The sequence below is a fragment of the Thermobia domestica genome, chromosome 1 (genome assembly GCF_964235325.1).
Source record: "Thermobia domestica chromosome 1, izTheDome1.hap1.1, whole genome shotgun sequence".
NCBI classification, from domain to species: domain Eukaryota; kingdom Metazoa; phylum Arthropoda; class Insecta; order Zygentoma; family Lepismatidae; genus Thermobia; species Thermobia domestica.
Genome location: NC_137454.1, coordinates 384,003,470 through 384,075,558, shown reverse-complemented (window position 1 = coordinate 384,075,558; position 72,089 = coordinate 384,003,470). Strand labels below are relative to the sequence as shown.

General features: G+C 36.7%; 2 protein-coding genes across 2 annotated transcripts in view; one reads left to right on the top strand and one right to left on the bottom strand.

The window, feature by feature from the left end:
* The window catches only part of Hcs (holocarboxylase synthetase-like protein), an 89,848-nt gene extending 57,714 nt beyond the window's left edge, over positions 1-32,134 (top strand). The window contains exons 11-16 of the mRNA XM_081731801.1: positions 1-143; positions 8,698-8,830; positions 10,858-11,018; positions 15,038-15,152; positions 20,264-20,477; positions 23,296-32,134. The exon at positions 1-143 is cut by the window's left edge and continues 37 nt beyond it. Coding sequence (XP_081587927.1) covers positions 1-143; positions 8,698-8,830; positions 10,858-11,018; positions 15,038-15,152; positions 20,264-20,477; positions 23,296-23,473 — 944 coding nt within the window. The 3' untranslated portion in view covers positions 23,474-32,134. The remainder of the gene's footprint in view (positions 144-8,697; positions 8,831-10,857; positions 11,019-15,037; positions 15,153-20,263; positions 20,478-23,295) is intronic.
* An 8,354-nt stretch (positions 32,135-40,488) lies between these two features.
* On the bottom strand, positions 40,489-67,169 carry Fdx2 (Adrenodoxin-like protein 2, mitochondrial Ferredoxin 2). Its single transcript, XM_081731813.1, has 4 exons — positions 66,741-67,169; positions 56,151-56,263; positions 44,972-45,104; positions 40,489-41,189 (listed from the first exon to the last, which is right to left on the bottom strand). Exons 1-4 carry the CDS (start codon positions 66,899-66,901, stop codon positions 41,096-41,098), a joined length of 501 nt encoding a protein of 166 aa, XP_081587939.1. The 5' UTR covers positions 66,902-67,169; the 3' UTR covers positions 40,489-41,095.
* Between the last annotated feature and the right edge of the window lie 4,920 nt (positions 67,170-72,089).

Here is a 72,089-nt window from a genome sequence, read left to right as displayed (position 1 = left end):
TGGAAGGAGATTGTCTGAAGATGAACCAGCTTGCTCTGAAATTTTGTGGTAAAGGAGTGGAACCTCCCCGTGCTACAAATACTTTCATTCCTATTCTTGTTCATGCGTGTCCTCACAAGTTCTCAACTGTGGAGTACTTTGAGGTAAGGTAGGAAAACTTAATACTATTATTTCCTTTCGGTAAATATCAAGTTATGTTGACGCTATTTTCTTCTTATCCATCTTTACAAGTTCTTGCTAAGGTTTTGATTCTTCTTCTTCTTCTTCTTCTTCTTCTTCTTCTTATTATTATTATTATTATTATTATTATTATTATTATTATTATTATTATTATTATTACTACTACTACTACTACTACTACTACTACTACTACTACTACTACTACTACTACTACTACTACTACTACTACTACTACTACTACTACTACTACTACTACTACTACTACTACTACTACTACTACTACTACTACTACTACTACTACTACTACTACTACTACTACTACTACTACTACTACTACTACTACTACTACTACTACTACTACTACTACTACTACTACTACTACTACTACTACTACTACTACTACTACTACTACTACTACTACTACTACTACTACTACTACTACTACTACTACTACTACTACTACTACTACTACTACTACTACTACTACTACTACTACTTCTTCTTCTTCTTCTTCTTCTTCTTCTTCTTCTTCTTCTTCTTCTTCGTCTTCCACACAAACAGTCATTATGAGCTCTTAAACTGGAGGCTATTTGTTTGGTCGTCTATACGAGATTATTTTCATTTTTACCAGTTAGCAAGATGTCTCGATGGCAACTTGAGTAAACAGCAGTCTTCTTTTTCTTTTGTTAAATCACCTTCTCTGAGTGACCGTGGTACGAGGGCTCTCCAGAAAGTAAAAGGTGTTTTGAAATAAATAAAAAAAGTAACAGAATAAGCAAATCAAATTGCATTATATACATTTGAAAGGTACACTATTAGGCTATTTTTGCACATAATCGCCATGCAAATTAAGGCACTTAACATACCGTGGCACAAGTTTTTCAATACCGTCTCGGTAGAAATCTGCCGCCTGCGATTTCAACCACTGGTTTACACCGGCATACAATTCGGTGTCAGTATCAAAGCGTTATGTATCGAGCCATGTCTTCATCGCTGGGAAGAAATGGTAGTCGCTCGGCGGCAAATCCGTGCTGTATTGTGGGTGATCGAACACGTCCCATCCAAAACCATCCAAGAGCTCTCAGGTACGTTTGGCCGTGTGTGGACGTGCGTTGTCGTAAAAAAAAAAAACCTTCATTTATTATTCAATGTCCGTACACTTCACACATTTTGCGATGGATTTGAATTGGCCTGTGGTTTTTACCAACAAAAATCTAATCACAGAATGCACCTAACAAGCGGCGGGATTTTCTATTGCAGCGCACATTGTAACACGCCATAGAAAGCATAATGAGAGCGTCACAGTCTTCATGCTACCACAGCTGATGCGTACTTAGTGTGGCAAAATTCTGAATGAAGGTGGCAACTCGAGCCGCGCCTACTGCCGCGATAGGTAAAAAATGTTTGATAGTTTTTAGACAGCTCTCGTGTAATAGCTCAGACTCCCATCAAATTTTGCAATTCGTTTATCTCCAGTACTGTATTATTAGGTTTCGACATACAATGAATTTCTTAATTTGCCAAACATACTCCACTATAATACTATACTAGCTGAAGTGCCAGTTCTTCGCACGGGAGAGGAAGTTTATGGAAATTATTTGAACTCTTTGCTCCCCTTACGAGATCCGTGTTTGATTCCTGGTAGCAGTATTTTGTTCATATCGCACATTAAGTTGTAGGTCTACGTCTCGTGTTGCCACATTGCTGAGAAGGTACATAAAACTTCAATCAGTCCTTATTCCTTTTTCATCTGTGAAAAAAAAAAAAAAAATCAAAGGTTCATGAAGTTAATTGGCAAAAATCTGTAAATTCTAATATATTCTTGTATTCTTGGAAAAGCTACTATGCTAGCTTTGAATAGCTTCTTTTTTTTTTTTCTAATATCTTCTAACATTGTCCCGTACACTTTGACATTGTATAAACATGAATAATTTGCACTTCTGGTATTGTTTTATTTACATATTTTGTGTGAAAGTAATTTTTGAAGTTCTGAGAACATAGATGAAGTCAGTGGGGAAAGTTTGCATAAAATCAAGGATATTTATTCAGGTTAGGCCAAAAGTCACGAAGATGTTATAACTGTGAATAACTTATGTATTTATTATTAGTTTCCATTGATATTTCACGGACTTTAAGACCAAAGATGGAAGATCGTTTACACTTATGCGTGGAATATAATGTCAGGTACAGGCCCTGTGTAGCACATGATTCATGACAGAGGTCAACACTTCTGGTCCGAGTGCCGGTATTTCTACACGAATATTGTCCTTGAGATACTGTATTGTTTGTGGTTTGTTCACATACACTTTATCCTTAAAACAGAAAAAAAAAAAAAGGCGGAGTGAAGTCAGCCGAGCGAGAGGGCCAGTTTATGTCAGTGTTTCTCGACATAATACGATGGCCGAAAATGGTTCTCAGAAACCCAATTGAAGCCCTTGTCGTGTGTGCTGTGGCACAATTTTGTTGACACCATATCACAGGCAATCTTAATTTGAGGGGGCCGCGGTGGCTCAGTGGTAGAGCGTTCACCTCTGGTGCTTGGGGTCCCGGGTTCTATCCAAGCCCTCGCCAAGTGAACTTTGTGGTGGACAAACACCGTGTGCGTGGGTTTTCTCGGGGTTCTCCCGTTTCCTCCCACTTTCTTCATTCCACCATTTCATTCATTATTCATCATCACCGTCTCCTTTAGCCTCACCGGCATAAACGTGGGACGTAAAACTCAAAGATTTCATTTCATTTCATTTTTGCAATCTTAATTTGAGTATTTGATGTTAACTGCAAGCTTGTTAATTAAGTTTAATGAATATTAATCAAAATCTGTACCGTGTTGAATACAAACCGTATACCAAATAATGTGCTGCAGTGTCATAATGACTCTTGTGAAGACGAATATTAGTAACTATCTGTAACAAAGCAATACAATATTTGAGCACAATTTGTTCAGTCCCTTGTCTTTATACGCAACCTTAGCACTGGGCCAGAATTGTTAAATAAAACATTAGGATGAGTATACAAGTTAGTTGTAAGAGAATTTAACATATAAATGCGTTGTAATTGAAAAATAATTACATTTCTTTTATATGCTGAGACTCTTTCTGTTGATTGTAAAGATGAAACAGTTTTATTTGCCTTTATTTTTTAGGTGTTCTAGTTACATTAATTTAGTATAACTTCTGAGTTTTCACTCTGCTTTCGTCTTCATCCAACTTTAAAATGAAGAACACTGGCATCAAGAATTCACATGTTATACTTAGACTCACGCATGAGCGGGGAAAACAGGGTTCGAAGTTTAACCCCTCTCCCCTTTAGCAAAATTTTATGTAAAACTAAACCATTTACAGTATTAAGATTTGCACACAACCACCTGAATTATGAACTTAGGAACTTGAATCCTCCCTATCTTTGACGAACTTCTACATGCGCTACCAGGGTGTCTATCGGTCACGAAAGTCACGAAAAAGTCACGAAATCAGAAAACGGTCATGAAAGTAAAAAAAAAAAAAAAAAAAGTCACGAAATTTAGCTTTTGGGTCAAGATTTTTTGTACTCGTACAAAAATAAGTAGTCTGGAAAATTTTGTTTTATAAAACGTCAAAACTCACCACCGAAAATGTCTATGGTCGGCTTTAGACGCCACCAAATTGCAGGCAAAGCACGCTTCTATTGTTTGCGTGAAAATTCGGCCTAATTCGCACCCAAATTCGCTCTTGAGAATGTTACGAAGTTTTATGGTTTATTAAAGAAAAGGTCACAAAAAATCACGAAATTTCATTTTGGAATTTTAGTAGACACCCTGGCTACTGTTTACGTTAGAGCTCTACTAATAAAACGCTAAAATCCAGAGACAGTATTTTTAACTTTCCTAGTCGGCTCTTTTAAGTTTTTTTTTGTGAAAAAAGTCGTACATATATATATACATACACCGCGAAGTCATAACTATTGCCGAAGTCCGAATACATGCTCCTTATTAGTGCCTCTGAGCTTAAATGGACCATTATTACTTCGTATGAGAATTAAAATCATTGAGAGTCAAATGAAGCAACGAGGGAGGATCGGAAACTAAGGTTACAAACCCGTTTTTTGTGGAGTTTCGTCTGCTTATAAAGGAATGAGGAGTGTGCGGTAATTTTAATATATGGAGTTGGCAACTGTTCAGAGTCTCAGCCATCCACTACCTATGTCGCTAGTTGTAGGTAAACACAAATAGTGACTCGTTTGGAAAACTGGTCTCGCGAAGAAGTTCACTCAATTATTCGTTTTTTCTGGGCGAAACATGTAACCACGGCTGAAATTCAGCGGCAGCTGGTATAGGTTTACGGAGAGACTGTAATGTCTCGTCAGCATGTCGCAGAATGGTGTCGAAAGTTTGCGGCTGGTAGAGAAAACGTCACCGACGAGGAGGATAGTGGCCGATCCGTACGGCATCAAACAGATTTGAACACAGCTCACATGGAGAAGCTGATTCAGACTCCTTACAGCCAGGACCTGGCTTCAAGCGACTTTCACCTGTTCCCGCACTTGGAGGAGCACCTAGGATTCTGTCTCTTCGCATCGGACAAGGAGGTGAAACATTTCGTGACAACGTTGCTGAACAAGGACAGTTTTTTTACCAGGAGGGAATCTTAAAATTCATCCCACGAAGCGGCAAGTGCCGCAACCGATATGGAGGCTATATCGGAAAATAACCTGATGTATGTACCATCTATTGGCTGTATTAGTTGTATGAAATAATATATACACGTTTCACTGCAGACTTTGTAACCTTAGTTTCTGATCACTCCTCGTACTAATAATAATCTCCAGGTTTTGTCGAGGTTGGGTCAGTCCATGTCAATTCATCCAGGTCGTAAAACCCATAGTCTCAGAATGGCATGAAGATTTTTCTGTTTACTCTACTTGCCATCCTTATTGATCACATCAAATTTTAATTTGATATCTTATATACTTTTTTAGTTAATTTTTTTTTAGTTTGGTAAAATATACGTTTTTGTTGTTGCCGAGGGTTAAAGAGATTACGACATTGATATACTAAAAAGATCATAACTTTGTTAATTCTCATCATATAACAATGATTTTTTCACTAAAATGATCACAATAAGATACAGAATAAGGTAAAAGTACATTCAGTTACTTGTACTTGAATTGTTGTAGTAAATATTAGCTCAAACCTGGATATTACGATTTTTTTAAAGAAAAAACATAAAATTTTAAAATACAGTAAAAACTTAAAGGCACTACATAAACCAAAGTATTTTATATGTATTTATAAGTCTAAAGGCATGAGCTAATGTGTTCTGAAAGAAAAACTGTGGGTTTTTAACTGCAAATATTTTTAAACCATTTATCTTTAGAGTACGGCCAGGTATTTTAAGAAAATCGTAGACCTTCACGTTCGCAGCCCTAGCGTTGTCCCTAATTGTCACAGGGACATGAACCATATCTCGTTACAAAGCTTATGGAACACAGATTCCAACAAGGTAACTTCTGTGCTCCCTTGTTTCCAACCCACAGAAGAAGAAGAAGAAAAATGGCTTTTTTTAAAAAAAAAATATTTTGTCGGACTCTGGCAACACTGTTCCTTGTCATACGCAGGAAAAAAAAATTCTTGCATACACACCAGACATTGGGTGGAATCATATAAAAAATAAAGGGCCTAGGTACAATAGCTTGCGAGATAAAAATTCGAAACCTCGTATATACTATGGTCAACCTGTATATATTTTACGAAGGAACTGTGGTCTGCCCTCAGGTTGGCAACCCTGGCGACTTCCCTAATTGTCACAGAGACGTGAATGATACCTCGTTGCAAAGCTTACGGAACATTGGTTCCAATGAGGTAACTTTTGTCCCCCCCCCCCCCCCACGGTTTCCAACCCATAAAAGAAGAAGAAAATAGCTATTCACTATGAGTTTAATGAATTATACATATTCATCACATACAACAGATTGAATATAATCAGTGAACGAAAAAAGAATTTACCAAATCATCTTAAAGTCCTGAAGTGGTTCATTTACTATTTACACCATAGAAGTCCTGAAGTGGAATTACAGAAAATGTTTAAATAAAACACTAACAACATTTTATTTCTGGGCTTGCATTTGTTTCAACATCTTGTTGCACTGAAGATTGATTGAACCTATTTCCTTTTCGGAAAAATAATACATTCTTCCGGATGCTTTTGTGACTGGGAGAGGGGGGGGGGGGGTACACATGAAATTATGTTACTCATAGGAATCCAGCAAACATCTTCTTTTAGGGGCCAGTGAAAAGATGGAGCAGGCCCATGGGGATGCATAAATTTAATTTTAACGTCTCCATCTTCATGTTTTGACAAAACTAATCCAAAATACCACCGGTCATCATAAAGGCATGCAATGTAATTGTGCACACCCACATCAGGCATTTTCACCGAATGATTTTCTCCAGAAAAGTTGAATATTGTGCAAAAGTTGTCATCTAAACTTACTCGTTTTGTTGCAGTGGAGTCTTCAGATTTGGGCTCAAAGTGATGAAGAATAGGTGTTCCAGGTACTGTCCTGGCTTGAGTGAAACGCCCTTCTAAGTTTTTTCGTGCCTCCATCAATGTTTCTTTTCTAATCATTGTGAACTTTATATTTTCTATATTTTCCTTGCAAAAATAAAAAAAAAATTCGGAGTTCGGATTCCACGTTAATCAGTAGGTCCACGTCTCATATAGCCTCGCTGCTGAAAGGGACGCTAAACTGAAATTAACTCAACTCTTTTTCATGAACCTGAGGGCTGTAGGATTCGCACTCCTCAAGATACCGAACGAAATTGCTACCTAAACTGATATAAGATTCCAACGAACTGTTTTGATTTGTGGAATACTTTGTGAAACAATCTTACTTTCTAAATACATTAAATATATTTTTAATTTATTAAAAACTAAGACAGTTATCGAAAGCGCTTATGAGTAAAAATAATAAAATTATATTTTGGTTATTTGATTTTAAAGTTTACTGTAAAAGCTTATGCACAGTTGTATTAGTTCTAGAACATTGATAAATTTACTGCAGCTTAAATAATGTAACATCTTCAGCTTGATTAAAATGTCATAATTCCATTACGCCTTACATATAAATCATTCAGTGAGTTTTTCAGAAAGTAAAATGTGCACTATTTTAACCCTTAGAAGATGCGTGGCTCATCCGTTTCTCTTAGCGCCAGTACTTCAAACCTCTGTTGCTCAGCTCCTAATGAACCTAGACTGTGCGTCCCCATGCCGAATCCGTAGGAGAAAGTGATTTTTCTTTTATGACAAAAAACAGTGTTCCCAAAGTCCCACAAAAGTCAAAGATGATTTTCATCTTCTTTTGTGGGTTGGGAACCGGGGGGGGGGGGGGGGGTACACAAAAGTTACCTCATTGGAACCAGTGTTCCGTAAGCTTTGCAACGAGGTATCATTCGCGTCTCTGTGACAATTAGGGAAGTCGCCAGGGTTGCCAACCTGAGGGTAGACCACAGTTCCTTCGTAAAATATATACAGGTTGACCATAGTATATACGAGGTTTCGAATTTGTATCTCGCAAGCTATTGTACCTAGGCCCTTTATTTTTTATATGATTCCAACCAATGTCTGGTGTGTATGCAAGAATTTTTTTCCTGCGTATGACAAGGAACAGTGTTGCCAGAGTCCGACAAAATATTTAAAAAAAAGCCATTTTTCTTCTTCTTCTTCTTCTGTGGGTTGGAAACAAAGGAGCACAGAAGTTACCTTGTTGGAATCTGTGTTCCATAAGCTTTGTAACGAGATATGGTTCATGTCCCTGTGACAATTAGGGACAACGCTAGGGCTGCGAACGTGAAGGTCTACGATTTTCTTAAAATACCTGGCCGTACTCTAAAGATAAATGGTTTAAAAATATTTGCAGTTAAAAACCCACAGTTTTTCTTTCAGAACACATTAGCTCATGCCTTTAGACTTATAAATACATATAAAATACTTTGGTTTATGTAGTGCCTTTAAGTTTTTACTGTATTTTAAAATTTTATGTTTTTTCTTTAAAAAAATCGTAATATCCAGGTTTGAGCTAATATTTACTACAACAATTCAAGTACAAGTAACTGAATGTACTTTTACCTTATTCTGTATCTTATTGTGATCATTTTAGTGAAAAAATCATTGTTATATGATGAGAATTAACAAAGTTATGATCTTTTTAGTATATCAATGTCGTAATCTCTTTAACCCTCGGCAACAACAAAAACGTATATTTTACCAAACTAAAAAAAAATTAACTAAAAAAGTATATAAGATATCAAATTAAAATTTGATGTGATCAATAAGGATGGCAAGTAGAGTAAACAGAAAAATCTTCATGCCATTCTGAGACTATGGGTTTCATTTGATATTTTAGCTGGATGATTTGAAATGGACTGACCCGGTTATCCTTATCCAAATTTAGCTTGACAAGTTAATTCATATTAATGCAGTTTCTATTTATAACGTTTAACATAGGAGCAATTAATTAACGAGGTATATTGTTTTTATTTAGAGCTTACAGTCGGAAACCCTTGGTCGTCTGGTGATCTATTCTGAAGTTATAGCTACCTCTATGGCTGTTCTAGAAGGACCAGTTTTATATCATGGGCTGACTGTTATTCCATACCAACAAACAGAAGGCAAAGGTAAGTTTATTACAGTTTCCTTTTTAGATGTAACATGTCTGGTGCTGTTTACTAATGTTTGAGGAAATATGAATCTAAACTAAAAAATAAATAAATAAAAAATAAAAAAAGTAAAAAAAAATGTTTACAAAATGCACTTTTTTCCTTAATGAAGAAATGGGACTAACAAGGAACCTCTTGAGTGTGAAGTCACAAGTGCAATCTCTAATAAGGCTCCTTTGAAAGTGTAGTGTGAACAGTGAATGACAGGAAAAATATTAGCTACTAATGACTCACCATGTGCATCTGGAGAAAGACAGAAAATGCGTGTCCGGGAGGTGCAGAGATCAACCTTCTATGGGATATATACAGTATATTACACTTCACAAAATGGACATAATCGATATTCACGAAATGTTCAAAACAAACCATTACCTTGCACTATGAACACCGATTGAAAAATGACGCGCCACAGTGATCACAAATGTTCGCACCATCAAGATCGAAGGCGAATTTCTTGGGAGTTACAAACCGTTCAGGACGTTCAACTAGGTATCTACTTTTAAAGAATGCATATAGAATCATTGATATAACGGGGAGATGAGAACTGATGGAATGTGATGGCACCCGTTACAGCGCATTCTTTAAGAGTTCATACCTAGTTGAACGTCCTGAACGGCTTGTAACTCCCAAGAAATTCGCCTTCGATCTTGATGGTGCGAACATTTGTGATCACTGTGGCGTGTCATTTTTCAATCGGTATTCATGGTGCAAGGTAATGGTTTGTTTTGAACATTTCGTGAATGTCGACGATGTTCATTATGTGAAGTGTAATACATATATCGTATAGAAGGTTGATCTCTGCACCTCCCGGACACGTATTTTCTATCGCCCTCCTGATGCACATGGTGAGTCATTAGTAGCTAATATTTTTTTGTCATCATTGTTCACACTACACTTTGAAATGAGCCTTGCTAGAGATTGCACTTCCGATCTCGCACTCAAGGAGTTCTTTGTAAGGCTACAATCTAAGGTTGAAGGCTAGAGTTTCTCTGGATATCAGGAAACTGGTTTGCTACAATCTGTTGCAATCAGTCGCACCCAGTGTTTCTGGTCGTAGTCTCATTTCTTCATTTACCCTCCTCCCTGCCCCCAAAAAAAACTTTTGTTGTGTATTTTATAAAAATATTGTTTTTCAAGCTTTTTTATGGTTATTATTTTTACTTTTAATTATAAAATGGTTTTAGATTCAATCCGTTCATGGTTAATGCATAATTAATAAACCCTGGTAATCTGTTTTACGATGTTAATGATTTGACAAAAGATTTTTTTTTTTTTTTTAATAACTATAGATGGAAGACGCTAAATAAAACTCTCGAACCAGCACTGAACCACTCCGTCTTCTTCAAATAATGCTTAATTAACTTTTTTGGTTAATCTCTTGTGAATAGTTAAACTTATCGATATGAAATCAATAGAACGTCTAGTTGTTGTCTGCAACCAACAAACCAGGCCTTCGATAGTTATTTCTAACTAATCAATCTAACAATAAAATGGTAAGGTACAGCAAAATTAATGTAAAATTATTGTATTGTCATTAAGTTTATTTATCTGTAGAAAATTTGAAAGATTTGACTCTTAATACACAAACAAACAGAAAAGTAACGTAATAAAAGGATTGTAATTGAAGTATTGGAAGAAGGATTAGATGCTCACTGTGTTAGTTTATGCAAGTTTTTGATTATTATTGAATTACACTTCCATTGATATCTTTTAGTAAAATATCTGCCCTTAAATGGAACGATAGGTAACGCAAACTTTTTGATTCACTTTCCTAAAAAAAAATGAAGAATGCTGTTGTTTTGTTTTACCTGGTGGGAAACGAACGCGTTTTTGTAAAATGGACGAATTACAAGAAACGTATTTGTTCTGAATACTGTTAAATGATATTTATTCAAATAAAAACTGTTCGTAACACTTTTATTGTGATTTTCCTAGTAACAATCCTGTTTCGTTGTCATGACTTGATTATGATAATCTATTTTCAGGTCGAGGAGGTAATGCGTGGCTAAGTCCCGTGGGCTGTGCCATGTTTTCAATGCAACTGATTATTCCATCCAAATCTTATTTAGGTCAACATCCATCCATCGTCCAACACATGGTCACGTTGGCAGTTATTCTTGGAGTCACTAGCATGCCAGGATATGAGGTAAACGAATATATTTCCTTGATATATTTTGTAATGTTACTTGATAACTTCTGAAGTGCTTTCGTAGCTGCATCATTTTGGTAATTTTCATAGGTCGATATTATGAAAAAGGGACTACGGTTTACTTTATACAGGGTTTTCACCGACCTGGAAACCCTGTAAAAAAAGTTCTGGAAAAGTCAAAATTTATTCCTATCAGTAAATTGCCCTTTCTGAATTTTTTTCCGAGAGAAAGTAATAATTCTTGTTTCAGGATTGCTAATGAACACGTGATAGAAGGAAAGGAATTCTGAAGCGAACATGAGAAACAAAGTACTTCCCAGAAATCAGATAACATACTATTAATACGGGCGTACATAAAGGTAAGTTATAAACTCTTTCGCTTCCTCGGATAAAGAAGAAGGGAACTCGGGAAATCAATATGGCGCCGGACTTAACATTGCTCATTTTTATCACTCTTTTCTCTAATAGGGGGCCTCGGTGGCTCAGTAGTACAGGTTCACCTCTAATACATGGGGTCCCTGGTTCGATCACAGCTCGCGCCAAGTAAACTTTGTGGTGGACAAACACCGTGTGCGTGGATTTCCTCCCATTCTCTTAATTCCACTATTTCATTCACTTCTCATCATCGCCGTCTCCTTTAGTCTAGTCTGCATAACCGTTGAGTCGACTTGTGTTGAGTTTAACATCCCTTTCAGCAGCGAGGCTATATGAGACGGGACCTACTAATTAACGTGGAATCCGAACCACATGAGTTCACGCCGGGAATAGAACCGGCATAACCATAGGACGTAAAACTTTCATTTTTTTTCTAATATTCCTACATCTCCTTGGTGCTTGATGAAGCTTCACCAAAAGAGTTTATAATTTACTTTTATTTTTATTCGTGTTGTATTATTTCTATAGCAAATAATATATTTCCATGCCTGCTTCGGAATTCGTGAAACAAAGATGTTATTAACTTCTTTGGATAATAATAATAATTTACTGATACATTTCTCACTATTTTCCTTTAAACACCAACAAGAATTTCTACATATTGTCGCATGAGAACCAGAGGAACATAACTCTATTTTCGTAGGTTTACAGGTGAGAGGACAAAAATATTAATTTCTTAGAAAGATATGTTTTTAATAAGATGGAAATTGAGCTACATTACAACAGATGATCGACAAAGGGAACAGATGGCGTACGTTCCATTTACAGCAAGTGGGGCTTTCAAAATTATGTCTAAACATGAAGAAAATGAAAACAGCATTTTTGGAGTTACGTTTCTCTGGCTCTCACGCTACGATATCAGATAGGTGATAATAAAATGTCCGCCCTAAATGCGTCATTTCCAAAGGCAAACCACAATACCTGCTTGATCAAAATGGTCGTCTGTAATCACGAATTTTTTCTACCGCTCAGCGAACGATTGGCTTTCATGGCAAAAGGAGTCTGGAGTCTACGAATCAAGAAGTCTTAATTCGTGTGTTTCATCGCCCAATCATCATCCTTCCAAGACTTGATCGAGATCCCGAAAAAGGGGCTAGTTGGAGGGAGAGAGAGACGTCAGTAGAATACGATTTGGAGAGGAAGGGGTTCGTACTGCAACTCACGGCAGTTTACATGGTCCTTTTAGCGGACATGTGGGCTTCAATTGTCCTGGAACATAAGGATGGCATGTTTGTTGACCATTGATGGATACTTGTAGACAAGTTCGGACTGCATTTCATGAAGTTCTGGACTATAACAATCCACAATAAAGTTTTACCTCTCCTGAGAAAAGTGGAAGGCATCCACCATAACAGCAGCAACACCTGCAGGTCGGGCTGCGGTGGCTCAGTGGTAGAGCGTTCACCTCTGGTTCATGGAGTCCTTGGTTCGAGCCCAGCTCGTGCCAGGTGAACTTTGTGGTGGATAAACGTTGTGTGCGTGGGTTTTCTTGGGGTTCTCCCGTTTCCTACTACTTCCTTGATTCCACCATTTTATTCATTTTTCATCATCACCGTCTCGTTTAGCCTTGCCGGGATATGCGTGGGACGTAAAATTCACAATTTTTACCTTGTGCAAGTAGAGGGGTGATCTAGATGTTCGTTACGATCTAACTATTGTTCTGACTATTTATGATTGCCATAGATCCATATTTCATCAGAAGTGACAATCCGATGCAGAAAATCTTTCCAAGTTATTGCATACACTCAGAGAACTCAGATGGTAATTCTTGTTGACTGGTGTAAACTCATGAGTCCAGCTTTTTCACCTTATTGATTACACGGAGTCACCGAATGAAAGTGTATGACGTATACCTAATTCGTCTGTAACGGCACGAACTTTACCGAGAATATATTTCTACGGTGTTCCTGAGAAGCTCATAATGTTCGTCGGTGTCTGCAGGGCTAATTTTAGATTGGTGTGTCACGGGAACGGAATTTGACAAACCAACGACGAATTGTGCGTTTATTCGCCATTTCTGGCCTAAATGCACTTCGAATGCTTTTTGAGGCTTACTGTGAAGATTGTCCTACTTCGAATTAGAAAAAAAAAAAAAAAAATGTGTGTTCTCCATTGTGCACTTTCATATGATCCAGTTTGGGAGCACACTGCCTTGCTGTCTGAGTACCCCGGTCTGTTATTTGGACGTGTACTGAGTTTGTGACGTTAGACTCGTAACCTTAGTCCATCTCTGTGTTGTATTGCTGAGATGAGTGTCTTACGTGACGTCGAAGAGGATATTTCATTCGCACTACCTAATACAAGTATTTCAAAATTCAGTGTTAATAATGATCTCTACAATATGCCAATATTAAACTTTTCCGGAGAATTTGAGAAAGATTTAGGAATTAGATTTCTGGGCTTTCGGCATTTATGGCCATATTAGCTCGTCACGTATGAGGGATGACGTATCTTGGCAATCACACTATCCGGGGAAAGAGAAGGAAGTAAGAGGTCTGGGATCCATATACACAGATACTATTTGTTAGGATTAGGATTAGGAATTAGATTTCTGGGATTTCGGCATCTATGACCATGTTAGCTCGTCACTAGGATTAGGAATTAGATTTCTGGGCTTTCGGCATCTATGACCATGTTAGCCCGTCCCTAGGATTAGGAATTAGATTTCTAGGCTTTCGGCATCTATGGCCATGTTAGCCCGTCACTAGGATTAGGATTAGGAATTAGATTTCTGGGCTTTCGGCATCTATGGCCATGTTAGCCCGTCACTAGGATTAGGATTAGGAATTAGATTTCTGGGCTTTCGGCATCTATGGCCATGTTAGCCCGTCACTAGGATTAGGATTAGGAATTAGATTTCTGGGCTTTCGGCATCCATGACCATGTTAGCCCGTCACGTAGGAGGGATGACGTCTCTCTGCAATCACACTATCCAAGGAAAGGGAAGAAAGAAAGGATTGGGGAGGAAAGGAAGGGGCCTGGGACCCATAAGTTAGGTACCATCCCGGTATCTCCGGTGTGAATGAGGAAAAACGAGGAATATCTCAGGTCAGGATGGCTGACCTGAGAAAGCTTTCACACTTTTTCGACTGAGTGTTCCCACTGGGAATCGAACCTGAGTCCGATCGCACCGAAGACGAGAGCGTTAGCGTCTACGCTACGCTGGGCCACAATTCGGGAAAGAGATAATTATAATACCCAGGAGGATAGATTTGTTTAGAAGTTAATTTGAGTCGAAAACTTTCTCTTAGTTAATCTAGAAATTTAGTACGGTAAGCCTATACTGTGTTATTTGTATTGCAATCAGTTGAACTTATTTTTAGCGACAATTCGTCGTTGAAAAAATAGATGCAAGGGGGGAACCATTTACACTCAATATTTGCATGATTGAATTCAAAACATTTCACATGTAGCACCCTTATAAGTACATCCACCTTTTCTGACAGTAAGACTAATTGCATTACTAGGTGTATTAATATAAGAATGGCAACATAATTGTGGAAAACCTCAATTAATAAGATACTACAATTACTGACGGTATTGTAGCTTTCAAATCTTAATTATATCCATTTTCATTGCAGGTTCTGGATTTGAGGTTGAAATGGCCTAATGATATTTATTATTCTAGCGACGTTAAGCTTGGTGGAGTTATTGTGAATAGTGTCGTGTTCCAAGATAAAATTGTGTTCAATTTTGGTACGTATATGGCGGTAAGCAGGATATTGAATTATAAACTCTTTGGTATTCTCTTTGGATTCGTGAGCTATTTGTGCGCCGAAGATATTGTTTTCTGTTGATTCGTTTAAAAACAAAGAAAAAAACACACTAGTTTTTCTAAAAGGTAATGGTGATCAGAAAAATTGAAACACCTGTAGTTGGCAACACGTCAGATGTATTGGTTGGCACTGGTGTCGCGGCGCCCGCAGCGCCGGACCGCTGGTGGTGGTGTGTTAGATCGGCGCAGTGGAACAGCAGTGTCCAGTGACTGCAGCAGACGGAGGTAGTGTAAAATGGGAGACCTCTCAGATGTTCAAAGAGGGCAAATTGTTGGTGCGCGGTTATGTGGAGTGAGTGTGACGGCAGTGGCTACTGTGTTAGGTGTGTCGCGTGGGACAGTGTCGAAGATGATGACGGCCTACACAACACACGGGAAAACCACATCGGGGAAGCGGAACAGTGGGCGGAAGAAGATCATGAGTGACAGGTCACGCCGGGTATTAAAAGGCATTGTCACGCAGAACCGTCGTGCCACTGCGGAGCAAGTGACGGAGGAACTCAATAAGCAGCTCCCCCACCCTGTTTCGACAATCACAGTCCGCCGCGAATTACATGACATGAACTTACGGGGTCGTGTTGCACGGGCCAAACCGCTCATCAGGGACCTTAACGCTTTCGCACGCCGCAAATGGTGCCGCGACCATGCAACTTGGACTGTTGAGGACTGGAAACGTGTGATATGGTCGGATGAGTCATCCTTCACCCTATTCCCAACCACGGGCCGTGTTTGTGTGTGGAGAACGCCCAAAGAAGCTTATGATCTGCAGTGTCTCCGCCCAACTGTGAAACATGGCGGCTGCTTGGTGATGCTGTGGGCCGCCATATCATGGTTTTCATTGGGTCCTGTGGTCACATTTAGCGGACGAATCACTGCCAACGATTATGTCGCAATTTTAGGAGACCACTTGCATCCTATGGTCCGGATGTTGTTCCCGGACAATGATGCCATCTTCCAGGATGATAATGCACCCATTCGCACAGCTGGCGTTGTTGCAGCGAAGTTTGAGGAACATCGGGATGAAATTCAACACCTCCCCTGGCCCGCCCAATCCCCTGATCTCAACATAATTGAACATCTGTGGTCCGTCTTGGAAAAACACGACTCCGGCGACGATTTCCACCTCCATCCTCTCTCACAGAACTGGCCGATGCCCTGCACGAGGAATGGTGTAAAATTCCACTTGCCAACATTCACGACCTCTATGCCTCCATCCCACGTCGCATCAAGGCTATTCTGAAGGCGAAAGGTGGCCCGACACCATATTAATCTGGTAAGTTGCAATTTCGTTCAGGTGTTTCCATTTTTCTGATCACCATCTGTTCCTTGAAAATCATAGCTATGAAGTGTTAAGAGAATCAGTTTGCGAGGGTCGTCCAGAAAATAAAGAGAGTTAGTTATACAGAATCAAGCACAACATGTATTGAAAAAAACAAATCAGGTATATACCTGAAACTTCCTTCACTTCTACATAATCACCACCTTCATTTAATTATTTTTTCATATCTGTTCACGAGCTTCAGAATTCCCATTTTACATTGTTCTGCCGGGAGTTCATTAAGCCAAGTGGTCGCTGCATTCTTTTGGCGGATTTCATGTCAAATGGCATTATGACAAATGCAAATCGTTATTGTGAAACTGAAAACTATGGCGAGCCATCCAAAATAGGAGGCGAGGAATATTTTCTGCAGGAATTGTGCATCTTCACTACAATGCTCGCCCTCACACTGCTCCTGCAACTCAAGAATTCCTGGATCAATTCGGATGTGAAGTGTTTGATCATCCACCCTATAGTCCGGACCTTGCTGCGAGCGATTTCCACCTTTTTTCCAAACTATAAGAGTTTCTGGGCGGTAAACATTTTAAAAGTGCTGAAGAGTTGGGGAATGCAACCTTGCTACTGAGGAAGGAACCAGCTGAGAGTTCCGAAACGTCAAAATCTTTAAATTTTTCAAGGGAGGAATCATTTGGTAAGTAGCCAATTTTTTGTTAATTAATATACAACAAATGTTTAAATGTAGGAGGTGAATATGTAGAGAAGTGAGGGAAGCTTCAGGTGGGTAACAGAATTGTTTCTTCCAATAAATATTATGCTTTTCATTTTGTATATCTAAACGGTCTTTATTTTCTGGATGACTCGTATTATCAAGCTTAAGAGTATGTAATGCCTACTGGTAACTTGTTTCGCTCCATATGAATTAGTACGTCGATTTTTGCTGACATTTTGGCAGTGTTTTTAAGATGTAAAATGTGAAATAAATTAGGTGTGTTCAGTGTGTTCTCTGTGAAATCAAGTGAAGCACGGGAGGTATCCTCTGGTTGGGGAGTGTACGATATCTTCAAATGCGCATCCGTAAATTTATTACCGCTCGTATAGATCATTAAATCTAACAGTCAGCCTATGAGTAACAGCTACTTTTCTGTTCTTCCTACTGATCAACATATATAGTGTACCTTCTTTCATATTGTAGTGGTGATATTATTGTTATCTTTATATATATATATATATATATATATATATCATTGTTTCCCAATAGTTGAGGGATCTCCAGAGTAGTTGTGTAACCATATTTTTGATTATTTTCTATCCTTCTTAAGTTGCAGAAGAGACAAAGTATATTATTTTCTTTACAAAATATTAAGAGATCAATCTAATAACAGCAATATGATTATCTGATGTTTATATACAAATAGAGTATCGTGGGCAGAGTTGTATCTGAGAAATCCTATTCTCTATCACATGCAATAAAAATTATATATATATATATCCTAATAATTTGTTTTGTATGCTCGTTCCGTAATCATTTCCTTATAACTTTAATGAGAAAAGGAAAAAGGCTAATACTCACCGCAAAAGATATATAGCCGAGTTTTCTTCTACATGGAACAAGTAGCGCTTTCGGTAGAAACTTCTTCCTTCATCGGCTTGCTTAAAATTCAAAAAAGGAATTAAGACATGAAGAATTTGGAAGGGTAAAAAAGGTTAAGAAATGTAAAAAAAACAAATCTTGTGTCAAAAAATTAAACACATGGGAATAGGTACTTACTGTCTTTGCAAACTGCTGTTCACTGTTTTTTTTTTTCTTGCTTTCCAGATGGCGAAAGTATGTAGTAAAAAGATTCCTCCAAATCACATTTATTTCTCCCCTATCCAAATTAAATATGAGTCTGTCTTTATGTATGTAATATAATTCTTTGATTTTTCGTTCCGTTGCTGTTTCTGCTCTCTGAATTAAACAGACTCCGCCATGTTATGGTTATAATCTCTAAGATGCGTTGCTAGACCAGACAGCTGTTGCGGGCTCCAAGACTTCGAAGTACAAATATGTTCGTTTATTCTGGTGCAAATATTCCTTATTGTTTGACCTATATACACTTTATCACACTGATATTTCACCCGATAGACGCCACTGCTTTGTACAGGGTCAGTAAAAAATGCCTTAAAATTTGTTATGTAATGTTGGCACGTTGTGTCACAAAAGAGTGCACATGCTGTAATCTAAGGTTTATGTTAGATACTCTATGATTTTCAAGATAAACAAGATTAGCAAAAAGCAAGATGTATTGAAGATTCTGAATATATGTCGTAAGGACAAAGATTAGAAAGAATATAATAGTATAGGAATTGTAAGATTCAAAGGATATATTGTTGAAAAAGATTACGAACAAAGGTATGATTGAAAGTGAGAATAAAGTTAACAGATTATTACAATAGTGAACTCAGGAGTTTTGATTACTGGTGAAATACGATTCAGGATAGTAAATGATAAATTATTCTATTATTAAGCTACCAGCACTTAAATCTCTTTAGAAAGTGACAGATCTCAGTTTACAAAGTAATATGTAGTGTCCGTAATAATAGTAGTAAAAAACCTGCCAACACTACATAACAAATTTCAAGGCATTTTTTACTGACCCTGTACAAAGCAGTGGCGTCTATTGTGTGAAATGTCAGTGTGATAAAGTGTATATAGGTCAAACAATAAGGAATATTTGCACTAAAATAACCGAACATTTTCGTACTTCGAAGTCTCGGAGCCCGCAACAGTGTCTGGTCTAGCAACGCATCTTAGAGATTATAACCATAACATTGCGGAGTATGTTTAATTGAGAGAGCAGAAACAGCAATGGAACGAAACATTAAAGAATCCTATTACATCTATAAAGATAGACTCATACTTACTTTGGATAGGGGAGAAATAAATGTGATTTGGAGGAATTTTTTCACTACATACTTTAGCCATCTGGAAAGCAAGCAAGCAAGCAAGAAAAGAAAAAAAAGTGAACAGCAGTGTGCAAAGACAGTAAGTACCTATTCCCATGTATTTAATTTTTTGACAGAAGATTTTTTTTTACATTTCTTAACCTTTTTTACCCTTCCAAATTCTCCTTCATTTCTTAAATCCTTTTTGAATTTTAAGCAAGCCGATGAAGGAAGAAGTTTCTTCCGAAAGCGCTAGTTGTTACATGTGAAGAAAACTCTGCTATATATCTTTTGCGGTGAGTATTAGCCTTTTTCCTTTTCTCATTAAACATTATCACCACTCGCAATATTGTGATACCCTTATAACTTTGTTCCTACTTGTTAGAAATACGTCGTATAATGGTCACAGTATCCGACATTAAGGTTCTTCCGATTTGCTTTGACACATCCATCTCACTTGCGTTATTATTTTTGGTAGTGTTCAAAATTTGGATGTTCACACGGCTTAGTTTCTGAAATTGAATACTAAATATAATATTGTAAATTTTCATTTGACATGTAATATTATCTATCAACAAAATATAACTTTGTTGTGCTGGCAACTGTTAATCTCGTGTTATTGTGGTGTATGTCAAACAATGTCCTCTTGTCGGTATTTGCAACTTATAAAATATTATCGAATTTTATGTATCAGTTTAAAATTTACGATAACGTTTTAAAATAAATGGTCCAACCTGTATATATATCTTGTAACAGAAACATATCTTGTATATCTCTCAATACTGTATATATTTTGAATATAATAATCTTGATTTGTATCTTTTGTAGGATGTGGTGTTAATCTAAATAACAATAGCCCCACAATCTGTATTAATGAAATAATTCGTCAGTACAACAGCCAATATAATCAGAGCCTTCCGATCATTCCCTATGAGAAACTTCTAGCAAGAGCGTTCACTTGTTTAGAAGAGTTAATTACCATGGCGCAGTCTGGTAACATTGAAAAAGTTATGCAGTTCTACTATCAGTATTGGCTTCATAGGTAAGACTTTTGGTGGGGATGAGTGTAGGGGAATGGGATAGTACTGAAATTATAAAATAGTTTCGTCTAGCTAGTATTAGTATGTGATTATCACCCATTACGTTTGAAGATTCTTCCGTTCTTCGCCAATATTCATCTCTGAGGTTGAGATTTGAATAAAAGTTCACATTAGTGTATGCCTTTAGAATTCGACTAATTTTAATGAAATTCGTTAGACCATCACTAAACTGTGAGCAAATTTTTGTAAAAATTGTAAAGTTCGCTTTCGATTTCTGGCATTGGCCAAATGTGTCTTCGACTTTAGATCTCAGTCAAATTTCGCAGAGCCCTTAAGCAGGCCATCGATAACGTTTATATCAGTTTAGGTCCTAGTTATTCGAGTCCTTTGTGGAAAAGGGGAAGCTCACGAACTGATGACATGATGGAATACTACAGTGATTCGCCGTTGGAGTTACCAGTTTTTGAGAGTTATAGTGTTTTAATTGCTAAGACATAGTTTCCTTAGAATTTATGTTGAACTGTACTTATTAGTCGTATTTATCAAGCTAATTGTTTGTTTATAGTTATAAAATACATTTTATGGTACATTGTAGAGTTTGTGATTCTTGTAATAGATTTTCTATAGAAATAAAACATTCAAAATGATTTATACACATGCTATACAGCATGGGCCATAAGTCCTTGATACTAGCAGTTATTCAGTGTTCAGCTGACTATAGTAGTAGTAGCTGATTTACGTTATCGTTCGTAAATAGTAAGTTGATGATACGCAAGGTGGACAAAAACGTAAAGGAGCATGTAAGGTACTTCTAAGAACCAATTCTAATACCTCTCTACCAGAGAGACATCTCACAATTGTATGGAATGGACTCGAACCAGGTGATGATCCATATGGACAAGGCTTCGAGTCATACCGCCTGAACATACTGCGTTTTTATCAGGAATAAATTAATTTTCGTGCTTGAATACTTAAAATATCTGCTAAATCCAGGCTTGTAATTAATCTGTTAAAAAGATAACGATTAAATAAATGAATTAAACGTTTAATCAATTATAATATCATTAATTAATTTTTAATTGATAATAATTGAAAAAATTCTCCGATTAAAAAAATAATCATTTTTTTTCTAAAAAAAAAAATACAAAATAGATATTCTGCAAGGATTTGTTTTGTGATTTATATCAAAAACTTAAAAAGCTGTTTCACAACAGTAATTGCAGAAGTATAGATATAATGCCCCTTACGGAAGTAACTATGCGTTAAAAGTTAATTTAAAAGGCATAATTTTCACTAATATTTTTCTGACTTTTATGATATTTTAATTTTATTTTTTGTAAATTGTCAGGTTTGCTTGAAAACAATGACTTTGGTAATAATAGATTAATGTTCCCATGCCCTTATGCATTACCTTTCACAACTCAAGACATTTCTTATTGCATTGTAACGAAAGTTGTTATTTTTAATTTAACTTTAATCAATTAATATTGAAGCTAATTTTATTTTTAACCATTGCTTTTTTTCTGACATTAATGTTTAACTAACCGTTATCTTTTTTCTGACATTAAGATTTAATAGTTATCGTTTTTCAGACATTGTTTAATTTAACGGTTATTTTTTCTGACATTAATGTTTAATTTAACCGTTATCTTTTTCTGACATTAAGGTTTAACCGTTATTTTTTTCTGACATTAATGTTTAACCGTTATCTTTTTTCTGACATTAATGTTTAATTTAACCGTTATCTTTTTCTGACAGTAAGGTTTAACCGTTATTTTTCTGACAATGTTTAACAGTTATCTTTTTTCTGACATTAATGTTTAATTTAACCGTTATCTTTTTCTGACATTAATTTTTAATTTAACCGTTATCTTTTTTTCTGACATTAAGGTTTAATTTAACCGTTCTTTTTTCTGACATTAATTTTTAATTTAACCGTTACTTTTTTCTGACATTAAATTTTAATTTAATAGTTACTTTTCTCTTACATTATTTTTTTAGTTTAGTCAATTACTTTGTCATAGCCTTAATTTCTGATTTTAATCCGTTAAAATTAATCCCAACAGGAGCAATATCAAATTGCATTTCTTTCTTGATAAAAACTATAATTAAAATCCACTATAGTCATCAGAAAATCCACTGACTAGCAACACTGAGTCTACACGATGGCCAAAACTTAATTGTGGCGGCATCTGGCGATATTTTTCGAAACGTTTCCCTATTTCGTGGATAAGGTGTGTCGTCTACTTTATTAGACTTGTGGGGCCGCGGTGGCTCACTAGTAGAACGTTCACTTCTGGTGTGTAGGGTCCTTGGTTCGATCCCAGCTTACACCAAGTGAGCTTTGTGATGAACAAGTACCGTGTGCTTGGGTTTTCTCGGGAGTTCTTCCGTTTCCTTCCTCTTTATTCATTCCACCATTTCATTCATTTCTCATCATTACCGTCTCTGTTAGCCTAGCCGGCATAACCGTGGGACGTAAAACTGGAAGATTTCATTTCATTTTTTATTAGACTTGTTAATGATACAGATTCTAAGCCTTTTTTAAGCAAGAAAAAACAAAAAAGAGATCGACTTAAAGTTAGGTAAATACGGTGTTTAAGATCAGAAGCGCGATAAATTCTGGAGTCTCGGGTTCGATTCTGGATCGAGTTTCAATGAATTTGTACCTACAGAAGATAAGAATGTCAAGAAATATCCAACTGTTTCATCCATTTCTCATATGAGTTGGGGATCATTTGTATGTTATAGCAGACAGCACAGTTGTTCGTCATCCTATTATTTTTCATTTGTTTCAATTACTTACGTGTTTTGTTTCAGCAACGCTGAGATAGAGGTGAAAGACTCCTCAGGAAAGTCGCAGAAGGTAACCGTTGTTGGAGTTGACGAGTACGGCTTCTTAAAAGTGCAGCCGAGAAGTGGATCGGCTTTCACGGTGCACCCTGATGGCAATACGTTTGATATGATGAGAGGGTTGATTCAACCAAAGAGTAAATAAGAAGATCGTTCACTTTATGATAATACGCATTCGTAGGTGAAATAATTTATGTATGTATATGAGTGTGTGTACGTGTATGAGTATGTGGTGAGAGTTTGTTATATGTTGATTTTATTTTTTCTACTTATTGGAATCAGGTGGTTAAATCGCTAAATAATATGTGGATGGAATGTATTTAATATTGATGTGATCGTGATGCATTTATCTTTATAATTCAACTACAAATAAGCTGTTGCCTTATTTGTGATGGGCATTCGTTGTTAAGCTTGTACAGTATTAGTTATGAAGTGGCATTGGGTGCTAGTCTTCTTGTGACGTAAGTCTTATTCGAAAACAATGACAACTCACCTTTTCTTCCTTATTTATATTCTTCTGTCGCTACTTAAGAATCAAGGAAAGATATTTAATAAATATCTTCGTATGGAAGCAATTTAGAAATCAAATAAAAATAAGAAACCTATTTCGATTGCACCCACTATTTAGAATAATAGTAATATTAAAAACAGCTTCCAGAACATGTTATTTTAGCATTTTCTTTGCGGTGGCTCAGTGAGAGCGTTCACCTCTGGTGCATGGGGTCCCTGGTTCGATCCCAGCTCGCGCCAAGTGAACTTTGTGGTGGACAAACACCATGTGCGTGGATTTCCTCGGGGTTCTCCCGTTTCCTCCCACTTTCTTCATTCCAGCATTTCATTCATTTCTCATCATCACCGTCTCCTTTAGCCTAGCCGGCATAAGCGTGGGACGTAAAACTCAAAGATTTCATTTTTAACATTTTTAGACTAAGCTTCATGTTTTGTTGTTGTTATGTTTTTATATATATTAACTGAACCTGCGCTTTCTACACAGCACATCATTCACATATGAACATGAATCTCCTTGTTATTCCTCACATCTGTACATATCCCTTTACAGACACAAGTGAAGGACGTCTTGATAAAAATCGGTAAGGGTTATAAAGGGGAGATATTTTCAATATGTCGCACCGTTTGCAAGATCTGATTCTACTTTTGGTTGGAGTTTCTAATTCATGTATGAATAGCGTTTTCTTTCTTCTTGCATGCAGTATGTAATAAGCAAATACATTACACACACAATTAATTATGTCAGTGATATATGGTGTTCATTGGACAAAACACTTTAAACAATAAAGATTCATCTTAGACTGGAGAAAAGATTATCCTTCGTTTTTTATTATCATTTGGCTATAACACAAATGCCGGAGATATATATATACTAACCCCGTATATAAAAGTTTGTATTGGAATGTATAACTCGTAGGATATGATGCTTTACTTTTTAAAATTTCAATACTTCCAGTGTACCCCTAAAAAATGTAGTAAAGAAATAGCGGCCATTTAATATATATATATATATATATATATATATATATATATATATATATGTATGTCCAGTTAGAACTGAACAATCTACACAAAATTTGCAATCGGTCACTGAAAATGACACCTTTGTAGAGCTTGTGGTTTCTGAGATATCACTGTCAAAAGAATTCGCCATAAACATATAAAATTTTCTTGACCACAAACATATATAGAGTGTCTACTAGAATTCCACAATGAAATTTCGTGACTTTTTCATGACCTTTTGTTTACTAAGCCATAACATTTCGTACCACTCTCAAGAGCGAATATGGGTGCGAATTAGGCCCAATTTTCATGCATGCGATAGAAGCATGCCTTGCGTGCGATTTGGTAGCGTCTAAAGCCGATTATAGACATTTTTGGTGGTGAATTTTGACGTTTTAAAGAATAGAATTTTCTAGTCTGTATTTATATTTGTACAGATAAAAAAAAAAAAATCGTGACTCAAAAGCTAAATTTCATAACTTTCATGACCGTTTTCTGATTTCGTGACTTTTTCATGACTCGTGACTTTCGTGACCGATAGACACCCTGATATACACCTAGCATTTTAATATATAGATATTTTGGGGAGAGAAAAGGAGAGGTTTTGATTTTGATGGCATATCCAAAGGATTATTATATCATCATTTCCCTTATTATATCATTAAGAGATGCCACCATAGATGGCCGTAGCCATTTAGTAAGAGGTGCGTTGTTTTCTGCACAATTAAGTTATTTTCTTATTATCATTATAATCTAGTTTGGAAAATGGGCCTTCAAGGTGAAAGAAATTGATAAAATATACTTAGTACTTCAAAACATATATTTTTTTCTTTTCTTTCCGAAACTAGCTCTGTGAACTTCACGTTCACGGTATTCATTTAACATACGAGACTTAACGACCGATGACTTGTCTGACTTGTCCTTGGTGGCTTTAGAGATTATAACTCTTATGACTAATTTGTGTTTTCGTAAATACCTTCTAGTATTGTATTCATAGGAAGGATATATTAATATGTAAGTGTGTAGAGTTGCCTTGAAAAGAAACAGTAATGCACCATAAAAGTCTTGCTACAAACAACAGCATAATAGAGCTTTAAAAAAAAGGGTGGATGTTCATTGTTGTCGAATAAGACTTTACATTTAAAAGACAAACCAAAGATTTTTGTCCAAACGATGGGTCAGATTGCATTTTATTGTGTGACATTGCTATGTTGTTTTATAGGTGCACAATAATTACTACTTTAATTATGATCTTATCATACAAGAATGATATCTTTTATTGTTTTTCGTTATTGAATGATAATAAACAAACATTTGTTATCCAAAACCAAAGTGAAATGTTGTATAAAGGATATTAATGTATTGATAATGACCGGAGTATTGGACGTACTGCTTTTAATCGGGAAATCTCGGCCTGGGTATGACTGCCAACCCCGTAACTTTCAGTGTTGGCCTAGGATTAATTTTAGACCGTCATTACTTCATAATAATCGGAATCTGGTAGGTTCCAGTGTGTTAAATCTATCATTTTTATCTATATTTTATTTGTATCGTAAGTTTTCCAATGCTTTCCTTATTTATATCCGGTAAATGAGGGGATTACACCTTAAATACAATGTTGATACTTTATTTTTCCTTCCCTTGAATGATATTTGCTAGTGGCAAAGTAGAGTTTAACTTCGCAGCGTATATAAATCACTGTAAATACATTACTTTATTATTTGTGAACGTGGGTTCACTCGATGGACAATATATTTTTACACAATTTCATAACAGTAACAACTCGTGGTGTTCCATTTAATAACTCAGTCTCTAATATTTGTTCAACATATTAAAATGTATCATACTAATTACCAAGCAGAAACCAACTATCACAAGCCACTAACAAACTTAAATATGATAGAAGTAATTCAGCATGGACCTAACCAATGCAATAAACAATTCTGTGGCAACCAGATTTAAGGTTCTTTTCACTTAATTTATCTTTACTGTAAACCGGTGCGGTTACCATTACGGCAATATGCGTTTCTTATTCTTTCTCTTAACTTCCCAACACCCTCGAAAGTTTATGGCTTGCGAGACGCCTTTTTAGTTAAGATGTATGGTCAGCACATCGGCTTTTACCACAGAGTTCGATCCCTTTTAATTCTGATACTGAAGCGACACGTAAAATTGTGTGCCTTTGAGACCCACATGCACAAAGTAGCTTAGAAAAAGATTAATTGAAGATTTTAATGAATTTTTTGTTCTAATAGCATTGCCTTTTAAATAGTGATGCTGAATCAGTGGCGTAGAAAAGGAATGAGGGATCACTCCTTTCTCGCTTTGCGCCTTTTCCCCGCTTTCCGAATAAGTCACTATGGGACCTAGATCTTGTTTATTATTCGCAAATAACAAGCCTTATATTCAACTTCACCATCTTAACTCTCACTACCGAAAACGAAATTTTACCATGCATCTTTTAATCGATCATATTTAAGAGTCTTATCTTCACGATATTTCAGTGTACTCTGAGACCATGGTCACGTGCAATATGCGATGTAAGGAGAAATTATCACTTCTATTCCATTATATAGACTAGAAATTGGGGCTTTAAAAAAAATAGGGCAAGAAACACACTGTACAGAGTGTCTCAAAAGTCCCCTGACTCAAAGTTCCAACAAAACATAAGCGGAGAAACCGTCTCCAAATATGATGTTCTCAATCTAAAGTGAAGGAATTTTCTAAATCGAACGAGCCGTTTGGGTTATGCACTCTTTATGCGCGCAATGTTAAATGAAAATGCAACATTGCCATTTATCTGAACCCACAACATAAGTGAATGAAGTTATTGTCTTTTACGCTAACATGGCAATGGCCAAACCCCTTGCTAAACAGTAACTTCATTTACTTCTGTTGTGGGTCCAGATAAATGGTAACGCATTTTCATTTAACATTGGGCGCATAAAGAGTTTACAACCCAAACGGCTTGTTCGATTTAAAAAATTCCTTTACTTTAGATTGAAAACATCATATTTGGAGACTGTTTCCTTCTTACATTTCGTTGTGGTTCTGATAATAACAGTTATCTTATGTCAGGGGATTTTTGAGACACCCTGTATAATGGAGTAGAAGTGATAGTTTCTCCTTACATCGCATATTGCACGTGACCATGCTCTCAGAGTAAACTCAAGTATCGTGAAAATGGAACTTTAAATAGAATCGGAGGTGCAAGATATATATATATATATATATACCCTAGAGCTTATGTCAGTAAATCTTTCAGTACCAGTGGAACGTGAGTACATGTGTTCCAAAGGTGTTTTTGATATTTCATTAAGAAGTCGTTCATTGAACAGCTTAGCTTCAATGTCCCATTGGTCTGATACTCTGATTAGCAAGGTTTTCTTATATATCTTTTTATAGACATGTAGGTGTTGTAAGCTATAACTTTGTTCTTCATATTTTATTTAGCAGATGACTCTTCTGGGGTTTACTCTGTTCCCTCTGTGATGAATACATTTTTATTTCAAGTTGGGTTATTTTATTTATGATATGGGCAAGATAGCATAATGAAAATGTGAGTATCTAATGAGATACCGTGTAAGTATCGTTGATTTTTCTATATATCAACCAGTAGAAAATATGCATTTAGTTCTGTTCATATCCTGTACTTTTATTCTCACATGGAAGTCAACCTTCGAGCGGGTATCGGTTTGCGAAAATGCATCTAGTTTCAGGTAGTATGCCAACGTAGTAGCCACACTGAAATATCGTTTCTTGAGAGATCAGTGAACTTCAGTAGTGTAGGGTTTGGTCCGAGGAAAGATCGTTGACCATTGCAGCGAACACTCAGCGCTATCAGGACAATTGAGGAAAAAGTAGCGAACCCCGGTCTAGAAAGCTAGCATTAACGGCAAGGGGTGGTGATGTGCTGACCACATATCACTCTAAAGGCATCAACGCCCTGGCCCCTAAGGGCTTTCACACAAGGAGTTTAGTTTTAGTATCAGTAAGTACTAGTATGAAACAACGCACAAAACTATTTCTGATTCATTACAACTGGGATACATGTCCCATGTTGAAATAATGGTTGGGAACACATATCTGACGTAGAAATACCACTGGGTTATATCCCTCCTACCTGTATGTAAATTACTGATACTAGATCAAAAGTTGTTAGATCAAGAGAATGAGACGTCGCTCTTACAGAAAACTTGCACACCATGTATAGTCTTAGTTGGAAAGCCTTTAGGTGAGAGACTTCCTAAGATAATAGTATAAAACAAACCTTCAGAAATTAGGGTATACCAATCCGAACTGGCTTGAGTGAGCAAAGGATATAACGAAATGACATTATTTTGTTTTTGTAGCGATGAATTTTCGAAGTCCTTAAGCCACGCAGTTAGACCAATTTATTTATATTTGTGTTACAGCAAAAATTACCAACATCAAAAGTGGTACTGAAAGGGGTTAAAAATTAAAATATTGGTTACACGTGTCCCGCTCTCAAATTAATTGTAATAATGAACTGAACCATTATTATTAGGGATTCTAGATACGCCTTTTGATTTTATAGCTATTCCGAAAGGAATTTCGTTTGAATTGGAATGTATTCGACGATACAAGTGTTTTAAAATAGAAATAACACTTCTAGATTCTGCAGGTATAGTTCCGACAAATTATTGTCATGATTTTCTGAAGTTAATGCAGAATTCAAGATGTTGAAAAAAGTGACGTGTTAACGTAGTTTAAACGATTGCAAAGATTTTAGTAAAAGTAAATAATTCATCTTAATGCTTGTGATTGAGGGGTCTTTGTACGTTTGTTTATTTGTTCAGGATCGAATTTTACACAGTTCTTATTGAAAAAGCTTGTAACTCTGCTTTTCGTTTCATTTTTCTTTTAATTAGTCGTGAAAATTTTGTATTTTGAAAAAAATTGAGATTTTTCATACCTTAGTGAATTTCAAAATTCTTCACCGAATAAAATTTTAGGAGTGTTCGAAAAATATTTTTTTTAAAGGCAAAAAGAATGCGACTTTCATGCAAATAATATGAGGCATTAGATATAGAGTAATACTCGATAAACATTAACACAGTAGTTGACGTTCTGTGCAGATAAAATAACGACAGAATTTTGCGGAAAACTCTATGTCTAACACTTTATTTCGGCTATGAATTTATAATAGAGTGGATAGGGAAGATATAATGTTACATAAGGGTAGTCAAAGGGACTTGCCTTTGATCTCATTTTAAACACCATTTGATACACTTGTAAAGCAACGTCCTCTAAAGACGTATATATTTCTGTATTAACTCACACTTCAATGTACCACTTTCCTAATGTCCTTCCAAAAATATTCTTTCAAATTAATGACCCTTATTCCTCGTTTCTATTCAACTGCACGCGAATTTCATATACCTAGGTAGAATAGGATCATTTAATAAGAAAATATATGTACATGAAAATATTTGCAGCATATAATAAATGTTTCTGAATTCCAAGTAAATGGTGATAGTCTTTAAGAGATTACTAGAAGCACATTAAAACTGTTAGATTACTTCATTTATGGTAGATACAACAACAATGATGCCTTTTAGTCGTCTTCCAGTTCAACGTATTCTTCTCTATAGTTTTACTAAAATTTTGTCAGTCTTGTACTTTGCTATTAGTGAACAATATTAATGAACTTTCCTTAATAAGAGACAAGCTTTTCATTTGCTCTAAATATATAATAATAATAATAAGAAGCTCGGTGGTAGAACGCTCACCTTTGGTACTAGGGGGTTTCTAGTTCAATTCCAAGCCATGTAAGTTTGCGGACAATATCGTGTCCGTAGCTTTGTTCAGGATTCGTGGTTTCCTCCCACATTTCATTCCACCAATTCTTTCGTCGTCGTATGAGAACCAGAGGAACGTAACTCCATTTTCGAGGGTTTACAGGAGAGGAATTTTTTTTTTTTAATAAGATAATAAACACATTATTGCATAGCAGACAAGTCAATGACAAAGTCAACTTTAATAACACCAAGTGAGGCTTTCGGAATTAGGTTTATAATCAAGCAAACAAATTTTCCATTTTTGGAGTTACATTCCTTTCGTTCTCATATGACGATGTATCATAAACAACATAAACAACGGTTTCTTATGTTCTTTTCCTTTAAATTAAGATTCCGAGAAGTAAATTCAAAAAATCAACCAAGAGAAAGTGAATATAATTGAAGCTTAAATATGTCTATGATTGAAGCAAAAGAACCCCGGAGCGATGGTAACCAGGAATCGGATAAAACATCACATACAGCAAATAGAGTAAACTAAGCGCATTTGTTGGCATTTCATTAGACAAGCAGAGGAGGAAATGAATATTAAAGAAAAGAGCGATAACAAGAAAATCATTTCACACGCTATATTAGTTTCATTTATTTCTTTTGAGTTTAATAAAAATTTACATTGAAAATACACGTTATCTACATTAAGCTGTGAATTTTTACGTGTATTTATATTATTATCTTGTATTGTGGCGTTATTTTCACTAAATTGAAGGAAAGAACACCACCGCTTTCGAGAGCTATAGGAAACGGATTAATGAAAACGAATGATCATAACGTGTCGTATGAGAATCAAAGAAATGTAACTCCAAAAGTGGAATTTTTGTTTCCTTGATACAAACCTAATTCTGAAAGCCTCACTTGGTATTATTTCAGTGTTATTGAAGTTGATTTTGTCACTGACTTGTCTGCTATGCAATAATGTGTTTGTCATCTTATCAGGCCAGTATTTATATATTGTGCGCCCTTGTGCTCTAAATAATTTGCCGCCCCCTACCGAAAACGACCAATATTAGAGTTGAATTCATAGCTTTGGGGGTCACTGAGATGAATAGTAATGGTTTTAATCCAATTTAACTTCAAGGTCATACTCCACTCCTCTGGGAAGGGGCGAGATTTTAAAAGTAATCGAAAACGACAGATGATAATGTTGAATTCATAGTTTTCGAGGTCTCTGAGTTTAACGGTACCAGTTTTTATGATGTTCAAGTTCATTTTCACCCCTTGGGGTGGGGTGGGAGAGGATGACTTTTTAAAAATGATCAGACAAACTAGCTAATTAGTAACTACTGTAACTAGAGCGAATTAAACACATATTTTCTCGCGCTTGCGCTGGACTCTGCGTTTGCTAGTTTTAAATAATACTTTATTGTGAATCTTAGAAAGAATTCCAAAATTTTGCCGCCCTGTGCTCAAACACTGAATAGTACTTACCTAAATACGGACCTGCATCTTATTAAAACATTTGTTGAAAAAAAAAAAAACTTTTCCCTCTCTCCTATAAATCTACGAAAATGAAGTTAGGTTCCTCTGGTTCTAATACGACGACATGATAGTAATATTTTCAAATTTTAGCGACAAAATGAACTGTATTTTTGCCAGTATTTTATATATTCATAAAGGTTTTCACTGAAAATATTGAAGAAAGAAAAAAAAAAACGAAAGAGAAAAAAGCGTTTTAGGCGGAAGAGCAAACCCCTCCCTTTACGTATCGAACACTGATTTAGGTAGTAAAATATGCGTGGGAAACATCTTCAAAGACGTAAAACGACGTAATCCAATACTTGTAATCATTTGCAATAACAATTTGCTTGCAACAGATAGTACCATACATTCACTATAAGCGTAATGCTTTATATACTTGTTCAATGATCATAATATTGAGTTATGGTTCTTCAGGCTTACAAATGGAAAGTTTGCACGAACAAAGAGTGATGAATGAGTAAGGAATATCTTGTTAGTAAAGATTTTTTTTTTTTTTTTTTTTAATTTTTAGAAATGTTCCCTGTGAATAGGATCATAAAATACAATGGTAATGTTATTCATTAGTAAGGAATAAGTAAGGTGGAGCTAGAAATAAATATTTTGCATATATTTGCATTAAAACTTCCAAGTTACACGTAATAAAAAGGCCTCAGTTTATGACTCCTAAAACGTTATAATAAGCTTTGTTCGGATATTTACAACCACCTGAATAGTTAGGTGAGAAGTTACTTGATGAACGACGTAAGTTCAAAACGCAAATATAAAACAGACAGATGACTATTTTTTATTAATTCACTATCTTGTTTTGTAAAATAAATAAATAAATAAAATTAAATAAAAATCTAAGTGGAGATTAGGACTTAGGCATCACGGGAAGCCGAAGAGTAACAATGCCTATTTTCGTTGCCCCTGATTCCGGGCTCAATACAGGCTGATGAAACAGTCTCCTTTCGCTTGCAGAACATGACCATTGAGACTTGAAACAACCAGAATCCAATTCAAATCTGTCGATCTGTATGGCCAAATATTTACGATTACGTTAAACAATTTTCGATTGATGATGTTTCAGCTCGATCGATTTTTTTTATTTAACTTCTGTTTGTAACTCTATGCGAAACATGTTATTTATTATCTATATGTTTCGTAAGTTTCTGATAGCGTCCATGGCCTTTCTCCTGTTTTCTTTATCTTTTTCATTCACTATAATCATGAAACCACACGTACGTTGTAAGCTTTCTGAAGAGAGTAACGGCTTTTCTTTTAGGTTATTCAACTGTTCTCGTAGGTTGAAAGTTACAATAGGCCATCTCCACACGCAATCGAAATGAAGACAATTCTTTCTTGCTACTGTATTGAAACTTGTCATTCAACTATAGAAGTCCCATATCCTCGGTGAATTTTCTCGGGATTCTCCCCTTTCCTTTCACATTCTCATCCTACTAATTATTTCAAAACTATTTACTTTCATTAGAGATATAAAATTGAAAGATTTCATTTCTATTCTCTAAGTTCTTGTTTGCGGGTATCAAAATTTCAAGTACCTGAAATTGAATATATAACGACAATATGTAACTTTAGCTTTCATAAAACTTCAATATGGTTTTCAGCATTTTTAAAATTACAAAATCCCGTACTGTACCATTATTCAGTTTATTCGTATCAAAGCATTGAGGAAATAAATCAAGTGTGTGTAGTCTTGGAAAGTTTACTCAGTTCTTAGTGCGAGACAGTGTGTTATTCCGTAATGTGTGCCACTTAGTTGCCACACTCACATGTGAGTGATTAGCACATATGCTCACTCACGGGCTTAGTTTCTGGTGGGAATGCTTTCCTCAGATACAAACTCAAGTATTAGTTCAGATTTTCCTTTAAGGAGTAGGTCCTTTTTTGACACAGCCTCGGTGCTGAACTTCAATCAATAGTGTCACTGAATATCGAAGTATTCAATCTATAAAAGCCATCCCATTACTAATTGCAAAGTAATTGTGAAGTGTTAATAATCACGTTTTGTGTGTTTCGGATTTTGTGATATAAATATAGTTCGCTAATATCGCTTCCCAATTACAGAACTTTATTAAAAAACTTAAATTCGTATTGTATGAGAAGTGTGTTCCATTTCAGTTTTATAACAATGCAAAAAAGTTGGTTCAAGAACTGACAGATATATTTTAAGATCTTAAAATTATATTAATGCTTTGAGCAATCTATGATCGAGGCATTTTCCTCCTTTAGTCATGCCAACATTATTATTTTATTTATTTATTTAACTAGTACAATCTTTTCCTTCTTTAGAAATGAAACATTCGGTTTTCCGAACTTGAAAATTTGTCGGTAAACAATTTACATAGAAATGGAATCGATAACGGATAAAGTGGTTCGATCATACCATAATATGAAGTATAGCACAAATAGATACTAGCGAATTACTGATTCTTAAAAGATATGACGTGTTATGTTAAATAGCTCTATTTAATTATATTGAGAGCAATTGTAATCAAGAGAGAATGTGTAAGCAGTGTATGTTATCATTTTTGAGATTTTTGTTTATGAATGAATTGTCGAAAATGCTGATTGAAGTCTCAACCAAAGTAATTTCTTCCTTGTTTTCCAGGTATTCCCACTTATCGATTATCGATTTTATACTTGTTTATTTTTAATGTTAATTTGTTTAGTTTTAAAAACTATAACCGATTTCGTCAATGTTGTTTAAAAGAATCATTCCAAAGTGGTAGCAATCGTAGTAATTGAAATGTACAATGTTGTTTAGAAAAAATCCCCCCCTCCCCCCCACACACACAGTTCTTCGAAAATCTTAACTCACAGTTCGCAAAATCTTCTCGTGACCATCTTGTTTCTTGTGAGAAACTCACGTGTGAGGAGTGCACGTTGACAGGATGCATTGTCGTCCTGGCGCAGCCAATTTTTCGCGCGCCATAGATCCGGTCGCTTTCGCCGAATGTCCTCTGTCATAAGATGACGTAGAGCTAATGAAAACATGCTTGAGGATAATTTCTGATATGTAGTTTTGGAGAGATGCCGTTCCTAATAATATTTAATACTTTTTATTCTGCAGAACCAGACTGTTTATTTAACGTATACAAGGTTCCTACTTATTTGGCGAACAGAAATCCCTTGACTTTTCCACGTCTATATACAAGGTGTTCCAGGAATAAAACGGACAAACTTTGCATACGTATTCAGGACCTCAATATAATATGAGCGACTTCGGTCAGAAATGTGCCAATAACAAAGATGAGACCAACTTAAGGGTGGCTATACTGAGTAAAACAACCAACAGACTTTGCGTACGTATTTAACACCTTAACAGAAGAAAAACGTTTTTCTGTGAATTTGGTCGAAAACTTATAAAGACAGACTCCAATTTAAGGTCATAGGATTCCCTTAAATTGTTCCATCTCCGTAATTAGGCGTTTCCAACCAAAGTCGCACATAAACGTTTTTTTTGGTATTGATACTCTGAACGTATGTAAACTTTGTCGGTTTATTCCGAAAACACCCTATATAATGTGAAAACGCAACTATATTTATTCTAACCAGGAGTTCCTTATTTACTATGCATGTACAATCAGAAACAATATTAAGTATAGGTTGGAGGTATAAGAAATTGCAGCTTCAACCTATATTTAATATTATTTCTGGCTGTACATGTATATGATGTGTGTGTATAGATAGAGAAGGTTTGCGAAACAAAATTCACTTTATAAAATATCTTCTATAAATAGAGGTTAAGGCAAAAAGAAAAATGGGTTCTGAGGGTAAAGATCCTCAGTACTTAGAATTCTCTGACTTTTCTAAGTTGATAGGAACACTGTGTATATGTGTAATAATAAACTTTTAACTAGCAGATTATGAAGGTTTTATTTTTGATTAACGATGACACACATGTAACTTATAACTGGCAGTAGGCGATAAGTTAATAAAGACAGATAAAATTGAAAAATTGGTTTGAAAGCAGAAGATTGGGGTTCGCATTTCAGGCAGTCCAGATTTTTTTTTTAATTTTATTTGCACATTGTCTCATTTCCACTAGTATTAAGTACAAATATAACATAATATTTGTGTACTGTAATTACCCCACTCTTTCTGACATTGTTGACAAAAGAGCGCAGGTAGTGTTAAATTCCGTGTCGGCCACATGTGTAAAATTAACCTTTTATCGCTGGAAACCAAGGAGAGAAAACTTACCTAGTGTATTAATTCTTATACACGAAAACTCGAACATTAATAAATTTTCTTCTGTTAGTTTTAAGCAATAAATGGTTAATTTCTACACGTGACTTCCCTCAAGGGCCGCCATTGGTTAGCATATTCTTTTGCTAGCGAAGGTACAAGAGTGAAATTGTTATGTTTGAAACCGAATTTACCACATTGGATGTCGTAGTTTGTTGGATAAGAAATTGTAAAGAAATATTGTTGCTTCAGTGATTTTCGCTGTACGTGGCCTTTCTCATTGTTTTAAAAGACAAATATGCATAGAAATAAAAGATATTAATTATGCTGTGTAGTTATCGGTTGCATTGCAACTCTACATGTTGTATTTGAAATATAATAGCAGAACACTACTTCTTATTGTTTGTATATTTTGTAAATTTTGGATGTTGTCAAAATTATATTATAAAAAGTAGTTAAAATAAAATACTGTGCATTGTTGGAAGTTAATTCTTAAGTGTTGAAACACGATATTATTGTACAAATAGTGTAAGAACGTACAAACACGTTTTATTTATTACACTTATTTATTTGTTTATGATTTTAGGAATGTGTTTTTATATTGTTTTGTTTTTCACGTAATTCATTCTTTAGTCTTTTATAGAAACAAATATTTTAGGGCTTTTTTTGTATTGTAGATGGTTTGTATGGTTAGATACTTGGAATTAACTATTAAGGTAAAAAGTTTTTATTTTATAGAATTTTGTGTACTACAAATAGATATATATTTTTGTAGTTCGTAATAATCTCAAAAGATTTGTTTACACATATCAAGATTTGTTTGTAAAATCTCAATTGTTATTTTTGCTTTGGAAATGATCAAATAAATAGACTGAGGTGTTGATGGTAATGGGCTTTTTTATTATTATTTATACGTAAAAGAAAAGGGAAGTATTTCACGAGTTGGTAGCCCATACAATTTAACTGTAATGATTACAATAGCAGATTAATCCAACAATAGGTTTGGTTGTACGAGCGTAATATATGTTTGATATCAGTGAAGTGTAGCAGCCCCTCGGGCACGGATACATGCGTTGCTGCAGCTTGGAAGTGAACTGTAGAATCTTCATATCGATGTCAGAAACAAATCAATCCATAGCTGCTCTAACTGCGCCTCGAGATCAACAGATCGGCAATGGCGCTGAGCTGGCGTCCGAGATGATTCCAAATGTGTTCAGTTGGAGGAGTAATAGGAGGCACTTCAACCTCCTGTTCCGTGCGTGGTCGAGCATTGTCTTGTTGAAAGATTATATCAACGTGCGGACGCAGAACGTCATCTGCGTATTATTGTGCCATCAAGTTCTGCGAGCTATTACGAGAACTGACGAAATCTTACACGATGGCTCCCCATACTATGATCCCAGGAGTAACATCGGTGTGCTGTTCCACAGTATTGGCTAGATGTGACCTTTCCCCTCACCCCCCGCACACACGATTGTCATATTGCCTAAAATTCAATTTATGCCTAAGTTTGGGATAAAGGTTTAAAGATATTTTTTAATGAGATTTTAGTCACTTTTCAACTATTTAGAGAAGACCAGACCACTATGATCCCTGCAAAAGCTTCCGGCCTGACACTGAAATATCGTGCCATCTATGGAAAAAAAAAATAACGTATCACTTTCCACTGTCTATAGCTGTGTCAGTCATTTCAATTATTCACTCTGTGTTGAGCTTGTATATTGCATGACACAGCTGAGGTTGCCAAGGTTGCAGTGCTAAAGCTAGGTTATGGGGAGTGCTGAATCTCCCAGAAGTTACTGTCTGTCACTGCAGCCTTAGCAACAACAGCCGTGTGGAGTGGAGCGACTGATCGAACTAACGCAACTAAACACTTGAAACAGATACATCATTTCTTCCCTAGATGGCAGTATATGGCATGAACGTTTTCTTACCAGTGGTGCGATATTTCAGTGTCAGACCGGAAGCTTTTGGAAATACCCTCGTATTTCCAATGTAAGAGACTAAAATTTGAATCCAATGCAGTTTGTAAAATATACAGATGGTGATCAGAAAAATGGAAACACCTGTAGTTGGCAACGTGTCAGATGTATGGGTTGGCAGTGGTGTCGTGGCGCCCGCAGCGCCGGACTGCTGGTAGTGGTGTGTTAGATCGGTCTCCATACTACGTCAGGCGCAGTGGAACAGCAGTGTCTAGTGGCTGCAGCAGACGGAGGTAGAGTAAAATGGGAGACCTCACAGATTTTCAAAGAGGGCAAATTTTTGGTGCGCGGTTATGTGGAGTGAGTGTGACGGCAATGGCTACTGTGTTAGGTGTGTCACGTGGGACAGTGTCGAAGGTGATGACTGCCTACACAACACATCGGGGAAGCGGAACAGTGGGCGGAAGAAAATCATGAGTGACAGGTCACGCCGGGTATTAAAGCGCATTGTCACGCAGAACCGTCGTGCCACTCCTCAATCAGCACCTCCCCCACCCTGTTTCGACAATCACAGTCCGCCGCGAATTACATGACATGAACTTACGGGGTCGTGTTGCACGGGCCAAACCGCTCATCAGGGACCATAACGCTTTCGCACGCCGCAAATGGTGCCGCGACCATGCAACTTTGACCGTTGAGGACTGGAAACGTGTGATATGGTCGGATGAGTCATCCTTCACCCTATTCCCAACCACGGGCCGTGTTTATGTGTGGAGAACGCCCAAAGAAGCTTATGATCTGCAGTGTCTCCGCCCAACTGTAAAACATGGCGGCAGCTCAGTGATGCCGTGGGCCGCCATATTATGGTTTTCATTGGGTCCTGTGGTCACACTTAGCGGACGAATCACTGCCAACGATTATGTCGCAATTGTAGGAGACCACTTGCATCCTATGGTCCGGATGTTGTTACCGGACAATGACGACATTTTCCAGGATGATAATGCACCCATTCACACAGCTGGCGTTGTTGCAGCGTGGTTTGAGGAACATCGGAATGAAGTTCAACACCTCCCCTGGCCCGCCCAATCCCCAGATCTCAACATAATTGAACATCTGTGGTCCGTCTTGGAAACACGACTCCGGCGACGATTTCCACCTCCATCCTCTTTCACAGAATTGACCGATGGCCTGCACGAGGAATGGTGTAAAATTCCACTTGCTACCATTCACGACCTCTATGCCTCCATCCCACGTCGCATCAAGGCTGTTCTGAAGGCGAAAGGTGGCCCGACACCATATTAATCTGGTAAGTTGCAATTTCGTTCAGGTGTTTCCATTTTTCTGATCACAATCTGTATCTTCCTCCCTTAATTCATATATCAGGTAGTTCCCATGAGTAAGATGTGTATATAAAACGTTCTTGATAAGCTCAAGGATGAGAGCAATCTCAACCATTAACTGTACAAACCGAAAGGTATGCTCCTCACTCTTGGTTGTCAAAAGTTCGATTCTCGCTCAGGCAACAGGTATTACTATTGTTATTTCACTTCTCATTACCATCATTTATTTCTTATGGTCACCCTTAGGCTAAAGGCAGGGACATGGGGTTAAAGAAAATGGCGATGAGAAAGAAGCTACCCGCCTTTAATGACCTCTGTACAAAAAAGGAGCTGATATCAGCAAATGCTCCGGCCATACTTACTTCCCTAGACAGCCATTTGACAGAAGCAGTTTTACCCGCTAAGACCCCCTCTGCATTGACCAGAGAACACAACAGCCGAGCCGAGGTACAAAATATTTCAGTTTACCGTCCCACTTTTATGCCCGTTAAGCAGAGAGAGACGGATGATGGAAGAATTTGTGGAATGAGAACGTGGGAGGAAACGGGAGAATCCCGAAAAAACAACGTCCACCACAAACTTACTTACCCAGGGATCGACCCAGGGACCCCAAACATCAGAGGTAAGTGCTCTACCAGTGAGCCACCGTGCCCCTCATGAGCTTAGGTTCACACCCTCGTACTGTATGTTCACTTGAGTCCATGCTAGACAAAGGCCTCTCCGACAGACGGTCAATGCACTGACGGCTCTCTCTCTCCTGTCTGTGGTCAATACGCAGCCGGCCTAAGAGCTGCATTTGGGGGATGGATAGAACGAGATAATTAACTCCATCGCCACCACCGATTAAACCCAGGTCCTCTAATTGCTAGGTAGATGCCTTTCCAACAACAACAAAACACATTCTGTTAATATATAACATTATTTTATCAACAATTTTCTGTTTGTAATAATCATGTCAATATATATATATTACACACAAACATGGAGTCATTTTTGTTCTTTTTACTTACCATACATCTATAAAGCCTTCTAAAACTATTCATTTTTACTATTCCATCAGAAAGTCACACTACATAAAAACAAGGAATATTATATGGTTCATACAAAAAAGAATAACAAAGATATTTGTCCATTATCACAATGCTGGCATTTCTCATTTCATTACTACTACATTAGACTTATTTCTGGAAAGAAAATCTATTTACATAGACTATTAATTAATATTTTTCCATTTATTAATTAGGTTATTAACCCATAAAAAACTTTTTATCATTCTTAACAATAGTCCTGTAACCCTTCTCTTAACCAATACACGAAATGAACAGAAATATCTTCCTTATCGCTTACCCCAATTTACAGAAATAACAAAATCAATGTAATTAAGCAGTTTGTATACTAATGACCTGAGATGCACTAAATACAAATATTCGTGATCCTTGTCTGTTTTCTATTGTGTGTACAAATAATGCCACTATCTTTTCCTGTATTCCTATTGGGAGAACTGAAGTCAAGAATTTCGTGCGTCGTTCACTGTGGCAGGCACACGGACTTCTAAACCATCCAACTCCTTTGTCATTATTATCTGGCAGCCCAATCGAGACCTAAAAGAATAAAGAAATTGTTATTTACTCCCTATGAACACTAATTAAAATTAGACATTCACGGTTTTCTTGAAGCGAACGTAAGACAACTACTGTCAGACGATTTGACATGCTTATATCTGTCTATATGAGCCATGATAACTTTAATAAACGTGTAACCAAATTTTAGTGAAACTTTGAGGTCTGGTAAAGTTGACTATAGCTTGCAGTTGAAATCCGTCCAAATTAAAGGGAGTGAAAACCAGCAAATATATTTTTCCCAACCATTCGAAATATCAGGTAGTCTTAAAAAATATTGAGTCTTTTGCGCACTAGATGGAGTTAGTGTTCTAAATCTCAGGGTATACGAGTCTCAGCGAGGTCTTTGAGAACTAATAGTTGCAGCTGGCAGCTGTGCGAAAAATGTTGGTATTCTTATAATCACACATAAGATATTGCGCCGTGAAGACGAGTGAACATTTCCCACAACTACGCTACATTTTACAATTTTCTTTCGATAAAGGCGCAAATGCTGCGCAGCCCCGTGAAGAAATTTCTGTTATTTATGAACATCATACATTATCAAAAGCAACAGCCAAAAAATGGTTCAGTCGCTTTCAATTTAGATGTCCAAGGTGCTCTTCGCAATGGGTGACTAATTACAGCAAAAGTAGACGATATTCAGGCAAAGATCGGACCGAAAGTCTGGCATGTACGCAGTCAAGACATAGCCAACGAGCTAAACGTCCATCACCATTCGCAAAAAGCTGGCTACAAAAAGGTCGACGTTTGGGTACCACATTATCTGACTCAAAAACATTTACTCCATCAAATTTCTATTTGTGAATCTCTATTGAAACGTAACGAACTTGAGCCATTTTTGAAGCGGTTGATCATGAGTGATGGAAGGCGGATAACCTATGACAGCAATATGCGAAGAAGATCGAGGTCAAAGCGAGAAGCTCCATAGTCTGTGACAAAGCCCATACTGACGCTCACAAATGTTATGCTGTGCGTTTGATAGGATTGGAAAGGCATCGTGCATCACGAGCTACTGTTGCCGCGCAGAACAATAGGTTCGGACCAGCATTGTCAACAATTAGGGTGAGTGCACGTAGCAAATAAAAGAAATGGCTGGAACTGGTCAGCAGAAAGGGTATCCTATATCACACTGAGAACGCCACACCACATACGCTTTTAACAAGCGGTCAGAAATTGAGAGAACTTGGCTGAGATATTTTGATGCATCTGCCGTATAGCCCAAACATGGCACCCTATGACCATAATTTGTTTTGATCTCTGCAGAACTCCCTAAATAGTGTTAAGTTAGTTTCGAAAAAGGTCTGTGAAACCATATGTCACAATGTTTGACCGGAAACCACAGGGATTCTATAGTGACGGGATTTTGGTATTGGAGGAAAAATGGCAGGTTATGAAACAAAATGATGCATAAGTGGTTTTATAATACTATTTTCAAATAAGAATAAATGTATTCCCAATTTTACCTCTGAAGGCTCAACACTTTTTAGTTAACCTGTGTTCGTTTTCGGTGAAACTTGGTACTTCCTTAAGGATTTCCAATATGCACATTGCTTTGGGTTGAAATCAAGAGGAGTATTTTAGTTGATAATAATAAGTCCACAAAATTACAAGTAAATCGTGAATTTAACACCATTAAAAGATAAGAATAACGTCACTTTCTTAAAACAGGGTGTCTACTGAGTTTCATTTTCAAAATTCCAGTATATTCGGTATAACTATCAGCAAAATTCCTGTACCTAATATAATGATTTTTTAAAGCTCATTAGGAATAATCACACTCTTGATGATTTCAGGTTTGTAATTGTTTTACCATCAAAAGAATATTTTATTTTTAATAAATTTAGTTAACATTGATTTTTTTAAATACAATGATTTTTTAACATTTTTTAAAGGGCCTCTTAACTCCCCTCACAGCCCTTCACTCCACCTATTGCTTTAAATGTCTAACTACAAAATGTATACAACTCTTGCTTTGGAAAAATTTACAATCTCAATGGATACAAAATTGTTTCTAAGACTATTAAGACAATTACAAAAAAGTTGTTGACAAATTACCAGTTTCATGATTTTTCCAGTATGTGGATCAAAATTCCAGTCTATTTCCAGTACTTCCAGTATCATTTTAGAATTTGAGTAAACACCCTGTAGACTATCCGCTCAGAGAGGAAGAAGGAGTCCAGGTGGACTTCCTTTATATTTAGAATTCTATCTTCGAGTCAAAAAATGTAGTGACCACAAACCGGGTGTGTGACGTCACCTCTACAATAAGACAGAAAAATAATAAAACTCCCTATTTTACCTGTTTCCATGCCATTATTTCTAGCTTTCTAGACCGCAGCTCGCTAACTATTAAGTAATTAACATATCACTGAAGATGATGGATCAACAGCGAGAAATGTGCCTCTGCCGGAAATTTAACCCGTACAGCCGGGACCGCAAACATAGTTCTGTAATTTAGGTATTGGAGGCGAAATAGTGTGGTGGAGAAGTCTATACTGTGAGGGATAACCTTGCATAACGGTCTGTGCACCGAATTCCAGAGCCCACGTTCATACTAAGTACTGTTCCTCACAACTCCGATGATGAATATGGACGCAAAACGCTAAAACTCAAATTTGGCTACACAAAGGTAAGTCATTGGTTGTTTGGTTCGTTGACTTAAAAAAAGTTTAAGCACCCTTTCAAAACTGAAGCTATATGCTATATGGACCTACAGTCTATAGTGAAATCTAAACCAAGAACTCTCACCAAGAATCAAACCATTTCCCAACAATATAAGTATGAAAGATCTCGGAGGTGATAGTAACGATAATTTTAAATTATTACAAAGGTGTTCAATAAGTTTTGCACAGATGGGTATAGTATTCTTATTAATTGTAGGATGATGACGAAATTCTAGGTGAACATACTTTGATCCTTTAGGTTCAAAACGGGAATTGTTGTTTCCTATTGTTTACAAGTAAATTACAGCGACACCAAAGTAGGCATCAAGACCCGACAACGGTCGGTAATGGAATTCCTGTTCAAAACGGTGATGAATCAGCCACATTAATTCATAGGAAGTTGCTTCCGATTTACAGGAATCACACATTGAATCGCGCCAGCATCATGCTAGCTCTCCTAGAAGAAAAAAAAAACTTATAGCCTCCTTTCCCTGGAAACAGTGCGGTGTCATCTTCATAGACTTCTTGGACCATGGCTCCGCAATTAACAAGAAGTGTTATTGTTTGTCGCTGTATATAGTACAACATGCTCTCCACACCAAGAGACCGAAGTTGCAAGGTAAGGTCATCTAACTCCAACATGACAATGCCAAGTCTCAAACAGCTAAAATGTAATGACACAGCAGACAATCATGAAAATGGGAAGGCAAATCTTCTCTCAGCTCCTCTATAGTCCGGACTTGGCTCCTTCGGATTTCTTCCTTTGTGGGTCATCTGAGGGCCCACCTGCGAGGAAATACATTTGACAGTGACAAGACCCTCATTTCTTTAGTGAAACAACGATGTAAAAGGCAGCCACCTGAATTTTAGCAAAGTGGATTCAAGGCATGGGATGAACTTTGGACAAGATAAGTCACAACAAATGGAGGCTAAACTGAGTGACAGTCTTTTAGCCAAAGGATCAAGGTATGTTCACCTAAAATTTCATCATCATATTAGCAACTAATAACAATATTATAATCATCTGTGCAAAACTTATTGTACCGCTTTTCTATTATGACAAACTTCATGAAATAAAAGCTTGTAACTGTAACTTACGTGTCAGTAAGCTCGTACGCCAAATCCAACATGTCTAATTCTTCATCCGTAGGCTTATTTGGTATCCGATCAAAATCCTCCTTCTTTAGGATAAGATGGCACGTTGAACACGTTAGGGTACCTTCACATGCGCCTAAAAAATTATGAATCAGTTAGTTTTCATTTGTGTACACCATTAAATGTGTTCAATCATATCGGTTAACGCATTATATGTTTACTGATACAGAAAATACGATAGCAAAAAAGAAAAAAATACAAGTACTCAGCCTGTCTCACAAGATCTTAGTTTCTTTTTCACCAGACGTTATGTCCTGCTAACAACTCAACACTCAAATACAATATCTACTCAAAGCACATTTAGAACAATGATCACATAAGTTTTGTATTTACCCCTTCCTATATCCAGTCTTGAGTATTCTATTCTAAACGGTCTCGGTACTTTCAGTAAAACTGAGTAACTTACTGGCAAATTATTTCAGTTCTCACAATCTCATTTTGCACTTTCTCGTGTGTACAGCTCAAGAATGATGACAAACGATTTTCAACAATTCCTTGCACTTGAACAATTGTTCCAATAAATAAAAAGAGGTTAATTGGTGTAAATGAAATAGAAATGAAAACGCGTTCTGCTTGAAAGAACTACGTAGCGCAAGGCTTCTAAAATGCACTATACCATTTTACTGACTGATTTCACTTTAACATGAATTTATGAAAAGTTACCCAATCCTACTGAACAAGGTAACAGAGACTATCGAAATCGTTTAGATTCAGTATTCTATGTTGGACAGAAAATTTATTTTATCACATGATATCTCGTTACATAATTAAATTTAATTTACACTAATTAGATATTTCACCAATTAACAAACAACCACTAATAGGATTCTTTAAGACCCACATTTTCTCTTAAAATATTATGAAACCCATACATAGAATATTTTTACTGCTTTGGTTTTTAACAAAACGTTCACTAAGACAAGGAACAAAGAAGATACAACGAAATCTTTATTTATTTAGTTTAATATCCCAGTGATAATGATAATGAACGAAATAGTGGAATAATGGGGAAGCAAACGGAAGAAACACGGAAAATCCACCACAAAGCTCACTTGGGGTGAGCTGGGATGTAGCAAGAGACACCACGCACCACAGCTGAGCGCTCTACCAATGAGCCACCGCGGCCTGTAACGAAATCTTTAAGTTAATGTTTCGCAATTATACCTTACAAGCTTAAAGGAGGTGGAAATACATGAAAGTAACAAAATGACGGAAGAACTGGTAAAACAAGTGAAAAAAAAAGTAACTAACGGATATAGTGTTGGTTATCATTAAATCATGAACCAAGATACTCTCACATCAGTGATGAGCGATATTCTACCAAATCACAAAGTCCTAAATTACCCTTTTTATGATATATTTTTTAAACTCTTTTTTCGTTTATTTTTAAACATAGTTGTATGTAGGTCATTCCATGCCAATCAAGGAGGAGGGGAATGCTCGACCATCAGTTTGTTTCTTCTTTTGTATTTTTACCGAAGTTACCTTACTAACAACGTGCTGAGAAGATTATCAGATTTGTTTTCACCTTCCGCTATCTGCGATTTGGACTCCTTTTTCTCCACTGCCGCGCGTGAAAATATGGAAAATGAAATGAAATCTTTGAGTTTAACGTCCCACGGTTATGCCGGTTAGGCTAAAGGAGACGGTGATTATGAGAAATGAATGAAATGGTGGAATCAAGTAAGTGGGAGGAAACGGGAGAACCCCGAGAAAACCCACGCACACGGTGTTTGTCCACCACAAAATTCACTTGGCGGGAGCAGGGTTTGAACCCGAGACCCCTAGCACTAGAGGTGAACGCTCTACCACTGAGCCACCGCGGCCCCTCGCGTGAAAATATGGGTTTACAGTGGTGTAGAGCAGTGGATCTCAACCTTTTAGACCGACGACACACTTTACCGATTGTACAGACATCGCGACACGCTACTTTGATACAGTGTTGGGCAAAATCAATTGAAATCAATTGCAATTGATCAATCAATTGAAAGTAATTGCTCTGAAAATTAATTGCAATTGATTTCAATTTGTAATTGACAATTAATTTCAATTGCAATTGAATTCAATCATAAAATTTGCAATTAAATTTTCGTCAATTGTTAATTGTTAATTGGTCACTAGGCAATTGAAATTTTTAATTGTTAATTGTCAATCGCAAAGGGTGCAATTGAAAAATTTAATTGTTAATTGCAATTGACAATTGAAACTTTTAATTGTTAATTGTAATTGTTAATTGCAATTGAAATCAGCAATTAAAAATGAAGACAAGAAGATGTGAGTATATTGTGTTGTCCACTTGTTACTGTTTTACATATTTCAAATAAGGTACTTATAAGAAATGCTGGATAACTACCATCCCTTTGCCAACCTGAGAAGAAAGCCGTGAAACTAAGTGTTTTTTAAATATATTATGTTTATTGTTCTATCTCCCTCGAAAGAATTCTATGTGCCCGTCATGCATACAATAGGAATGGGCACGAGCGAGTTCGAGCGAGTTTTCTTTAAAACTCGACTCGACTCGAAGCAGACATCTTTGAGCTCGACTCAAGAATTCGGTTCGAAAAATTTCCCCCAACTCGACTCGAATTCGGATCGAGTTTCCATCGAGTCGAGGCAAAACGAGCCAATCCGAGCTAAATCCTTTGTGTAGTTCCAAGTACTACTCTCTTCAAGTATCCTAGATAGACAATATAATTATCAATGATACTACTACTATTACTATAACTAATTATTATTATACCACCGTGTATCTGTATAAACGTGGAATATAGGCGGTTTGTATTTGAATACTAAAAATTAGTTGACTGTCGATCTCGGTCATCAAGAAATCTTCAAGAGGCAAGGACATGGGTCACGAGGTTCTAGGTTTGAGTTCAGGAGGAGCAAGTATTCGGGCTCGAGCCAAAAATTGTTAAAAGTTATAGGACTCCAGCCAAACATGTTCAAAACTGCTCGACCGGGATTTAGGGTTGTCAACGACTCAAGCGGCTCGCTCACAGCTCATTCACTTATCGAGCTGAATCGAGAAGTGAACCGAGCCAACAGCTCATCCAACCGAGCCAGTTCGAGCCGATGGCTCACACGAGCCGAACCGAACCGAACCGAGCTGATTGCTTACCCCAACTGAGCCGGTTCGAGCCATCGGCTCAGTTAAGCTGACTCGAACCCAGCCTATGGACTCGTTTCAACGGAACTGGTTCGAGCCATTGGCTGCAATCGAGCCGGGTCGATGACTCGCCTCTACCGAGCCGGCTCAAGCCATCGGTTCAATTGAGCCCAGTCGATGGGTCATCCCAACTAAGCCAGCTCAAGCTGTACGCTAGTTGAACCGAGCCGAGCCGGTTGACACCACTATCCCGGTTGAGCTACGTTGGCTAAAAAATTGGACTGTACAGTTCTCAGCCTTGATGGTAAGAACTATAGTATATACTTATATTGGTGCTCATGGCGTCATTAACCTGTTCCCCGACCAACGAATTTCGAGGTACTTTGTTTTGCATCTTTATTGCATCTTTTGTGTCGCTTTATGCGCCTATTCCCACATTTTGTGCGTCACCGAAAGTGGGTCAAAATGGACCTACAAATATGGCGGAACAAGCTATTGCTGTTCGTCACCAATGAATTTCGAGGTCGTTTCCTTCACATCGTGTTGCGCCGTTTTGTGCGTCTACTTCCACGTTTTGTTCGTCATGGGAAGTGGGTTAAAATGGGTCCCCAAGATGGGACGAAAATGAATCACTGTTCCGTCACCAACGAATTTCGAGGTCGCTTCTTTCGCATCGTTTAGTGCCAGTATCTTGCCGTTTTGAGCGCGTATTTTTACGTTTTGTTTGTCACCGGAAGTGGGTCAAAATGGGCTTCCAAGATGGGACGAAAATGACCAAGAATTTCGCCACTATCGAATTGCGAGGTCGTTAATTTCACATCACTTACCCTTTTGTGCATCTAATTCGACGTTTTGTGCGTCACCGGAAGACGGTCAAAATGGGCCTCAAATGTGGGACGAAAATGACCCACTGCTCCGCCACTAACGAATTTCAAGGACCTTCCTTTCGCATCGACTAGTGAATTTTCGTGCCGTTTTGTTCCCCTATTTCCACGTTTTGTGCGTCATCGGAAGTGGGTCAAAATGGGCTTCCAAGATGGGACGAAAATGACCAAGAGTTCCGCCACTATCGAATTTCGAAGTCTTTAATTTCACATCGCGTACCCTTTTGTGCGCCTATTTCGACGTTTTGTGCGTCACTGGAAGACGGTCAAAATGGGCCTCAAAGGTGGGACGAAAATGACCCATTGCTCCGCCACTATCGAATTTCGAGGTCTTTCCTTTCGCATCGACTAGTGATTTTGCGTGTCGTTTCGTTCCCCTATTTCCACGTTTTGTGCGTCACCGGAAATGTGTCAAAATGATCAGATAAAATATCAATGTAAACAAACTGAACAGCAGGAGAACAATTAAGAAACATTTCTAAAATTAGATATATTTTCTGTGAATATATATCCAACAACGTAGTGTGTTTTCATTGGGAAGGCCGATGGGGACTGAATTTGAACGTAAACACTATCTGGAGTGTCACTATACATCTGAGCAGCCCCGATAAATATGGATTCGACACAAATATTGTTCATTTTCTACTACTTTTACATGTCCCGGTGAACGCCCCCTCAGACCCCCTTGGTTCGAATTGTGAAGAAAATCTCCTCTAAGCCCCAGCCGATACCGCGAAAACTATGAATGTGACACTAACAAATGCCATTTTCTACTATCTTTTACATATCCCAGTAAAAGCTCCTATGATCCTCTGGTTCCAATTTTGAAAAAACGCCTCTAGCCCGCAGCCGATGGGGCTGTATTTGGAAGTCAACGCCTGTGGAAGTATCACCATTCATCTCAGCGATAGCGAAAACTATGGATTTGACACTAATATCGGTCATTTTCCATTATTTTTACATGTCTCGCAATTCCCCACTCCCGATGATTCCCGGCCCGCAAACAATGGTGGCTAAATTTGACAATCATCGCTAATGAAAGTAACACCATTGATCTCAGCCACCGCGAAAACTACGGATTTGACACTTATATCGGTCATTGTGGATTATTTTTACATGTCTCGTGATCCCCTTTATAATGCCCCCTTCCTTTGCTAATGGGGGCTAAATGTGAAGTAAACGCGTTTTTGAGATTCACCATTGAGCTCAGCAACCCCGAAAACTATGAATTTGACACTAATATCAGTCATTTTGGATTACTTTTACGTTTCGCCCCCCCCCCCCCCCCCCCGTTAACCCACGGCCCGCAGCCGAATAGGGTGAATTCGGAAGTTAATGCGATCAGAGTTTTACCATTGATCTCAGCGACCGCGAAAACTATGAAATCGACACTGATAACGGTCATTTTTACTACTTTTACATGTCCCGGTAAACGCCCTTCTGAGACCCCCTATTTTGTCAAAAACACTTCGCCTTGGTGTGGGATTTGGACCAAGGTATCTTAGACCACAATTCGGTAGCTCTCGGTCAACTTGTCTGGTCTCCAGGCCGGTCTCGGTAAACGTCCCCCTGAGACCTCCCTAGTTCGAAATTTGAAAAAAACTCTTCGTCTTGATCTGGGGCCTAGACCAAGCTACCCATGACCAAATTTTGAAAAGTTTCGGTCCACTCGTCTGGTTCGCAGGCCGCACAAAGATAGACAGACAGACACGAACAAACTCTTTATTTTATTTATATTAGAAAGGTCAGATCCGTCCTTATTGTAATAGAGTGATGCTTGAGCGATTGATCGTAGAAATTCAAACTCCGATGAGTGATAATTTCATAGGCTTGTTTTATTACAAGTTTAAACTCTTTAGTCAGTAGAGAAGAGGGCTTGAATCATGGGTCAGAGTTGATGACTATGGGTTTTGGTAGGTCTGTGGGTCACAGTGGGTGAAAGTGGTTCATGGCGGGTGGTGGGTCAGAGTGGGTCACGGTGGGTTGTGGGTCACGATGGGTGGTGAATCAATTGGTCGTGGCTAAAGTTTTCATTGCCCCACGCCCTCTCTGAACTACAGTGTTGAAAATTAATCAGTGAAAATCAATTGCAATTGATCAATCAATTGAAAGTAATTGCTGTGGAAATCAATTGCAATTGAATTAATTGCCAATTAATTTCAATTGCAATTGAATTTCTGATTTCAATTGCAATTACTTTCCACTGCAATTACTTTCAATCAATTGATTAATTGCAATTGATTCTCCATTATTAATGGCCAACTGCAATTAACAATTAACCATTACTTACTTCAATTGTTAATTGCAATTAACAATTAAATTTACAAATTAATTGTTAATTGTTAATTCAATTGAAATTTGCCCAACACTGCTTTGATATTCTTATTTTATCAATAATATAACAGTAAAACCAATTAGCTTTTATAATGACTCTATATAGCACTGAGCATTATTGCTACAGCTGAAGGTGTTTTGACTGGTACAGTCTGTCTCGATTTTAACTAATTATTATTAAATTCTTCATGATTTTTAAATTCTAAGATTTCGTGACACACCTTAACGGACTGTGTGACAGCCACTGTGTCGCGACACATCAGTTGAGAACCACTGCTGTAGAGAACTGGCTCTGCACTGTTACGACGAAAGATAGAAAACTGTGGTTTGTACTACCTTAAAGTAACGATATTAATCTCTGATAAAACGTACATAAAAGCAGGTTAATGTTGTGATAAAAGGATTTTCAAGATCCCGAATGCAACCATTACAAGCACAAAAGTTTTCAATTTCGAAACCCTGTAAAATCAAAAGTACTTGACACAAAATGAGATCTTCTGCACAAGAACTGTGTCTTAGAAAGGTTTTCAGAAATGGTGAAATATAGCTGAGTTGAAAGTTCTTCATGGCAATTTTTGGCTCCGAAAAAAAAAAGTCACATTTCTCAAAAGAGGAACAAGAAGAAATTTGAAGTTTTGGCCCTATACACTCCTACTACTTCTGAACGGAAACTGTGGATTTGATTTTGTAGTTTGCACTGATAAATGATTTACAGGCTCTAAAAGTCCTCATATATAGAGTGAGTTTACTAACTTGAGACTGCAAAATATCTAAAGAAATAAGTATCGAACGAAAAAAAAAAAGTTCAAAATAAAAGTTAATATTTTGGTGGGGGAAATTCACTAAGGTAGAGTGGGGAGCAACTTTGAAAACTTATGATTCTCATTTTTTTAGAGCAGATTCCGATTCTACGGGAAAAATTAAGTAAATATTATTCGAAACATTTTTTCGATTAGTGATTGATAGAGCTGTAATTAGTGAAAACTAGTTTCATTAACGTTTGTTCAATTGGGAGCTCCCACGTTTCATTCTACACTAAATCTGCGATAAACAGTATCATTCTTTTGTCTTAAACGTTTACTCGGCTCGAAGAAAGTGGTGTGAACGTTACTCCATTCAGCGTGAGTTCAGATTCTTCAAACTTAGCAATACAATTACGTGCAGCGCCTCTCCGTGGTCCACAGCTACTGTATCTTGGAGGCTATTCCATATTCTTTTTATATTCGACACTTGTTCTTTCAGAAACATGTTAGTAAATCTGGAGTTTAAGGTTTCTCCTCAGCATCAAAGCTATATAAGATGTGGACCCATAGCCAAACGCAAAATCAGAAAGGCATAAGCTGCCACTGACCCGCCATACGTTAACCATATAAGTGCTAATACCAACAAGCTATTGATTTCTGCTAAAGAGGTCAATGGACAGGAAAAGTAAACGATGAAACCTTTGATTTGGAGAAAGTTTATGTGAAAACAATGGTGTAACAGAAACTAATGTTCCTTTTGGTAAAAATAGGAAGTAAGAGAAAAGCAGATGTGATTTGCCTTTTGGTGTGTGTACATATAATAGCAATGGTTAAGCTTACAAATATCTACGATCAAATACTAATTTGATATGGTTATCAAATCCAATCTATGGTTATCAAATCCAATTATCACAGACTCTTCAATCTCTTATGTATTTTACTCAACATCACAATCTTAATCGAAATCTTAAAGCTACTATGCTTCTGTATCCTTCACAATGCCAAGTAAAACTCAAGAAACGTGAATTTAAATGCTTTATTAAATTCAAAAGTGTTTTTTGCATATGAATATGTATGAATGGTTGAGAGTCAGAGTGATTCGTATCTTTATTCAGTTCTTTTTTCTTTCTTTTTCTTTTTTTTTTTTTTTCATTGTAGAATTATGCTAATCATTGGAAACCACTTGTAAGATTGCTGTAATAATCATTAACTCATAATACATCAAAGATTTCGTGTTGTTTACGCAAGTTATGTACAAGGATAGAAATAAAAAGTTTTCACGTATGTTGCGCATAGCTGCTATATTTTATTTTTCCCTTCTCTCAATCTTTAATTGCCTTATGAATTGCAAGCATCTTCCTTATGAACCTTATGAAGAATTAAACCGAGATGCGAATTATATACTGGCTATATGGTCCCTTCCTCATCAATATTCCACTGGATAAGCTTCGTTAATGAATTGTGAAATAGACGAAGTTTTAGGAGTTGTACAGTTTTTTGGAAGCTTATCCAGTGGAATATTGATGAGGAAGGGACCATCTGGCCAGTATATGATTCGCATCTCGGTTTAATTCTTCATAAGGTTCATAAGGAAGATGCTTGCAGTTCATAAGGCAAGTTAAAGATTGAGAGAAGGGAAGATAAAATATAGCAGTTACGCGCAACATACGTGAAAACTTTTTATTTCTATCCTTATACATAACTTGCGTAAAAAATACGAAATCTTTGATGTATTATGAGTTAATGATTATTACAGCAATCTTATATACCAATGAAAGTAAGAAACAATCATTTTTTTATATATATTACATACCAAATCCTCTATAGGTGTAAATTCTAACGCAAAGAGTGAAAAAGTGACTGACTGGGCCGGAACTCGAACCCGGGACCTCCGACGCACCGTACCCATGCGTTAACTACTACGCCACGCAGTTCGCTTTCTAGAACAGCTGCTCACCTTCGAGATCGGTGCTCTCATCTCGGACCACGTGGGTTGTACCACAGATCCTTGCTGTGATTGGACAATCCTGTGTCCATATACCGAGCATCTTATGACTTCTTAACTCTTTGCGTTAGAATTCGCTCTTATAGAGGATATGTTGTGTAAAATAAAAAATTGGATGTTACCTCTTTTTATTAGTATATATGAAATCACAACCGTCATAAGGTGCTCGGTATATGGACATAAGATTGTCTAATCACAGCAGGGTTCTGTGGGTACACCCCACGTGCTCCGAGACGAGAGCACCGACCTTCCGAGTGAGTGGTTATTCTGGGAAACGGACTGGATAGCGTAGTAGTTAACGCATGGGCACGATGTGTCTAAGATCCCGGGTTCAAGTCCCAGTCTTGTTCGCTCTTTGCGTTAGGATGTCTTCCAAGTAGGTTTTAATAATTAACACAATTTTACAAATGTAGCTCTACCTCACACTTGTCGTTACAAAAGGCCTACTACAAAGTGCTTGTCACGTGAAGAGAAAAGAGAAGAAGAAAACTTCAAGCATAAGGAAATTTGTATTAGCAAGAGTTTTATCTCATCATTAGAGACAAGATTTTTTGGTGACACGCGAAAAGTTGAAATATATCAGTTTTGTATGAAAATGTTTTCACTATTTGTCAGGCCATATAACGCTCGCGATTAAACGCGAAATTCTGTCGAATTAGCGAAATTTGCAAGAAGTCTCGATATTCCACGAATTTACGCAAAAGTGACAATTTTTCGACGCTTTTACGATTTATTCATTACCGCTATTTCTCCCTTCTGCATACTGCTAGTAGTTCGTCATTTATCTACCCTAACTCAAACTTGCAAAACCTGATGGTGAGTTTTCTAGCAATGTAATGAAAATTCCCATTTTAGAGAAAACAGACCATGAATTTTTGAAATTTTACATGCAGTTACAAAATGAGCTCCAAACGGTATCTACTGATGAAGTGGATAGTGTGGAAGGAGTGTTGCAGGGTATATTAGGTGAGCATTCAAAAATCGCTGGAAAGTGTCTCCAACTAATGTACACTCATGTCCAAAATTATTGTCGCATATCTATAAATATGTTGTTGGAGGAATATAATTTGATAACGAATTCACCCGGTATTTCTTATAATGTTACTATGTGTATAATCGGCAGACAAGTATGTGGTAAATTTCATGTCAAAAGAGCAGTAAATAAGGACAATAAAACGAAAATAAAACTTTCTTGTCCATTTACCAACATTTTGTTTTACTCATTCTAATTTTCGTATTTATAATTCTTTTCCTATGAAATTTACCACAAATATACATTTCCCAATTATACACATAGTATCAGTATTAAAAGTGCCCTGCAAAATCATTATCAAATTATATTCTTACAATAAGACAATTATAGATATGCGACAATCATTTTGGACATGAGTGTACATATCTGCTTCGAAAGTTGATGTGGAGAGGGCTCTCTTTCTTATAATGACATACCGACAAAAGAACAAATTTAACACCAGAAAACATTGAGACAATGCTTACGTGTTATTTGCATAAGTAACCTGTAAACACTTAAGTTAATTTTTTTCTATTAATGTCCTCTCTGTGTTTTTTTTCTTTCTTTAAATACTTTTATTCAATAAGGATGCTTATTGTTATTTTTTTAAATATACAAATATGGTTTAATGTAGTCATGCATGAGCTCATGTCATGATGATTGATAAGTGGAAATTAAGGTGAAATAAAAGGTAACTAATTGTAATTGCCAAGGAAAATAGTGTTCTTACATTGAATTTTCATTCACCAATGTTATCCCGGTTTACGAATATTTTTATAACGAAATTACGAATTCTTATTTACCCCAAAATCGCGTCTCTACTCATCATTGTTTAATCAGCCACACGCAATTAGTACAACATGACATTCTGAGAACAGACAGCAACTCTATGTGTGAATTACCCTCAGCAACCAATGAAGACGAAAGATCTTGTCGAAACAGTACAATACAATTAAGAGTACAATTTATATGCAGTAACTAATAATTACTTACAAATTATAGTATAATATACGTATAACAACAGTGAATTTGACCTACCATATCCATCTAGATCCAATGAATTGTTAACAACAATATCTAACAGAGTATCTCCTTCCTTCCCTTCGCCTACAAGTCGATCTCCGCCTGCCGTTACGAACGTCACTCGAACTCTGAAAAGAATTAAGCAAAATTATTACAGCTATATAAATAGACAAGGTTTAGGAATACATTAACAGAAATTTTCGCAAACACAAGAAGATATTCTACTGATTACCGATAAACATTTTTTTATCTTCGTAACAATGTACTCAAGTACAGGGTACGTCAGACACGGACCAAATACCATATTTTACGCGATTCTAAGACACACTTTTTTTTTTTTTTTTTGGCCTGCAGATCAAGGTGCGTCTTAGATCTGAGTTATGGAAATTTAGGCCAGATTAGGAGTAGTTTTGCCAAAAACTACTAATCCCGTTAGTTACAATTCTCTAAAAAGTGTGTATTTTGTGCGGAATGCAGAACTAAAATCGTGCATTTTAGGGCGTCTACAATTCTCGTACATAAGGTAACATTACCCTTATCTCTACAACAACTTGCGATAACAAACAAAACACTTTCAGTCAATATATTTTGAGCAGACGGCTGTATTCATTAACATGGCTAAGAGAAGAATGAAAATAAATAAATAAAAACAAAAGGAAAATCTACGAGACAAAAAAAAAAAAAAAATACAAGAACATATCGAAGCAAAATAAATAATATTGATGAACATAATATAACTTTCGTAACTAGTCTGCCCTATTGTGCGTGGAATATGGAATACCAAGGCCATACGAACTCGAAATGTGATCGGAAAGAGTAGAGGTGAAAGTAATCATAAATATACCACCAAATGCATGTTAGTATTTAATATGCATCTTATCAAATTAATAAACAACAAAACTATAAAATATTGCTTTATGAACTACTATGTAACGCCGTTTTCTACTTTCCTTGTTCTTTACTGAATCTCTCTTCCAACTGAAACCTTTCCATCTCCAGACGTACTCTATTTGTAAACTCTTAAATAACTAGTTTACACATACATTACTTTTATCTGGTATTTTTACCTGTAACTATGAACAATAAATAAGCAATGAACAAGTTCCTTTTTAATAAACTTTGTGCGATTTATCAGTTAATTTCTCGTAATCACTCACTTCCAACTATCCCCAACACAAATCATGAATCATATATTTCTTTCTTTTTACGCTTAAGATAAATATCTTCTACATTACAGTCCTCATTTTGAAACATTCCTAATTAGTTTTATTTTAATTTTTTTACTATAATCACTCATATAAAGAATTTCTCTACCAAATTTGAATCGATTAGTATATATCAATAACCTACTACGAAATAAAATCTACACTTATCTGGACTGGAAATGTAGAAAAAAGAAATTCACCAACTAATCACATTACCTTTATCAGCTATTTCCTCAGAAATAGGATACGGGAAATGTCCTTTATAGGTAACACAATTTTTTAGGTTATATCCAGAGATTATACAAGCAATTATTGTATGTCAGGGTTCCCACTTATTTCCTGACTTTTCCATGCCTTCCAGGTTACGATTTACAAATTTCCAGGTCCAAATATAAAGTAAAAAAGCAACTACATATTTCCCCACCAGAGGGTTCCTTACCTACTATAGATGTAGATACATATAGTATGCATGTGTAGATAGAGAAAGTTTCCAAAACAAACTAATTTAATTTATAAAACATCCCCTGCCAAATAGCCGGGTAAGGCCAAAGAAGAAATGGGATCTGAGAAGCAAAAAATCGTACTTAAAATTTCCTGATTTTTCTTGGTCGGTGGAAACCCCGTATATTATTACTTTCAGACGGAATAAGTAAAGTATTTGAGGCTGTAAATCCGTGTGTAAATAGTTGTGTCTAAGACTGCTTTATTTATGTTTAACTGTTACAGAGTGTAAGTAGGGTATCACCAAAAGGGATCATACTTACAAGCTTCATTTTCTTCCGGTAGAGAAATTTGCTGCCATCTAACGGCGTGATATGTAACTTTTAGCGCTATACAATTACATTCATTTGTTTCAATAGTAGAACATGATATGGATGTCTACCATTAAAGTCACTGTTACACATTAAAATATGAAACGAACTGACTTCATTAACGAACCCGACTGATGTTTCCGCTCTAGCAAAAAAACACCGAAGACCGCTTTCGTTCAAGTTCTCGTGTGAAGTAAAGTATGTACTAACTTTAGGACCTTATAAGACCCACTTCCATGATTCGATTAACATATAATAATCTTTCTGTGTCCTTTCCTCCGTTAGTATCTGGCAGTTGATGATAAAGAGGATCAGAACGTTCATCTGCTTCGATCCCCAGACCAAATAAACAAGTGTGGTGGGCAAACGATATCCGAGTTTTCTCTCAGTGTTCTTCCGTTTCCTCCTACATTCTCATTCCACTAAACACTTTATAATAATTTACTGTCATTAACCACCCGTTTTCTTTTACGTAAAGGGCATAAACGTGAGACTTAACACCTGAAATTTCATTTCAGCATTGGTTACCGAAATAATTCCAGGAAAGAAATAACCCGTAAGGAAAGCCAGGGAACGTAAAAAAGGTTACAGTTGATAAGATACTTAACAAGATCATGAATCTTAATGGTGAATGCTCTACCACTAAGTCACCAGCGGCATAAGTCAGTTTCCCTTCTATGTTACTCATCATATTACAACATCCACACCCATTACACAGTATGACTTAGAATGGGACCGTTATCGACGAACACCAAATATCATTGCCTGTTCCTGAAAATCAAAAGCACTTATTTCTCAAACAACTACAGATGTGCTCCACCAAAAAACAGACGAAGCCATTCCCAAATCACAGGGCAAAGAAAGCAAGAGATGGCGACGATCACAAACGGAACTTGATTGTTCTTCCCAAAATAAAAATCAATGATAGTTCTTCTTCACTCAGAACCAGTATTCGTCAGTCATGAGTGAATCTTAGTAGTTTTCACAACTATACATAATAACATATGACTTAGATTAGAAATAAGCGTTCCATTTGCAAAAGAAATAAAAATCATCTATTGATTTTAGCAAATATTTATTCCAAATAATTTTAAATACTTCATTTACTTTGTTTTTGTTCTAAATAAAAAAAAAACAGCTACACTTCCGCAGATGGCGGTCCCGGATTAGATACTCATAAACCTCTTTCATTTCCGTCAGACTTCATTCTTAATTGCACAAATGTTTCCTATTTTCACGCTTTCTTTGCTATTCATTAGATACTATTCGTCTGTATTGTATTACTTCACCAAATTAGAATCTTCCAACGTTTAAGTGTTGCAAACTACGCACTATTCAGAAATAACAAAAATAATAAATCCTTACTTTCTTACCAAACAGCACTATAAACAACACCCTACTATAGTATTATGAAGACTTTTATTTTTCTCCACGAGTTTTCACGTCGAAAATGGCCTGAAACAAGGAGATGCGTTGTCGCCATTATTATTTAACTTTGTGCTGGAATACGCCATAAGGAAAATCAAAGATAGCAACCAGGGCCTACAGTTGAACGGTATTCACCAGGTTATGGCATATGCTGATGATGTAAATTTAATAGGGGATGATAGGAGAAAAGTAGAAATAAATGGAGAGATCTTATTAAACGCTTGCAGGGACATGGGTTTAGAAGTAAATGCAGAGAAAACTAAATACATGGAAGTGCGTCGGGACCGTAATACGGCAAATTGTGGAGGCGTTAAAATATTAAATAATACTTTTGATAAAGTGGATACTTTCAAATATTTAGGATCAATATTAACAGACGAAAATCATATTCACGAAGAAATTAAATGTCGACTAAAAGCAGGGAATTCGTGTTACTATTCGGTTCAAAATCTCTTGTCGTCGCGAATTCTGTCGAAGAATTTGAAGCTTAGAATATATAAAACGATAATCATGCCTGTTGTTCTGTATGGATGCGAAACATGGTCGCTTACTCTGAGGGAAGAACATAGACTGAAAGTATTTGAGAACAGGATCCTGAGAAGAATATTCGGACCCAAGAGGAACGAGAATGGGGAATGGCGGAAACTTCATAACGAGGAACTACATAGTTTATACGGTTTACCCAACATTGTTAGGGTCGTCAAGTCTAGGAGGCTTAGGTGGGCAGGTCATGTAGCCAGAATGGAAGAAAGTAGAAACGCTTTCAAAGTTTTGACTGGAAGACCCATAGGAAAACGACCATTAGGAAGACCTAGGCGCAGATGGGAGGATAATATTAAGATGGATCTCGAAGAGATAGGAATACAAAGTAGAAACTGGATCCAATTAGCTAAGGATAGAAGTCAGTGGAGAGCTTTTGTGAACGCGGCACTGAACCTCCGGGTTCCATAGGCCATAGAGTTAGTTAGTTAGTTTATAACTAAGGTATTAGGGACGGAGCTCAAACAAGTAAGCGTATACTTTGGTCCTTTGCATTTATTTTATTTGATTCTTCGTTTCAGTGATTTGAATCTTTTAATTCCGGTTTTGAGAACGTATCTGTTCCAGGTTCGTTACCAGTATTACGTGGTGACTTATTGTTGATGGTTGTTGCTTTTCTGTTTAAGCACAGAAGTGTGGATATGACTTTGACATCATGTGGTTTTGCTCATGATTTAATCTCATGTGCTGTGCTTCGTTGTTACAGGTGCATTCCAAGTATGATGCTTCCTGGTGTGTAAGCTGTTTTCCTATCTAATATGTATAGTGGATGCTCCTTTTGATAAAGAACCAGGGCCGTGCCGGGGGAGGGGGGAACACGGCCCCGGGCGCCGAAGGGGGGCGAAAAAATCAGGAGAAAAAGGGGCAAAAGAAAGGAAAAATTACTTGGAATATATGTATGGGGGCGCCGTCGTATACTCTTGCCCCGGGCGCTGATTGTCCACGGCATGGCCCTGTAAAGAACAAACTAGACATTTGAATTTATATCGATTGCGAACACTAGTGTGTATCAATGAAGTTAACACCTTTTAAAGTGGTAATTCGTCCTTGGTATCAGTGGAGACATTTAACTGTGAAACACTGCTCATTTTGTCAATCCTATTAATGGAGCACACAAACAAAATATTGATAATGTTTGATGCCATTCGAAGGGTTTGAGCTGTACACATGGTTTAGAAGAAATGGTGATGCAGTTCGGCTATTATCTATGGAGTAGGAAATTTTGTTCTAGTTATAATGTTTGAGACATATTTATTCACGAATCAAGCTGCCGAACTATATTTATCACACTAACATTTTTAAGTATTTATTTCTAATCATCTTTTTCATTACTTTAAGATACATAGTTGGTTCTGGTCGGGAGTTTGCTCTCTCTGAAGTATATAAGTTGATGAGCTCTTCGTTTTTTTTTTTTTTATTTTTTTATTTTAATTGTTCAAGGGAAAGGGGCGGGGTAAGATAGCTCGTCCTAATATGTGGTTCACATTTTTCATTCATTCTCTTGGCTTTAGGGCATTGATCATTTGCTTCTGTTTTCTTACTGTCTACTGTGTGCCCTTTATAGCAGACGAGAAATGCGGTAGTTCTTGCTGTAGTCTTTTCTATTATTATTATTTTATATATCACATGTTTCAAGTTTTGATAAATTTAGAACTGTGTCAAGATGGGAAGGCTCTAAATCCATCAACATTAGAATCTGGTAATGCTCAAAATAATTGTAGAATCGTCAGTCAGAACCAGTATGATTTTTATATGATTCGATTCGTGAGGAAGGGTTCCATAGTGATATTTAACACTTATGGCACGGAGCGTGAAATCATTTTCGTGGCGTGTTACACGTTGCCCGTACAACGTACGTTTCGCATTTTAAATGCAACATAACGGCCGTACACGTACCCAACACTGCATTCGTCCCTATTGCATTGCAGAGAAGTGTATCATTAGCCATATAGCCAACATATGTCAGCACTACTACGTTTAGTGTTCCTTCTTCCTAGCTGACCTCGAGATGTGCACTTTGACAAAATGGCTTCCACACACAGCCGTGAGCATGTGGATGCTGATAATATTATACATGCTTGGTGAATTGGCAGGATCTAATATAGGGGACATTGATGTAGAAGGAGATGCAAATCCAAACTTTCAGTTAGGATAAAGTGACGAAGAAAGTGACAGTAGCGAATGATGATAATTGCTTGTAGAATGATTTATGTGCAACTACATCACATAATGTACAAGGGAGGACAGAAGATAGTCTTCTCGTGATGACCAACCTTGTTTGGCTATTTTCGAAGAAAAGGGTTTTAAGTTGCTCTTGATCTTTCATGTACTCTGTCAGATTGTTTTTCTATCTTCATTGGAGCAGATATGTTCAAACATGTGAAATCAATCGTTATGCTGCTGATAAAATTCAGTTGCTGCGTCAAGGAAAGTTGAAACCACATTCTACGTGGCACAAGTAGGTTACATTGAAACTTTATGAACTGTACTACTTCTTTGCAGGGTTGGCTGGTTTAAACCAGCTGTTTTTAAAAAAAAAAAAAAAAAAAAAAAAACAACCGGTTTAAACAAAAAAAAAAAAATGAAAAACGTTTTAAATCGTGTGAACTTCATGGTGACGTTTCCACATATCAAACCATCCGCATTACGTTTATCTACTTTTCACCTTTTAATCAAGGGGTCCCGTGTTCAATTCTCGGTCGAACCACAACCCATATTTCAAGTGTAAACCAAGTAGCGATTCGAGGTGTCCCTCTAAGCGAAAGTCTTCTCCGTGATAATCTTGGTGTTTCATAAAGATGTTACGCCTAAACATACGAAATGAAACCAAATTATATATTTCTACTTAAATGAATGCCTGTTGTTTTATAAAGAAGCCAAGATTGCTTAAATATACTGATAGAAATTGGCAAAATTTATCAACTGCCTACGTAGCTTCCAGTATCAGCTTGGATTTCACTTGGTTTTAATTTTATTGAATGATATCTACATACCAAATTTGTAATTTAATACCTGTTTTAGCGTAGTGATTATGATACGTTGACCTTAAAATTTTACATACAAATATATTTAAAGTAATAACAGGATTTTCCCAATGGTTAAGGTGGGAATTTCCCGATTTACATATAATTCTGTATAATGTTTTTACTTGTGTAACTGTTTATCTTTTTGTCCTTCTGAAATGACTCTTGACAATATTAAATTAACAAGTAGGCCTGTGTGTTAAAATATTAAATATTTTTGATAAAGTGGATAGTTTCAAATATCTAGGATCAATATTAACAGAGGAAAATCATATTCACGAAGAAATTAAATGTCGACTAAAAGCAGGGAATTCGTGTTACTATTCGGTTCAAAATCTCTTGTCGTCGCGAATTCTGTCGAGAAATTTGAAACTTAAAATATACAAAACGATAATCATGCCTGTTGTTCTGTATGGTTGCGAAACATGGTCGCTTACTCTGAGGGAAGAACATAGACTGAAAGTATTTGAGAACAAGATCCTGAGACGAATATTTGGATCCAAGAGGAACGGGAATTGGGAATGGCGGAAACTTCATAACGAGGAACTACATAATTTATACGTTTTACCTAACATTATTAGGGTCGTCAAGTCTAGGAGTCTTAGGTGGGCAGGTCATGAAGCTAGAATGGAAGAAAGTAGAAACGCTTTCGAAGTCTTGACTGAAAGACCAATCGGAAAACGACCATTAGGAAGACCTAGGCGCAGATGGGAGGACAATATTAAGATGGATCTCGCAGAGACTGGAATACAAAGTAGAAACTGGATGCAGTTAGCTAAGGATAGAAGTCAGTGGAGAGCTTTTGTGAACGCGGCATTGAACCTCCGGGTTCCATAGGTTATAGAGTTAGTTAGTCGGCAATCTCATTTGTGACCAATTAGTCCCGGTTTCGTGTCCAAACGGACACTTTCTGTTGGATGTAGGCCGAGAAGCGTTTTGGATTCCGCTTTAAGCTTGTGATCCCTTTCAGCATAACCTTGTTCTTGCATAATAACACCAAGGCGAAACAAACTAATTTCTGTCTATATTTAATATAAATACATAGAGTAAATTATTTAAACCAAAAAAAACCTGGTTTAAACCCAAAAAATCTGTTTTTTTTTTTTTTTTTTTTAAATAAAAACTATGGTTTTTGCCAACCCTGCTTCTTTGTAATTATTCTTCATATGTGGGTTGTTCAGCTACCGAAATTGCAGGATTATTGGTCGACAATGCCATTATTTTCTGACGAGTTTTGCAAGAAGCTTGATGCCACGCGACAGGTTTATGTCAATTTTCTTCATGCTTAATTTAAATGACAATTCAAAATTCGTAAGTGCAAGTAAACCTAACCCTGACCGCCTCCTCAAACTAAGGCCATATTTAGATTATTTTGTAAAATAATGCAGTAGTAGTTTCAACCCAGAATGAAATATTACTATTGATGATGGTATTTGTTCTTTTCGCGGTCGTATTAAGTTTCGAGTGTACAGCAAAAAAGACAAGGACAGCGAGGACATGTAATGTGTATTCTGATATAGGCAAAGCAAATACTGGAAAGCATGTTCGAAAGGAAAGTAGCTGGTATTGTAGAGAATGTAACGTAGGACTTTGTGTCCCCATGTACTTCGAAAAATATCATACCAAGGCAAGATACACATAGACAGTGCACTGTATCACTTACGAATGGTGTACAATACTGGTAAATGGTTCAATGGTGGTAAATAATTTTGTTACTTTACATAAAAGGAAATGACCGGTATTCATACATGAATATAGTGGGACTACACAGACATATGGGTTGCAAAAATCAACACTTTAAATTGTTCTCATTGTAGTATATTACAGCTGCGACATTATTTTGCTTTCTAGAAAACTGCATATAAATGTCTGATATTAGTGCACAAATAATGCAAGATTCAGTGCAAATTATACAAATATGTATATCATAAATAATAATTAACTTAATTCTAATGAAGACATTTTGTTTCATACTAGTAAGAAGAAAACGATAAATGCCGGCCAAATATTATTATATAATTACAAACAATACATTTTAGCACATCTGGGAATTTATTCTTGTATTAAGATTATGCTGGATGCTTTGGCTAATAAAATATCAAATAAATATTTTTGTGAAACTATTTATGGTACATCCTTTCAAAGACTACTACATTGAAATGAGCCGAAAGAACTAAGAGAACATATGGGGCTAAAAACACCTAAAAACCCTCGTCCCCACAGCCATAACATAACATTAACGGCCCGTCCTGCGGGACAAAATACCAACAGCGTACGGGCATAATGCCTTAAATGTTAACGAATTGTTCCGAGGAACCAGTTTCCTACGAATCGATTAATTGAATGAAATGACCAAAGCAAAAACTTCCTTCAAACCACGTACAGAATTATCCTTAGTTACTTCCAAGGATTTTCCCCAGTTCCACCTATATAATGCCGAGATCGTGCATTTAAATATAAGCTCTATCAAACCTCCTTTTTCACTGTTGTCTATTGTTAACGACTCGAATTTGAAGTGCCTTACAAGTTGTATCTGGAAGTATGCGAAACAAAGAAATAAATTTAACCAAACAACTTATTTGTTAAATGTTTATGACAGTCTACAGGAACGAGAAGAAAACATGTGATGTGCGCAATGTAACATACAGTAAGTTATTGGTTATCAGACATTGCCCTGTATTTCTTATACCAAACTATTAAAAACTATTCCTACAGATTAGGAACATAGGTGCCACTAGCTGGAAAAAATTTTCGAGTACTCGTCTGTCTTAGCTCCCACGCTTCCCATTTCCCGGTTGGTCTCTAAACAATATCCTCGTGCGCCCATGCTGAGTAGAAATGTAAAGTTAAAATATAATAAAAACTTCCCAGTCAGGAATTGATTTTAAGCACAACACAAAATGTAATTATCTTTATGCCCTGTTATTGTTAATCTACACGTTAGAATCAGCGAGATGCCTAAATGCGCCGATAACATACAACCTCTACAGGCATTTAAAAAATAAAAGCACTGTATACTATCTTTGGTCACCCTCAATTAGTACGGTAATTTGTACGATATACTAAATATACGGTATTTTACGTGGTATTTGGCATTCGTCTGGCTGATTACCTTAATAATAATAAGGCCTATGTTTAGCAGAAGGGGTCCAGATCTTTTCTCTAAATAAATGTTACTATTTTGGTAATTTCTGTTCACATTTGGTTAGTTTAGGGTAGGGTTGGTTAGTTTAAGTTAGGTTAGGCTAGTTTAGGTTACGTTAGGTTAGTTTAGTTTATGTTATATTAGTGTAGGAGTCCCACATAATTTTCCAAAAAATGATAGAATTTCGCTTATTTCTACTAATATTAGGTTAGTTCAGGTTAGCTTACGTTAATTTATATTAGGTTAGGTTAGATTTGGTTACGTTATGTTACGTCTAAGTACTTACATCACTCATTTCTCCTGTAAATTTTGTGTTTTTTACGTGCTTCTGGACCCCTTGTACTAAACATACTCCAATAATAATAATAATAATAATAATAATAATAATAATAATAATAATAATGCACTCTGACCTAGACACACAACTGACCGACTGCAATGTACGAACTTACTTTTCCTTTTTCAGAGCAGGACTTGTCATTGACACACGACGAAATGGACTTGATATAGGAAGGTTTCTACATGACGAACTAGTTAAAACTTTTAAACCACTACTTCTTGAAAACTGCACTATCCGTGTCAGTACTTGCTTATTCATGTACCCGAAAACCATGTCTCGATTTATGACGAAACGTTTTTAACACAAGATAACCACAGATTCACACTGTTGCTAGTCAGGTTACAAATGTCTCGAATTCTTGATACTACACATTTGTTTTACATATACGACGTTACATCATAGTGAAATCTTAATACCACAACAAACTATGTAAATAACCGCAATTCATTCATTCTTCATAGCATAACACGACTGATATTATTCCACACCTTTTCCTCACAACCTCCGAGCATAAAAACCTAGCGGCAAATGCTGAAATGATGTGAAGGTCAGCGTTGCCAGTGAGTAGCGTTGGAGTTATCATATTTTGCTTTCACAATTATTTCCGTTCCCCGCGCAATTTTCCGAGAGCCAGGGTAACTTTTCGTGTTACGTATGTCTGATTCGTACAAATTCATGTTGTTTGAAAGGTTGAACTATAAAAACATATAAACATATCATTGGTACTCGTATGATATATTGTCATCCTCCCCAACCACAAGAAAATATCGTTTATACAAGGTCGTACGATATCCAATTAGAGATACTGCAGTTACATAAAAGATTGTCGTACATACTAGATTGGATATAAGATGTTGATTGAAGAATAGATCGTAACATATTTGATTACGGTGCTTTTTTTTTTTTTTTTTTTTTACTTCAGAAAGAAACAAGAACACTGGCGTACACAAGGAAGTTTGGGGTTGAAACACACTCAGGCCCGTATTCAGGGAGTCGGGAGGGTCGTAACTGCCTAAATTTTTGCTGCTTCCAAAATTTTCACGGTAGGTTGGCAAATGAACTATAATATGGTAATGAGAACTATAATATGGTTGGATCGCCCCCTCCCTAACTTCAGCCGCCCCCCTTTACATTTTTGGGCTGGGTATCGGCCTGAACACACTTGAAGAAGCCTTTTTGGAGAAACATAAATGACTATTCTATATATACACAAAACTCACATTTGTTCTGAAAGAAAATGAAATTGAGAGATTTTGAATCCTCGTACAGCACTGAACAGGAACATAAAGTAAACTTGCTTGTGGTTGTAACAGGCCTATATCTTAGAGTAGAGCTGTTCTAACCTAACACAGTTAACGAGCTTTTACATCAAGCGTGTAAGTTGGAACAGAAGGTGGAGTAATCACAGAAGACTTAGTGGTGTCGAGAGCCGTACGAGATAATGTATAACGTTCCCGCAAGAATTATATACTCATATTCGTTTATCGTACATTAACATTGCAGGAACACAAAAGCTGTTATAATCATTGGCGTGCGCAACGTGGGTGCCATTGGTGCCTTGACTCCCCATTAGACAAACATTTTTTATGTAGAATTATTACAAACTGAGAAGAGATTACGTGTAAATTATTTCCCGAACTGCATGTGTGCCGTGCGTCGCCGACGCAGCGTCGGGTGCAATGACGCTCTTTTCTTAGGAGAAAGGGGGGGAGGATGACATTCCATATGGTGGTACTTAAGATCTGGCACCCACTCCCAATGTCCTGCGCACGCTAGTTGTTATAATATGTAGCCAAAATGTTTGCTCATTAAACAAAAGTTGAACAATCTATTTAATTACCATCATAGTGGGAAATTCGACCCTTCATATATTGAAGTTGCCTCTCAGTGTTCGGTAGTACACTGGATGTTCCAACTCGGAGGACATTTCGAAGGTGAGCATCAGTTTTCCAGGGAAAAATTTTCAATTCAGTTTAAGAGATTACGTGAGAAATACATTTTCAATGACGGGTCAGGCGGGCCAGATGAAAGGGTTCTGTGAATCGGAACCACCAGGGGGCCGCGCCGTTGCACATGAATGTTCTAGAGCAGCGTTTCCCAACCTTTCTGAATTTGCGGCACACTATGGGTGTAACTTGAATTGTCGCGGCACACTATAGATATTATTATTTGTGAATATAAAATATCGTGGTATTTTTTTCTGTTATTACTGATCTCCTTCTCACATAGGAAAAGGTCAATAACTGTTTTTTCCCCCGTGTAAATCATTATGCTTATTTTTCATTCTAATTTAGAAATAGAAAACAATTGCAATGAAGTATTGGACTTAGGTTTTTAAAAATACGCTTTCTTTTGCGAAAACTGTATTCAAGCTTTCATTAAGAAGGAAGGTCACTAAATAAAGAATGAAGAAACAAATCTCTTTTACTTTTAAAACACAAATATAGGTAATTTGTATGTATGTTCGCTTTGTTGAAAGAATTGAATGATATTTTAAAATTTCAAGTGACGAAATAGTTTGCAGCAATAAAGAAGCAATAATGGTTATAACAATGATAACAAATACTTTATTGAACATTAAAAATGTACGGAAAAGTAACACGGTATGAAATTTAAAATTGTGGTCTAATAGTAAAGGTTCACAGTAATGTAAAACACAAATGTACATTTTTCCTTATGTCTTGCAATTTTATTGCTATAGAATTAATAATTTTGTTTCGATTTCCTCGCGGCACATCAGCGGCCCATTCACGGCACACCAGTGTGCCGCGGCACACCGGTTGGGAAACGCTGTTCTAGAGTAATCTTCTAATTTATTCTCCTCTTCTCTGTTATAAGAAAAAAAAACTTAAAGAAATGTAGTAAAATTAAGCTAACCTTACAGTGTTTGTAACTGGTAATTTTGACAACTTTCTATTGTAGCTTTCCTTTCTTTCTTTTTTTAACGAACTCCTAGTAGGAATAGATTAGGAATTTTTCGTAAGGTATACAACACTTTCTACAATCCTTCTTCTGCCTGACCAACGATCTTTTAAAAATTTGCTAATAGGCCTACCTGCAAATCGCTAGCTAAAGAGAAACCTTAATTTATAAGGCTTTATGCAGAGTCATTTTAACATATGATTAGCGTCATACTAAAGGCTTGACTACTGCAGGAAACATCTAGACTACGCGGAAGAAACAGAATAAGTCAGAAATTGACCAAAATGAGGTAAGTCAAAATTGGAGATCTATGTGTTATGCACCACCTCCGGTTAACTTAGTATATGTCAAATGTAAACGTGAGTTGAATAATCACGTCTTGGTGCTGTTAGTATAAGTGATTCATACTTATGCTTGGTAAAATAAAAAATCGCCTCCTGAAAATCTGTTTTTTGACTTTAATCGAACTCTTTAGTATGGCCCTAATCACGCGTTAGAATGACTCTGAATAGGTCCATAAATTCCACTTTAGTATTGGGATAGTCGAAATTTCCTATGTGTAATACTCCTTCCCGTTGGTCTAATTGCTAGACCCTGCTATTTTGAAGCACAGGGCCCCTGTCGATTCCCAGTAGGGGTGTCTTAAAATTTAAACTTATTATAATGGTTCGAATTCTAACTTATATTGTAAGTCCTTGTCTCATACAGCCTCGATGTTGCAGAATGGGGAAATTCAGAACTCAGAACACATTCTATGGAGTTGTATGTGAAAATTTTACAATATCGGAAGAAATTAAAAATGGAAGAGAATAGACTTAATGAATTGGACATAAACGAAGTTATATTTAATAGACAATTTTTCGGAGGGGTTGAAAAACATTGAAACATAGAAAATATATTAAGAAGAGAGTGAGAAAAAAATTAATAAAACTAGAGTTGTCTAATAAAGAGCAACTGCTGCGTGCGTTGAGGGATTCTATGAAGTCCCGGAGCGTAGCATGCTGACAAATGGTGTCTGCCTCCTGGAAAACAACGTACCCGTTCACTGCTCGAATGATGGCCAGACAGATGCACGACCCTGGGTATGAAATCCGTCATAGTTCGCGTTTTCTGTTGACCACACACCATCTTTATACCACCTCTTCCCAACCATGCAGTCATTTCCCAGGGGCAATTACCTCTGTGGTGTTGTCACGTTGCTTTCTGAGGTGCAATAATGGATTTTGGACCACTACACCTTATTTCACGTTCGGACCTATAACACAGCAACAATGCAGAGTTACGAGCTGTACCTTACCAGATGACCTACATAGGTATGCAGAATTACACATGTAAAATTTCACCGCTTTACGGTATGTGGAAGTGGGCCAGGCTAAAACTTTCTCGTGCTCCTGTCGTTAGGCAGCAAATTTCAAAGATATCATAGATGTGCAAATTACTCAGAAACTATTGATTTGCGACCTCCCGTTCATATAGGCGAAAATGTTCCAAAATACTTGTGGAATATCCCGTATACATACTCATCAGTAAACTGCCCTTAATTTTTAGGATAGAAAGAAAATTCGTACTACTGCTGGAGACAGGGACGTCATTTCAGACTTTGCTTGAGGGGAGGGAGCAAGAGCACTACCGACATAAGACTTTCACGTTTTGTATTAGTATATTAGTAGACAACCGTTTAAAGTATATGTATTCCTCGGTCTTGGGGGGGGAATTGCCCCCTCCTGCCCCCCTAAATGACGCCCCTGGCTGGAGAACGTTATAAGAATATTAAGTTTAATATTAGAAGTGGGAATGTTGAATCGTATGGTCTCTAGGCTAGTGAACACATTTATGTCGGGACGAACGGATAAACTAACACACAAAAATAACGTTTTTGGATTGTAGGGTGTATTGAAACGTGTAAAACTGTTGAAATCTCGAATTTATTTTGTTTTTCACGATCACCATACTTTATTCTTCTATCGCCGCCCGAAACTAAAATAGCCAAACTTTTCCATTCTTCTCCACAACTCATTTCGAATGCTTCTAGCAGGGCCGGATTTCTATTTTTTGCGCCCATGGACCCTAGCAAAATTGCCGCCCCTAACCACTAATAGGCCGTCCCTAGCTGCCTACTGTCGCCTTTTTCAACAGATCCACCGACAACTGATCAAACCATCCTAATAACCAACTAATTTATGACAATATTTGCTACGACTAATCTGCTACAGTATTATCATAGTCACGGCTATTTAAAAAAAAAAAAAATGGCTTTTTGCTCATTTTACTGAGTCGTTGGTGAAATATATATTTCCAAGAGTTTTATCATTTTTTTCAATATTTTTTAAAAAAAATCCCACCCTTCAAAATTTGCCGCCCTAGTCCCGGGCTCATGCTTAAATCCGGCCCTGGCTTCTAGTGATATCCTCACGTTAACCTCAAATCATGCCTATTTGAAGCATTTATTTGCTCATCTGTGGTGTTAAGGGTCCCTAATTGGATTCTAGGCCATGTAGCTTTCTGGTAGACAACATCCTGTTTGTAGAGTTCCTTGTTT

Excerpts from the sequence above, each read along its gene's own strand:
- Fdx2 (XM_081731813.1), bottom strand. The coding sequence starts at position 66,901 with ATGGTTTTCGGGTACATGAATAAGCAAGTACTGACACGGATAGTGCAG. Across the intron at positions 56,264-66,740 it reads CCTGCTCTGAAAAAGGAAAA|AGTTCGAGTGACGTTCGTAA; the intron begins GTAAGTTCGTAC and ends AATTCTTTTCAG. Across the intron at positions 45,105-56,150 it reads ATTGGATCTAGATGGATATG|GCGCATGTGAAGGTACCCTA; the intron begins GTAGGTCAAATT and ends ATAATTTTTTAG.